A 72,089-nucleotide genomic window follows, 5' to 3' on the forward strand; every position below is an offset into this window, starting at 1 on the left:
TGAACTTGATGGAACTAACTATGGTATATGGAAGATCAAAATGGAGACACATCTGAATTGCATTGGAAGAAATATATGAGAATTTATAAAGAATGGTTATGTTGGTCCTACTCTGAATCAACCTAATCCACCGACATTGGGTAAGGACTTGGAGAATGATTGCAAAGCAAGAGAAGCATTTCTGAGCATATTATCATATCAACAAATTATGGGATTATTAGACCGATCTACTGCTAAAGCTATTTGGGATAAATTGGAAACATTGAATGAAGGATATACCACTATCAAAATTGCAAAACTAGAATGTTACCAGGTCAGGTATGAAAATTTGAAAATAGAAGAAGATGAAAGAATTTCTGCTTTTATGGAAAGAGTTAATGAAATTATTTTAGGAATACAATGTTGTGGTGGATCCTTAAGTGAAGATGAAATTGTTTCTAAATTTTTAAGAGCTTTGCCACCGACTTACAAAATGAAAGTAACTGCTATTAATGAGTTGAGAACAATGCCTAAGACATCAGTATCTAGAGATACCTTGGTTGGAAAACTTTCAGCATTTGAGCTTGAGGAATTTGGTCCTGTTGCTACAATTAAGACATAGCATCATCATCTGCATCATCATCATCATCATCTGACAAATCTGATTGGGAAGCACTTTATGCAAAAGAACTTGAAGATATCAGGAGGGAAAATGAAGAACTGGAAGAACTTGAAGCACTATTTGCAAGGAAGATGCCTAAAGGTCTAGTTGGAAGTAAATATGAAGGTAAAGCACCGTTTAAATGTTTTAATTGCAATAAAGTTGGTCATATAGCATCTAGATGTCCTGATAGACATGCAAGATTAAGAGAGGAAGCTAAAAGAACATATAAGCCTAGCCCTGAATATCAAAGATACAGATTTAAGAAGAACAAAGATAAATCATGTTACTATGTTGATGAAGGTGTTACAAATTATTTTGATGAAGAATCAGAAAACAATGGATGGGCATTTTTTGCAATAAAAGATCAACTGACACCTACTCTCCCACCGGTAGAGCAAGCCTTGACAGCTAAAATTGAGGAAAAAGATGAATGGATCATTGATAGTGGAAGTTCACATTATATGACTGGTGATAAAAGTAAATTCCTATCTTTTTAGGAATATAATGGAGGCCTAGTAAGATTTGGCGATGATAAAGCTTGTTTAATCAAAGGAAAAGGCACTATATCTTTGGATGGTAAGCACAATACTGACAATGTTTATTATGTTGAAGGTTTGAAGCATAATCTTTTGAGTGATGGTAAATTAGTTGAAAAGGGATTTCAATTACAATTCAAGAATGAAAAATGAAAAATAAAAAATAGAACTAGATTGGATATTGCAACCGATAATCAGACTAAAGGTAATATCTTTCATTTGAATAACAGTGATAAGACATGTTTGATTGCACATATTGATGAAAGTTGGTTATGGTATAAGAGACTCTATCATGTAAATTTTGTTTGCGTTGTAAAGATCAGTTCAACTAAGGCAGTAAGGGATTTACCTAAGATTGTGAAACCTCATAATCCGGTATGTAAGGAATGTCAAATGGGAAAGCAACTTAGAACAACTTTTAAGAGTATTTATGAGAAATCCAATAATGTTCTTGATTTAATTCATACTGACTTGTGTGGTCTGGAAAGAACAAGAAGTCTATAGGGAGATAGATATTTTATGCTAATTATTGATGATTATTCTAGAATGTGTTGGGTTACTTTTCTCAGGGAGAAATCAGAGGCTTTTGGAAAATTCAAGTTATACAAAGCAATGGTAGAGAATGAAACCGGTAAGAAAATCAAATGTTTGAGATCTGATCAAGGAGGAGAATTTACATCTAAGAAATTTAATACATTCTGTGAAGTGAATGGAATCAAAAGACAACTATTAGCACCCCGGACACCTCAGCAAAATGGAATTGTGGAAAAGAAGAACAAAACTATTCTGGAAGCAGCTAGAAGCATGATATTGGAAGCAAATCTACCTCATGTACTGGACAAAAGTAGTGAATACAACGGTATACACTTTCAACAGAGTTCACATCAAAGGTGAAACTGGTAAGACCCCTTATGAACTATAGTTTGGTAACACTCCTACTCTTAAATACTTCAAAATATTTGGAAGCAAATGCTAAACTATGAGAGATGAGTATGTTGGTAAATTTGATCCTCGAAGTGATGAAGGAATATTTCTTGGTTATTCATCTAAGAGCAAGGCATATAGATGTTTTAATAAAAGACTGCAGAAGATCATTGAAAGTGCTAATGTGAAGATAGATGAACACTTTAGAGGAAATTCAAGGTCTATAGAATCGGAACCGGCAGGATGATCATAAATGAACCAATACAGATTGCACCGGTATAGAATGTGGATCTAATCACACTAGAATCGGCAGAGAATTCCACAGTGATTGAAGAACAACAACATGTGAATAAACCCAGGTATGTAAGATTGAATCACTCAGAAAATCAGATAACTGGGAATAAGTATCAAGGTGTTATGACAAGAGGAAGATTGGAAAATGAAGAGGTATGCTTAATTTCTCAAATTGAACCAACATATGTTATTGAAGCATATCAAGATGAACATTGGATAAAAGCAATGGAAGATGAATTAGAACAAATTGAAAAGAACAATACATGGACATTAGTTCCCCGACCTAAAGACAAAAATGTAATTGGAACTAAATGGGTATTTAGAAATAAACTTAATGAAGATGGTAAGGTAATCAAGAACAAAGCAAAATTAGTTTGTAAAGGATATTCACAAAAGGAGGGAATTGATTATAATGAAACCTTTGCACCGGTAGCTAGAATTGAGGCAGTTAGATTATTTCTTGCATTTGCATCTCATAAGAACTATAAAGTATATCAGATGGATGTAAAATGTGCATTTTTGAATGGTGATCTTGAAGAGGAAGTTTACATTGAACATCCTGATGGATTTTCATTGACAAATGATAAAGATATGGTTTGCAGATTAAGGAAAGCTTTGTATGGATTGAAGCAATCTCCTAGAGCTTGGTATGCTAGATTGGACAAATATCTTTTGAAGCGTGGTTACACTAAAGGTAATGCTCACAACAACTAAAGGTAATGCTCACAACTAAAGGTAATGCTCACAACAACTTATATTACAAAGTGACTAATGATGACATTTTGGTTATTGAAGTTTTTGTTGATGATATCATTTTTGGAGGAGAAGATGGATTGTGTAAGGACTTTGCTAAAAAGATGCAGTAAGAATTTGAAATGTCTATGATTGGGGAGATAAAATTCTTTTTAGGATTGCAGATTTCACAAACTAATAAAGGTATATTCAAACTGTCAAACAAAATACTTGAAGGAACTACTAAAGAAATTTGGTATGGAATACTCTAAACCGGTAAGTACTCCTATGACTCCAACTGATAAATTGACATTGAAGGATGACTCAGCTCCTGTTAATCCGACAAGATACAAATCTATGTTTGGAGGTTTATTGTATTTGACACAAACTAGACCTGATATAATGAATGCAGTATGTATTGTTTCAAGGTTTCAGAGTAATCCTAAAGAAAATCATGAATCAACAGTAAAAAGGATTTTCCGGTATCTACAAGGCACAACAAATATTGGTTTATGGTATCGTGAAGATGAAAATTTTGATTTATGTGCATACACCGATACAAATTGGGTAGGAGATGTAGATGACAAAAAGAGTACCACTGGTGGTGCATTCTTTCTTGGTAGTAGATTGATTTCATGGATAAGCAAGAAGCAGAGTTGTACATCATTATCAACAACAAAATTAGAATATGTTGCAGCAGCAAGTAATTGTACTCAGGTATTATGGATTAAGCAAATGTTGAAGGACATAAAGGTAAAATGCAAAGAATTGATAATCATTTATTGTGATAATTCAACAACAATTTATATATCAAAGAATCTGGTATTTCACTCTAAGACTAAGCATGTTTCTATCAAGGATAATTTTCTGAAAGAGAATGTCGAAGCAAAAGAAGTAACATTGGTTTATGTGAATACTAAAGAGCAGATTGCATATATCTTTACAAAGCCTTTGCCTTAGGAAACCTTTGAATATCTCAAAGAGCAGCTTGGGGTAATACCCTCATCGACAAATACTTAGATGATTGAAGATTGGCATCAAACCGACAGGAACTAACAGATAAATCTTTTTCTGGCTTTGATGGAGGAGAGCTACTTCTCAGGGGGAGTAGTTGGTTGTATGATCTGGTATTTATTGTTAACTGCTTTGGCATTTCATGTCAAAGGGGGAGAGATATCTATGGAAAAACATTATTCATTGGGGGAGAGATATATGCTCTTTGTATTTTGGTTTTGATTTCTGGTATTGATCTATTCTGGAGATTGTTGGTTTTTGGTTTTTGGCATTCTATTTTGGCACTTAGATTTTTTTCCATCTAGTGTTGCCATCAATGCCAAAGGGGGAGATTGTTGGTATTATGTATGTGTTGCATTGGTTTTGTCATTGATGTCAACACTTATCCTTGTAGAGATCTACATTGTTCATTTGGCACTATGGTAATATTCTTAGTGAACCGACCTACACATTTAGTCTTAGGTTTTGTATAAATGTAAGATCTCATTTGTGAGATGAAACGTGGAATTGTGGTATGGTATTGTAACTTGCTATGTGTGAATATTGAAGATCATATGAGCATATCATAGAGCGAATCAAGAAGACATCATTTCAAGGTTCAAGGAAGGTTTGAAGGTGTTTATCAGAGCTTAAACTGGTACTGAATCCAACATTGTAGATGCACTTTGAAGCAGTACATTATTCTAGGATTTAACCATCCCACTGTAGTCATTGCGACTCCCATTTGAGTAGTGTGCTCTAGGCGATTGGTCTTTCTACATGTGTAGACCCCATTTGTATACACATACTATCTGCAGTAGTATCATCTGATTGTGGCTAAGGTTTCCCACCGTGTTTTTTCCCCTTACAGGGTTTCCATGTCAAAAATATATGTTATGTGTTGTGGATGTTTTTTTTCTTTCTGTTTCATGCATTAAGTTTCACTGGTATTGATATTAACTGCTTATTTGTTAACCGACATTAAGTTTGGTTTACCGGTATTAAGTATTGAGTTAGATTAAGTTATAATTAGGTTGAAATTCATTGACAAATGATTCACCCCCCACCCTCCCCCCCACCCCCCCCCCCTCTCAGTTGTCCTTCCGGTTCCTAACACAGTAGTCCATCGTTACAAATATCACCTTCACATAGGCTAACCTAGACAATACTTTGCAAGAAAATTTTGTGCCTATTGATTTGGGCATGGACTAGTTTCAAGCCATGGTTGGACATCTTTCTACCTCTCATAGTCTTACATTCACCGAAGTAGACGATTCATCCCCACAACAATCACATAATGCACCATTGCATATCAAGGATTTCATCCATAAACATTGAATAAAGTGATTCTTGATAGATGGAGGAGCAGGTCTTAACATTTGTACCTTGAAAGTGGTTCTAGCATTGGGATTTTGTAAAGGAGCTATAGACTCTACAAAAAAGATAACAATCAAAGAATATGATGACAAAGAGTGCTCATCTAAGGAAACAATCACCTTTCCACTCAGAGTGGGGCATGTAGTAAGAGATGTGATTTTCCAAGTTTTGGAACTTGATCTCATGTATAACATACTTTTTGAATGACCTCGGATACATGCTATGAGAGAAATTGCTTCAACATATCATCGATGCATCAAATTTACACACAATGAGGTGGAGGTTACGGTTCAGGGCCTAACCCAAATCCATATCTATATTGCAACACCATTCATCATATGTTTGAAGAAATGATACCTATCAATTGTTAAGCTACTTCATCCTCGTCATATGTTGACCCTAAGTCACTAAAGGCTTCCACTTATAAACAAGCTAAGATTAAGGCTAATGCCAAAGATAAAGGAATGGGAAAATACAAATTGCATCAATCCATGTATCTTAGACAACTTATGGACTCTCTAAAGTCACATGGTATACGACAATCATCACAACAAATGTCAAGAGTAATCATTAAATTGGATCTTACCACTTTTGCTAAATGGGGTGAAATGGGGGAAGAGGACCTTTATAAAATGTTATGTACAAAGGTCAAGAAGAAGAATTAAATGAAGACCACATCAAGATACCAGTCAAGAAGTATGGAAAAGGCTTTAAATTTATACAAAAGATGGGATACGATGGTAAAGGTCCTGATGGATTACAAAAACAAGGAATTGTGGAACCAATTCAACCAGACAAAAACATAGACATCATAAGTATTTGCCCCAAAACTTCATTGTAACAATGCGTAGACAAAAAAAAAAAAGATATCCTGAACCATCATGGTCACTCTAAATCACTTGTGGACATACTCAAGTAGCATAGGAACATGATATAACACATAAATTGATATGAGCCAATCAACCAAAAAGAATCTTCTTACCAAAAGATGTGTCTTCATGACTGTTTTTGAAATGTTTCCTAGTTAAGATTGTCGTTTGATGTTTGGTCTAGGATTTTTTATTGCTTCTCTTGTTTGGGTATTTGATTTGTACGCTTGGTGTTTTTTCATGTCCGGCCTAGTTTTTGCCCACTGTTTGTGTGAACAATAATTAGTTTATTGAAGTGTTTTTGATTGGTATTTTTGTGATGTTTTTGGATTTTACAAATTTTCCAATTTTTTAAGTTTTTCTTTAGGACGTTTTCAAGTGTTTGATAGTTGGCATAAATTAACTCTGCGAGCCATTCGATATTCAAGATCCACTCCCATCGTAATGCAAATGAAGATCAAGCCATGAAGGTTTTTTTTGTCCTCACACTCTAAAGAGGATGGAAGAAAAGAATAAAAGAATAAAATAATTCCTTGAAGTGACCCTTTGTAAGAAAGCATATGTGGGTTTTCTTGTTGTGAGAATTCATTAATGGAAAAGGAAGTGACCCTTCCCTAATCTCTTGGATTAGGAATGTGCATATGATTAGAGGTGGGTTGGAATTATTAGAAGAAAGGTTAGGGGGCAAGTGGGAAACGTTGGAGAAGGCAAGTGGATGGAGACAAATTAATTAAATAAAAATAATGTTTAATTAATTGCATGTGCAAAAGTGGATAAAAGGTTAATTAAATAAATACCTGATAATTTATTTAATTTGTGAGGCAGAAGAGGGATAACATGAATTGATTAAATAAATGATGTTTATTCATTCAATTAATAGTTAGATTATGGTTTATGAATTAATTAAATAAATTAAATAATTTATTTAAATAATAGAGGAACATTAGTAGAATGAATTAACTAAATATTAATTTAATTAATAGTTGAATGATGGTAAAATAATCAAATAAACACTGAATATTTTTTTAATTAAGTGGACATAATTGGGTGTCTAGATTAAATGATGATATGGGAAATGGACAATGCTAGTTAATCAATAGAATTCTCTCCTATTAGAGCCCAACCATAAGCAATGAGACAAGAATTCATACATTTCCAAGTATCAATAAACAAAGATTAACAAAGAAGCAAATGTAGAAAACAAGCAACCAAATGAACATCCCCATTTGCTCCAATGTCTTTTCTCTCCCTTGTTCTTCTCTTCCTCAAGGTCTTGTTGTTATTTGAAGTGTTCTCTCAACATTGGCACGAGGAAAAGATGGCAAATGAGAGAAGTGGTTGATTATGCAATGTTTTGTTGAATGCTCATACTAACACCAAAGATAGTGGTACTACTATGACAATTGAATACAAATGCTCTAAGATATGCAAAGTCTTTACAATATGCTTGCTAGCCAAAAAACTTCCTTTTTTTTAGAATGAAAATGGGAGCTCCTTTTTATAGGAAGAATGGGCTAATGGATGGTCAAGATTGAATGTCTTAAGAAGGCTAGGATTGACTCCCATAGGCTTGGGTCGATCAAAGGCTTCTCAACCTCTGAGGTGTTGACAAGTGTCAACATGAGAAATCTTGAGAGGAAGATGGAGTGTAAGAAAGATCAAGCCATAAAGGCTTTCTTTGTCCTCACACTCCAAAGAGGATGGAATAAAAGAATAAAATAATTCCTTGAAGTGACCCTTTGTAAGAAAGCCCATGTGGGTTTTCTTAACAAAAGGAGAAGGCTTTTAAAGCTTTGTAAAACAAGTGGGAAGTCATTAATGGAAAAGGAAGTGACCCTTCCCTAATCCCTTGGATTAGGAATGTGCATCTAATTAGAGGTAGATTAGGAATGATTAGAAGAAAGGTTAGGGGGCAAGTGGGAAAAGTTGGAGAAGACAAGTGGATGGAGATCTAAATTAATTACATGTGCAAGAAGTTGATAAAAGGTTAATTAAATAAATACTAGATATTTATTTAATTTGTGAGGAAGAAGAGGGATAATGTGAATTAATTAAATAATTGATGTTTATTTACTTAATTAATAGTTAGATTGTGGTTTATAAATTAAGTAGATAAATTGAATAATTTATTTGATTAATAGAGAGACATTAGTTGTAGTGAATTAATTAAATATTAACTTAATTAATAGTTGAATGATGGTAAAATAATCAAATAAATACTAAATATTTATTTAATTAAGTGGACAAAATTGGGTGTCTGCATTTGCCCATCTTTGAGATGGTGTAGTTTATTGCATCATTTCGAAGACAAAAAGATCTAGCATGGTACCTACCCCCTTGAGAGATGGAACAAAAAGTTTTAAAAAATCGGGTAGTCTCTGGAAAATAAAAGGTCTTGGTATGCAAAAACATCAAGGGTTGCAAGGTTAGGGCTAGCACAACCAATGCTAGGGGTTTCAGAGGCTACAAGGTAGGTGGGTTGGGTTCATTTTCACCTTGAGCAGGTTTTAAATTTAACACTATGATGTCAAAAGTTGTGGCGTATTTCCTTAAAATGCCTCTGGTATAATCAAAGCATGATAGTTGATGTTTGGTTTACTTGGATAGGATGACGTTTGAGTGTTTGAATCAGTTTAACCTATTGAGACTTACACAATTGATATAAATGCCTACTTGAGTCTAGGTTTTTGAGTGGACTTACTAGTTAAGATTTAGGCAATTGATATAAGTCTGTTTTGATTGTGTGTAAGATGTTTTGAGCAATAGGCTTGTTTGTTGAAGTTGATGATAGTGTTTGTCTTGTTGTTTTGCTTGGTTTAGGAGGACCTAAACATGCTACAGTTGCACAAGAGGCATCCATAGACTTAGGTGCCATAGGAAAAATTGTCAGAGATAGACATTGATATTATTGTTACCATAAGATTATATGTGGAGGTGGTGGAGTACCAACCTTCGAGTGATAGTGATGGTGATGGTGATGGTTGGTCAGGAGATTCAGTACTGGCGGCACCTATATGAACATGTCGTTCCAAAGAGTTCGAGACATGTATATCATTTGTATTTAATTGCCATGGCTCTTATGTATAAATAATATACAAAGATATTATTTTATGAATGCAACAGAATGCAACAATGAAATATGTACATATGAGATGAAATGGATGAATCTTTTTCTTTCATAGTGCTTATTTCCTCATTGAGCTAATTTGGGATTGATCTTGACCAAGGTATCAGAAACTAAGGTCGAGTGTTTCACTTGTTTCCATAAGACAAACACATTATAGACAAGGAATATTAGTCTTTGTTTTGGGTTACATGCTTATGGTTGAGGTATACAATGTAGTCAATAAGCCCCCTTTGATTTGTAATCCATTTTTTCTTTTCATAGGATTGCCTAGCTTATTGAACTTCCCATGTAGACACCATAAGTCTTTTCCCTATAACTTCATTGGAACAATCCATAGACAAAAACAAAGAAAATATATCCTGAACCATCATGGCCACTCTAAATCACTTGTGGACATTGATAATCCTAGAGGATCCAGTTAATACTGAGATGGGGGTGAATCAGTATTAACAAAAATTGAAACTTTCAATACCAAAACAAACTTATCTCATATCTGAAAACATTCAACACTTAAACCAAATCTTCATAACAGATTACCTTATCAGATCTAGATAATCATTTCCTCTTATACAAACTTATTAATCAGATCATCCAACAATTCAATAACAGATCAACAAAAACAGTTACCAACTTATTAACTGATCAGAATGCTTCATCAATCATATAATCATCAATACTGGTAACCACTTTAAGATCTCTGATAAACAAACATAAACTATTTTTACCGGTTATTAGAAATAAAACATGAACATCACAAGAAAAGCATACAACACATGAACACCATGTTTTTCACGTGGAAACCCAAATAGGGAAAAACCACAGTGGGAATTGATACCCACAAATATTTTGCACTCTTTCAGAATGCGCCCCATTAGGAGCCAAGCCCGGTTAGAAGATTACAATGATGCCCTATTAGGAGTCACCCGATTAAGGGATTTACCTCAGTCCTGTTAGAAGCTTTGATTTGTTAAGATCAACCTCGCAAGAGGATTTAGAACTCAGATATTGAGTGACCCTATTAGGAGATTTTACAATGTGAGGCCTATTAGGGCCTACCCGGTTAAGGGATTTTAGCTATTGTAATTGTCAGAGAACAACAATGAATGATCTGTGTATAGCACTCTACTGCTTGCTTGATCGAATCCAATTAAGTTATAAGTCTGCATCTCTCTGGCAAATCTTCTCACACACACTGGTTTGGTTTCTCACACTTCTCAAAATTGTTGACACTACAAAACATCAACCTTGCTGACATAAATAAATTTTACAACTAGGTCGACATCAAAACCCTAAGACTTACTACATAGATCATCATAGATCTTTACAACTCATTACAGATCATCATAGGGATCATTACAATCAATTACAAATCAATATCGACCGTTGAATGATCATAAATCATCACAGCAAGTCGATCTGGTACAAAGTCAAACCCTTAGCACATTTCACTAAGCACTTTGCACATTCCCAAGAAATTTGTTCTCCAAACATGCCAAAACATATTTCAAACTCATCACACGGTTTGTGTCACGTTATCTTCAACACGTGAACTTGATGTAGATCACCGCCAAACCAAAAATCATTACTAGTTAAGATATTTTTTTACCAATCCTTAAACCCTTCTTAAATCCTGGCAAAATTTCATCAGAAATTCAAAACATGCCTTCCAATAACCATCATAAGATGTGGTTCTGGTTACATACTCAAATCTATCATAAAAGATTATGTATCAAACCACAAGTCACCAAACATCACCAATCACCTAATTCCATCAAAAATTATTTGCTTTATCGATTAAGGTCCTAATTCGCAGTCTTGTCGGTAAACTCTGTTAAACTGTTACTCTGGTAGACCAAATCACTTAGCCAACAAGTCAATCACCGAAAACCAACTGTAAACATCATTAAACATCAGTTGAACCTGGTTACCATCAATGACAATATAAATAACCGATCATGTCATCTTCCTCTATCGGTACAATCATCCACCATCATCTCATCTTCATTAGTTATGCCAAACATGCCAACAGACATCCTAGCTATATATTATAACTTATACTCAGTATAATTAGCACACCCAAAAATAGTCTTTTGGTGGCACTATGCAAAGAATCTTTTTCGGAAATAAAATCCAAGAAGTAGAAATTCCACCAACCTAGAATATAGAAGTGATGGCAAAGAAATTTGGAGAAGACAATTACAAATTCAAAATCCAGCAAAACCCAAGCCAACTCCGAGCAGCCAAAAAAATCTTCAAAGTATGCAGAATAATATCCAAAAATGCCAACCCCCGGACTAACTCAGGAAAGAATATTTATATATATAAAAAATTAAACACAAAACTATAGCCAAAGCCCAGCCAATCAAAATATTTGGGGAAATAGTATTTCTTACCTACCATCCCATAAATATTATAATTTACTTCCCCCAAATATTTTAACCAATAGTAAAACGATGTAGGTAGAATAAATAATTTTTAAAATAACCAAGGAGGGTAAAAAGATTAAATAATAATCAATAAATCAAAAGGCCCAATTGAATAAAATAAACCATGGGCATAATAATTTATGCACCCAAATAATTATTAAAGCCACCAAACCATATAATATAAATAAATCAAGCGGTATTAATTAAGTAACAATAAATCTAATTAAATCAAAGGCTTAATTAAATAAACATTAAACCCCAAATCACAAATAATACTAAATCACTTGATAAATAAAAATAAATAACAAATCTCCAAATAATAATCACACGTTAAATTAATCTGATTACTTAATAAACTATACAATAAATTAATTGTTAATCTAATAAATAATCATATTCCACAAGGCAACCTGACAAGGGTCCAACCACATACCACATCACGCTACAAGACAACTCAAGTCATGACACAACTGACAAGGGTGACAACTTAAACCTAGAGTGTGAAGAAGGAAACTTGTGTCATCTCTGATCAACTGGCCATTAGGATAAGACACACTCAGACCTGTGAGATCGGGTGGAGTTGATGTCTAGTACCTGCAATCCCACAACCACCAATAACCACAACACAAAATATGTGATAACATATACGTCACAAATGATTAGGCAAGTGAAAGAGAATCACGACATCATAACATGCTCATGATGAGTGGTATGATATCATCTCTTATTACAAATACAATAGTAAGACAATCATACAGTGCCAACATCAACTCATCTCATATAATTATAATCATGTAGTAGGGGTTAGTACCATCTAGATATCATCGTAACATTAGAAGCAATATAATCCATATATGAGTATCAATGCACATAGATCATCAAATATAAACCCATCCATCAAGATAGTCCAGAATGTACCATCATCCATATAAATCGTCAAGTACCATGTGTCATATAAAATGTCTAGCATCATCCATAAGCATATGAGATATAGATAAAATAAGTAACCATCAAAATACCACCAATAATTCTAAACAAGTCTATCAATGCATCAAACAAAAGATGAATTGAGGAGGGACACTACACTATTTATAAGTTGCCTGAACCTTATAACTTTTTGGTCAAATCTATTTTCCAATTTTGTTGAATTCATGAATTGGAGAACTCACTGACTGAAGACTCTCCACCTCATGTTTCATAGTTTTAGAGTTTTATAAAGCTTTTGAATGCTCCTTTAAATGCTTTTGTCGAAATTCTTGTTAGTTCATGAAATTGAAAATACTCTAACACATCATTTGGAAAATTGCTTTCAGCATAAAACCTTGCAATTGAACTTTGGAAACTTACAAAGACAAAAGGCTATACAAGATTTGGTGGAAGAAAAAGAAGTTCAAGAACCTTACATTTTCCCAAAAAATCATTTCGTTGATGAAAAATAAAGCTCAAGAACTTGAGCATATTATGAAACAAGTTCATAAAGTTGGGATTTTATCAAAAACATTTAGGCTTAGCCAAACTCATACAATTTTTTCCAATTTGAAAGTATAGAGACCCATGAAGATCTTCTACACGACGATCTCATTAAATTGGCTGAATTGAAACAAAATTTTCTCCTAAAGTAGACAAACAAAAACCAAAAAAAAAATGAACAAAACTGAATGCAACTGAATGCCTCTGCATCAATAACCTATCACTTATGTGAATTTTTGAATTAAAATAGTGACATGAGCACATAGAGGAAATAGTGATTTTATTGCTCTTCTCATAAAATGATTTACATTAAGTTTCATAGATGATCAAGTAACAATATTTCTAAACATTATTTTTTCTCCTCAAACATAAAACATGGGTCAATTCTCATCTCAATCCCACAATGTGAAATGCAACATTCTATGCAATAATGACAAATTTTTTATATAGTTTCCCCTTACAAATCTCACTTCCAACCTTGCAAATAACGATCACCTTCAATATCCATCTTGTAGCACCAAATCCTTACAAGAACACTTCAATTTTGAGTCTTCTTTATTTTATTCTCTTTTGTGTACTCCCTAGTTCTCTCATCTAGGCTATCGATGACCTATAAGCAAAGAAGAAACACTCCATCTAATTCCTATACCTTGGCACACTTCTAGAAGTGCTAGCTTTTCGCAAGACCAAAAGGGGTTTTATACCATCTTTTAAATGTGTTTTCCAAGGCATATCTATGATCTAATTGATGATATCATATTTAAATTGTAACTTCCTTTGATCTAGTGTTCAAGGGAGAACTTAATGAACAACTTAATTAGATGAATATAATTAGGTTTTCTATAAAAATGATTTGTGAACATTCTATAGGTTAGAAACATGTAGAATGTAAATTAAATAATGAAAATAGACAATACATTTGACAACATGTGCAAAACTAAAAATAGCAAGGTTGTATTATACAAGCTCTATACATTACTTATGAGAACATATGTGTGATGTGTTTATTTTCCTCTAGTATGTGACTAAGAATTTTTATGTGCATTAATATAGAAATAGAGAAAGAAAAACATCTACTAAAACCAAACCATTTGATAACTACTTAATAATTATCCCCAACCACTCCACAATTATGTAACTTGAGTTATGACTTATGGTGTGACTCATCGGCGTTGAATAGGATAATGATCCTACTAACAAAACTATAATGGGTGTCAAACACATCCAATAGTTGTGGTAATATTAGGAGACGTAGCCCCCCCCTAAACAATCCATGCCTCAATGGAGAGTAATGACCCCTATTGTATATATTTCCAATAAAAGATGTGAAAATAAATTGGTTGTTAGTGTTATGTACCTAGTCTTGTTCGACACTTTGGTCCTAATCACATGTTACTTAAGTTTACTAAGGGAACACTATATAGATAATTCCTACTTTATGGAGTATTCTCACTTTAGGTGAAATTTCCACTTTTAGTGGCGAGTCCCTCTTTTAGTGGAGAACTATCATTTATCACTTTCCCACCTTAAGTGGATAATAAGTTATCAATTTATGTCTCATATCATAATATTAATAAACTTGTCATAATCTTATGATATCTCATCTCTCACCTTGGCCTAAATAATCAAGGGATTCCCTTTATAATATTTGGACACATTCGAATCCCTTGATAATATTTGCACACATTCATGATATTTGCATTATTGATAGGAATACAGTTTATTCTTGTCATATTGATCTTCTCTCTTCTTGTGCTTTTCATTAGGCCTCTAGATCTTGGGTAGCTATCTTCATCTAGCAAAATATAACATTGTGAACCTAAACCTTTGTTATTTTTTTCCATGGAAGAAACTTGACCTATTTCGATGATCTAGAAGAGAGAGACATGTTCTTGATGTGTTCATTTTACCCTCATGTTTGTGATTTGGTACAATTATGTAGGAAGCACTTTGTATTGATCTTCATTTATTAAATAGGCTCTACAACATTTGAAATATTCAACATAGGTAGAAATTAATGGAATAAGGGTTCCCCATTCAAGACTTGATTCAACCAAAGGTAAAAAGGAAAATTAAACTTGTAGGCATTATCTTTTACTTTCTTGATGATTTTATAGACCCTATATTAAATTGATGAAGATTGTGGTTGTATCTTATTAGTCTTTCCTCATCCAATATAGCTAGACTTAATCACCAATCTAAAATATGTGGTGTCTAATGCTTTTCAAGGTGGTACTTGTACTTTGCACTAGCATGCTATAGAATTGACTACACTTATTGATTATTTTCAATGAACCAAACAAATTTGTCAACTTTCTTTTGATTTGAAAGAGTTGTCATTTATGGTGGAAGGGGATAAGCTACACATGTCTATGGATGTTAGGGGTTAGAAACCATGTAGACCTAGAAAAAGGACTATGTGTAGTAGAGTTGTGCAAGATCTATTGTAGCTATATTAAATGAAAGGTGGGATTTCGTCCCAAGTGAGGTGATTCTTAAAATTTTATACCGATCATTCTATTAACCACTCATGTCTATTCATTAGTTTGGGAATAGAATGCAGTGGACTTTTTGAGCTATTTTCTAGCATAGACCAATATGCTTTGTATAAATTTCTCAAGAACCTTATGTCTCTATCCAACAAAATATTTATTATATTCTAAACTGTATCTAGAGATAATAATAGTGTAGTTGAGCTATTTCTAGAGCTAATATTTTGTTCTTTCAAAAAATTAAAATTTTCATATTTGAGAATATGTAGGTTGCTATAAAACCACAATCATTACATGTTTGGTAGTAGGGTTCCCTAAGAATAACTCCATGGAAAATATTCTTGCAATATCTTTTGAATTTGTATAGGTGTGTACACCCTTGCTACACTTTTCTTGTAGATCTGTTTGGCAATTGCATATACATTACAAGACCTAATATATTTGGTGTCATTTGATCTAAGGTTAGGCCAAAAGACGTACTTTTACAACACCACAAGGGTATTTTAAGTTTCAAGGTGTCTTGAATCCTTCTTAAAAGGATCCTTATTATCTTATTTTTCTCTACCTTATGTGGGATGCACACATGGTGAAGGTGGTATGGGAGTCCATGTACAATTAGAAAATTAGAATTTAATGCTTGCAAAGTAATTTTTTATAATTTTTATAAAACACACATCTAATGAATATAATCCTAACCGTGATATGACTTCATGTCCAAATATATCAAGAATAGAAATAAGAAATTAAAATAGCAAATGAATCATACAATCTATAATCAGAGTGGTATTTTCCCTCTTATCTTAAAGTTCAAAAGAAAATGTTGAAGATAAGAAGACCATTTTTATGCTACCCTTGTTGTAGTTCATGTTGAGTCTATAATAAATAAATAATCATGTGATCTATGTGGATCCCAATCTCCTTGGCCAAGCTATAATGCTTCTAATTTTACATGGTATCATATACCAAAGCTTGCAACTATATGCTAGGCAATTCCTTCATAGTGTGATCAATATCTCTTATGGGAAGCAACTAGGTGACCATGTCAGCAAGGACAATACCAAGTGCACATTCTAATAAATTGGTCTAAATATACAACGGTTATTGAGGATTACCTCAAACTAGCCCTTTTTCATGTGTTAAGCCATTTCTACAAACATGGGTTAACCCCGCATGCATAGATTTTCCACTTTAATTTTAAAAATTCAAATTTTGGTTAACTTCCAGTATTTATTTCCCATTTGGGAATGACTTAATACAAGTTTATTTGATTTGTTACTGTTCCCTTATATTTAAAAGCATTAAAGTATATTCATTTCATATCTGATGCTATCATGTAAGTTTCCACAATTTGTTGGTATGCCCTCAAATTTAAAAGAATTCAATTGTAACCATTTCAAATATTGTGTTACCATGTCCTATCCATAAGTATTTATTCAAATATTATTTTCATCAAGGGAAAGGACAACTCAATTAGTAGTTAAAAATGAATCCAAATTTGTGCATTTATCCTAAGAGTATTTGTATTGCTAAGAATTGTTGTCCTTGATTTTATCCGAGGTATTTGACGCTTGATCTATATACACATGTTCCATTGCAATGTAAGAAAATTCCTCTAAATGTACTTTAAACATTGCTACACTCAAATAAAAGAAAAATTGAAAGTAACTCGAGCATGCAACAAAAATCAAGGATTCACATTAATTTAAGTTGTTTTTGCACAAAAAGGTGTAATGATCCAAACATATATTCTTGCAAATAATATCAAATCTGAAGAATCTCAATATAATTCAAATAAATATTGGAAATACATGGACCAAATTCAATCAAAACAATCAGCACAAAAAAAAAGAATATTTGAACTGTGTAATGCAACATTTGTATCAAATTGCCCTTAAAAACCAAAAGGGGTGTTTCCTCCAGTGTTTGCATGTAAGGGGTTTTGTCCTCAAATTGATGAATGAACATAAGTGCGCAAACAATTTTGATGAAATTTTGGTACATGAAACATGAGATGCTAAAATGAAGAAGTTTCTTACATTTTTTAAATGTTGAAGGCACAAATTTGATTCCAAATTGCAACACCTGTCCTCTGGAGGATAATAATTACTAATTTTTTTAATATTCTGCTTCCAAAAATGCCCAACAAAAGATATGTCATAGCCTCCAATCGCTTACTAGATAAAAATTGTTGGTGACGACTCCACAAAACCTTGTTATAGTAAATTCTAAACATAGCGGGAATTACACAAGACCCATAAAAAATCTCATTGTTCAATGGAAATTGAAATAGATAGCTAATCCAAGATAAAGTAGCAATATTATTAAATAAGATGTACAAAAATATTCCAAGTACTCCAACTTGGTGAAGTCCTAATGCCAAAGCTAGTGTGTAAAAATCAAACTTATTTGGTATTTGGAAAAGATCTTCAAAAGTTGAAAGTAGACCCTATAGATGTTCTAAAGACGGTTGAAAATGCAATTTATGGAAAATGTAGAAAATACCAAAGAAAAAAAATTAAATTGATCACTTTCCGTCAACCCATGCGAAATATAGTATGAGTTTTTATGTCCCTGAATTATATTATCAAAAAAAGGAGCCTTATAAAGATAAAAAATGCATTCACAAGGATTTCACGACTGCGAACTTGAACTCCATTGTAAATTGACTATTACAATCCACAAGAGAACTCTAGACAAAGATCACATTTTTCCAAATTCAAATATCCAAAATCTACCACTAAATTGGAGTCATTCTTTCTTCAATCATAAAGCTAAATACCCTTATCCATTACATTTTTTTTTATAGATTATTTACCATAAATTTACTAATACATTAACTGACAAAATTCTTCTATTTTTAATCTAAATTAATCAAAAGTTCAATTGCTGAGATGTTGCATTCTGCTGAGAGCTCTAGCGTCTGCAGTCTCTCCATATGCTCAAAATTTATGCCTGGCATGGATGGTTGGTCAGCAGTTTCTATGATTTCAAATTGTACCTTGTCCCCGTAGTTCTGTATACACAGTGTCTCAAGGTTTACCATGCCTGACGCCTTTACAGTCCCTCAACGCCTTTACTGATGTTGGCAACGTTTCGATCTCTACTAACTGCTGGTTACTGATAAGGTCCAGAGTTTCCAGACGGGGGCAGCATTGTTGAGAGATTGATATCCTCGACACAGGAGTGCAGCATAAATATATCGATTTGAGGTTGCACAATGAAGAAGAACAGGACCCCGACAGAGACTTTATGCTCAGTTCTTCTGACTGACTAAGACTTCTCTCTGGCTCAGTTCTTAGGCAAAGATCCCAACTTCCTACACCCCATAATTTTAAGACGTGCTAGGGAAGACAAATGGCTAAGAGACTCAGGTAAAGTTTCCAATTCATCACAATTATTAATGTCAAGCTGAGTTAAAGAGCACAAATTACCCATAGATTTAGGTAAAGTTTTTAATTGATAACAAAAAATGGTAAGACTAGTCAAAGAAGACAAATCATCCATAGATTCAGGTAAAGTTTTTAATTGATAACAAGAAATGGTAAGACTAGTCAAAGAAGACAAATCACCCATAGACTGAGGTAAAGTTTTTAATTGATTACAAGAAATGGTAAGACTAGTCAAAGAAGACAAATCACACATAGACTCAGGTAAAGTTTTTAATTGATTACAAGAAACGGTAAGACTAGTCAAAGAAGACAAATCACCCATAGACTGAGGTAAAGTTTTTAATTCAGAACAAGCAATGGTAAGACTAGTCAAAGAAGACAAATCACCAATAGACTCAGGTAAAGTTTTTAATTGATTACAAGGAATGGTAAGACTAGTCAAAGAAGACAAATCACCCATAGACTCAGGTAAAGTTTTTAATTGATCACAAGAAATGTTAAGACTAAGGAAAGAAATGAAATCACTCCCTAAATCACTCCCTATTTCCAGCACTTCCAATTTGCTCAGTTCGCCAATGTTACTTGGCAATTCCCTCAAGCTGGTGCCTTTCGCATACAGATATCTCAACGACAACTGCTTTGTGATATCCCGAGGTAGGTTCTGAACTTTCTTACATTTTGAAAAATTTAGAGTCTCCAACTTTGTCATATTTTCCAAAATGTAATTGTTCTCTGACGTTAAGGTGAGCTCCTCGCAACCACTCAAATCGATATACTGCAGATTTATGAGCTGCTTAAAAGAATCAGGCAACATCCTCAATTTCCTGCAATCGCTCAAATCTAGATGTCGCAGGTTTGTCAAAAGACCAAACTCGCGAGGCAATAATGTTAGCTTATCAAATACACTTAGCTGGAGGTGCTCCAACGACTCAAGTAGACAAAACCCTTCTGGAAGACTGTCCATTGATGCGGCCACGGATATCTTTTTCAAATGTTTAAGACATCCTATTGACCCCGGAAATTTGAGGAAACTGTAGGCATATTGAAGATTCAGCTCTCTTAATTCCAAAGGAGGCTGCAGCCACGTTGCATTTCAAATCAGGGCAAACCGTGCAAAAATCATGAAACAACTAACTAAACATATGATTCTTTAAATATTCATAAGGCAAATGAAAATACTTACATCTGTGTCGTTCCAGAATTCTTGTAACTGTCTAGCATATGGAAGCTCTAAAACTCTTAAATTCTTCAGCATTAGCCACGACGGAAGAATTGGCCCCGGTATATTGCTCCATCGCAGCCAGAGGAGGGCTGGAAATAGTGTTGCACATTCTTCTGTAAAATAATGAGACTTCACAACAAGGATAGAAGGTGTAAGGCTCTTAAACTTTGTAGAACAGCTTCTCAGAAGCTCCATACACCCTTCAAAAGGTGTACCATGATGGAATGAGCACTCTTCATAGAAATCATCTGTTGCCGCATTAATCCCCCGAATCAATATAACTCTTTCCTGAATTGGAATATACAAAAGAAAAATCCTTTAAAACAATTAAGATGGCATACCAACGAACGAAAAAGGCTTCCATGCCAAGTATTACAGAGCATATAAAAGAATATATTAAGCTCACCATGACGGCCTGTTTCTGAATGTCTTTGATTTGCTCCGTTGACCATTCCTTTGCAATTTCTCTTCCAAGATCTCTAAGATGATCGTGCATTTTGATTTTATTGCACTCGTCCACCTCAACCAAACATTTATTCTCAAGCACTTCCCCACTGTGAACTCCACTCCATCCCGACCCATCCCACACTTCAATGGCCAGATTTTTTTCTTCTCCTAGGAAAAAACAAGCTATATCTAAAAATATTTCTTGCTCCTCCTTATCTAGTGCATCGAAGCTTATTTTAAGCTTTTCTTTAATGTCATTGGGCAATATTCTTGACACTTTATTCAATTGAGAATTCCAATACTCCTTAGACTTTTTATAAAGCAGTCCTCCAAATACTTTAAGAGATAATGGCAATCCATTGCAATAATAAATAAATTTTTCAACAGAATCTTCAAATTCAATTGGAGGAGAACGCTATAAGAAACTATGCCAACACAAAAGCTCCTTAGCATGTCTAGGATTTAATCCTTTCATTTGGTAAATGGATGAAATTCCCCATGATTTAAGAACACCCAATTCACGACTTGTAACAATAATTAAACTACCTTCTCCCAAACTGTCAATTCCTGGCAATAGAGCATCTAATTGTTGTAAACTGTCCACATCATCCAAAATTAAAAAAACCTGAAGAAATCTCAAATGCCTTTTAAGGATTATCTTCCCTTCTTCTACATTATCAAATTGAGATGTAACACCACTAATGTCTTGCATAAGTTTCTTCTGCCTTGTACACAATTCTTTTTTATTTTCTGCATCTCGGACTTCAAAAAGAAAACTGGATTTATCTATTAAGGAACTTTTCCTATTGTATATTTCTTTTGCAAGTGTCGTTTTCCCAGAGCCCCCCATACCAACAATCCCCACAATTTGTATTTTTTGAGAAGAATCAAATTTACTTTCACAAGCATGTACTGCCTCATCAAGGCCCACTGGATATTTGGCTACCTCCAATTGCACCTCCCTTTTCATGTGTTTCATCACACAATTTACGATGCTCTTCAACAACTTTCCTCCATCACTGGACAACACAAAACCATGAAATAATTCATTGTTCAAATTAGTTTAATCAAAATCATTTGAATTAGTTTAGTCAGAAAAACAAAATGAAACTAATATGAATATAAATTATTTAGTAAATTTTAGCTATTGGATTTTATCAATTGTTCAAATATAGGAAGATGGATAAAGACTTAATAAAGAATTATTTGGCAATGCCTTAGATGACAATAACTTTACATGTTATAGTAAAATAAAATTGAAATAGAAAATATAAAGGAATATTAGTTTGACATAGAGTAAAAGAGTCCTTACAAATCCAAAACTGTTCTAAAAGAACACTTCATTCCAAAGAATAAATGTCTTTTTTATGGTATTAAATAATTTTTAAATGTTATTACATTATTATATTTTATGGTTGTCACATCTTATGTAGTAAAATTGTTACCTTCATGTATAACATTTATTGATAAGGTTTTATTTGAAGAGAAATAAATTTTGAGATATTACTAGAAGGAATGCATATATTTTGACATTCAAAGTTGTTCAATTTTAGGCAACATATATTGTAACTATGAACATCATTCAAATATATATTATGCATGGATGGGCACCAGAAATGATACTTCAATTGTAGTTAAAAATAATAAAATTTTAAAGGATCTAGATCATTAAAGTAATTTTATGTCAATTGATCTTTATAGTATACCATAAAATTGAAGGGTGTTGTATATGATTATTTTATATGTATTTGATGGTCATGCAATTTGTATACAATGAAAATAAGGGTAGATTGATAAAGAATTGTGACATTAGAATAGTCCATATTTATTTGACAATAATTACATGTACAAATATGAAACAAAGATGCAAATTTAGTAAAATTGACCTCTCATTGGAGGCATGCTAATGCTAAAAATGCTCTATTAAACTATTGAATAGAGTTATTTAGGCTGATTTTAGAATATTTTCCTTTTGTTTTAAAGGTTATTCATTTAGATTGTAGGAGAATTTGAAATTGATGAAGGATTTCTAATATGCATTCAGTATTGTGTCATATAATTATTCAATTATGCACTCCATTACTCTTGTTGACTAGCATGGGCTGCAAGAATATTTGAAAACTTGTTTGACAATAATTAATTATCTTTAATGGTCTATGGGAACAAAGAATAACTCCAAATTATAATCCTATTAAATGAGGATGTGCCTTCACCTTTGAAGGAAAGTGTGTAGAAATAAGATTATAACTAAACAATGAAATTATGTTGGAAATATAAAGCATTCAAATTTATTAATCATGATAAGTTTCGTATAGATAAAATTAGAAATAATTACAAAAGAGATGCAAACCATAAAACAAGATATACATGGAAAAATCTTTGTGAAAAATAAACTCCACACCTAAAGAAATCATTTAAAATAGTTACACAAATATAGCTTCTCTCTAGGTAGACCTACAATAGTGTGCCTCACTTGGACATTGGAAATTTATATGATCGTTTGATAATTTGTTCGATCATAGCCCTTGGAGTAAACTTTCCAATACATAAAATTTTTAATATATTTAATTTGATTATTAAAATTCAAAAAAATATCTATGCACTAAGCATTGATGGCCTTGTTTCAACAATAAAAAAAGTACAAAAAAATTTATGCATTATAGATGCCTATATCTAAATTATAATTATTTAAACTCAAAAACTAATAAAAGATCAAATATGCAAAACAAATTAAAAAAAAAATTTAGTGCACTAAATATTGGTGCTACCAATCTACATTTAAGAATTCATAATTTTATCTTTTCTTGTTAGAAAAGCTTATGCATTATGGAATAAATGTAATTTTTAAAAAATAATGTTAACTATAAAAAATAAGTTATTAAAACTTATATAAAAGTTTCAAAAATTATTTTTTAATTTGTTTTAAATACATTTATAATCTATGCATGAAATCTCAAAAATCACTAGTTCACATCATCTTCAATTTCTTAATGGTTTAATCGCTATAAATGACAAAAGGTGAAATTTTGGTTTAAAATGTTGGTTTCAATGTCCTACTTTGACAAAAAAATGTACTACACTACTGTGAAATAACCCCTCTAAATTTTTACAACACCTTGTTACTACTTCAACCTGCAAATCAACTTGAAATAAGAAATGAAAATAATTATTATCCTCTTGTTTAACCATTCTATCTCTAACCTTTTATTGCCAAAAAAAAATTATTTTTTTTTATCAAAATGAAAGGTCATCTATTAGATCATGTTGCTAAATTAACTAAGCACGCACTTCAATATTACCACTTATTTATTTGTTGTATATTTTTTAATTACTAATAATCATCTTCAATTTCATATTCAAAATGAATATTTAATGTACGGATGCAATACATTACACTCACACCATTTGTCCACTTTTTTAAGAAACAAAGGACATTTTAGCCACGTGAATTAGAATTTAAAGGGATGTCAAATTCTAATTCCAGCTATAATGAGAAATGATCCATTTAGGTTGTCAAATTTTTAACATCCAAGCTTTTGACATTAGGAAACAATCAAGTCCGCATTATTTCTTGTGACTTCCAAACGCCTCTTTATAGCACTTATGTGTAGTCTTAAATTCTACCTCTTGCCAAACTATTTCCTTTCTACAAATAAAACACTCTTCATGCACTATTAAAGTTTTTATAATTTATTAGAATCACTTGACATACATGTTTCTAGCACAAAGTATAATAGGATGAATACACACAAAATGTCTAGGCTACATGTTAGGTTGAAATATATACCTTAGGTATATTTTCAAGCAGCCTCAACTTTTCTTTTATCTTAGGAATTTTAGTTGTAGATATATACTTCTTTAGAATTTAGATTTCTATTCTATACAACTCGATATTCTATTGTCCAAGACATAACTTTTCTTAAAGTCAAATCTTGTAAAATCAAAAGATATGATTGCAATTCAACAAGCTACCACATTAGTAGAGGTGTCAAGTGTACCTATTTCTTATCACAACCTGTCCTTGTTTAGCATCCAAATAATCCACTTTTATAACTAGCAATGTATATCATCGCTTTTTTTCTATCAAAAGTATCTTCCTTTCATAGTTTAGCTTGCTTTAAAATCTAAATTAGTTGTGGAAAAGAAGATGTAAAAGACAAAATAAAGATTCAAACAACAAACTTAAATTCTAATCTGCACTTGATGTACACCTCTAATGAAACAAAGGAATTGAAACAAAGGAATTGAAACAAAAGATGAAAGAAAACAAGTATTGTCTCACCCACAACTCTTTGTTGCACACATAAGAATGTCCATTGTTGTGCTCCACTAGACTTGTGCTTCAAAGATTTTGAACCAACAACATGACTTTGCGTTTATAGGCTGGGGAGAGTGACTATTTATAGATTGTGAGGATGATTGATCAAGGGTTGAGATTGCTCTAAATGGCACCTTGTGATTAGTGCACTTGAAGAGGGAAAGGATTGAAGAGATTTGACTTGGAAACACTATCTTCAAAAGATTTAAAGGATGAGCATTAAAATGGTTGTTACAAGGTGTGCGCCCTTGGTCTCCTTGTGCTGTGTAGTGCAGCACACAGGTTTGTGACATGGCTTAACCACCTCCTATGGATTCTATAAGTCTAGTGGTTGTATCGGGCATTAACAGGTCGATCTTTTGGTGCAACAACGACCACACTTATAACAAGTGGTATCAGAGCTATGGGGGATTGTTACAAGGTGTGCACCCTTGGTCTCCTTGTGTTGTGCAGCGCAGCGCTCAGGTTTGTGACATGGCTTAACCGCCTCCTGTGGATTCTATAAGTCTAGTGGTTGTATCGGGCATTAACAGGTCGATCTTTTGGTGCAATGGCAACCACACTTGTAACAATGGTATCTATTGGAAGTTAAAAAAAAACAAATTGAAGATATGTGAAGGTGAGGATTTTCTTGGAGAAATGAATGGATATGTGGATTTGATAAGAATATTTTGGAAATGTGGGATCGATGTGACAAATGCATGCAAGTTTGATCATCATTTAAGCATGCTTAAGAATGTGCCCCTAGATTTATTGTTGGAAATAAGCCACACCCAAACCAAAGATGGACTAGCCACAAAGGGGCTAGTAGCTCAGTGGTAACGCACTCTAGCCTGGAAGGTCCAAGGTTCAAGTCCTAGCTAGTCCAAAATCACAACATGGTATTAGAGCTAGGCCAAGTGAGGAGCCCCAAGCATCTACAAAGTGGCTTAAGGTGGGTTGTTGAACATAAACCACCCAAACCAAAGATGGATTTGCCACAAAGGGGCCAGTATCTCAATAGTAGAGCACTCCAACAACAAATAGAAGGTGCTAGGTTCAAGTCCTAGCTTGTCCAAAAGCTCAACATTTATTAGTTAATGGCTTGTACTGGAAAATGGGGGAATTAAATAAATAAGCTTTATTTATTTTATATTTTAAGGATAGGGATATGAAAGGTGAACTTAATTGAATAAATATTGATTTATTTAATCAAGGGTGAACTAAGAGGAAAGAGAGAAAAATGATTAAAATTATTTTAAATGTGACTTGAATTTATTAAATTAATGCTATGAAGGTAATTGGAAAACTTAGTTAATGATTGGTAACACTAGAAGGGAATAAAACCAAGTATGATTATAAGTGGATGATTTATCTGTCTATAATTTCCTTGTGTGAAGAAAAGCTATAATGTTAATTGAGTTAATTTCAATTTACTTGTTATTTCTACAATTTCATTTTAAGGCAAAAAAATTTAATTAATACAACTTAAGGTATAGAAGGGAAAATAATGAACCTCACAATAACTTTTCTTGGGTGTATGCAACTAGGTATATCCTTAAAGATGTTTCATATTACAACATGAAGAGATATATATCTAAGATATGTATTATCTATACCAACTTCTTAGTTGGCTTATAAGGGAGGCTACATATGTCCCAAGTTCCTTTTCTTTTGTTTATATTTGCTGATTTTTCTTTTAACAATTATGTTCATATAGTGGGGGAATTTTTGGAGATAAAAATCAAGTTGGCATAAAAAAAATTTATAATTTTTTTATGTTGAACAAATATTGTTAAATAAAATAAAGTAAAAAATATAAACTTTTGTGTCAAAAATAAAGGAAGTCTCAGGTTATAGATGGGAGAAAATATGGCAATATAAAGGAAAAAATGTGTCAATTTAGATGGTATGAAATTACTTCATCAAGAAGTTTAACCCCTAGAAATATTTGAGTCTAATGTAATCAAAGCTATGATATTAGATATTATCATGAATTTGTTTAGTGTCAATAATGTATGAATATATTTACAACTAGCAATTGCACCTTGGTGTTCAATGCGTATGCCGAAGAGGTGTGGAATGTCAATTAAGAAAAAAAATGGTCTTTTTTGGATAAATTTGTGTAGTACATGTAGTCTTTGGAAGACTATTTAGCAAATGATGTTTGTGCAACAAAGCTCTCAATAGCTATCTACACAACTATTGGTTCCAAAAAGTGGAAGTTTCATAAACACCAAGTTGCACCAAGTAGTAGTTTTATCACACATACATAAAATAGTTGGATCCACACTTTAACACATTTAATTCAAGTTAGTGGATTTAAAGTGAACTTTTGGATTCAAGTCTTTTAACTTAAGTGAAAGTGAACAAGAGAAATGTATTTTGATAAACACAATCGAAAAAGAGTGTTCAAAAATTGTTGTAAATTTATAAGTGATCTTAGGGAAGTTAAAAAAGTTATTGTTTTGGGCCCAAGAGACCTAAGATTATATTTTTCATTGGAGATGGTAGAAAAGGGTTGCTATTTGCCTCACTTTTGCTCGAGTTTGTTTACGTAAATTCTAGTTCCCTAGGGTTAAAATTGATGTCATTAATTACTCTATTTTATTCTCTCATATCCTTTCTTGTTATATTTAATTTGATTTTGTAAGAGCAATTATTAGCTCCTTCATTGGAGCTAATAAATTGGTATCATTTTTATATGCATATCCACAATATTTCTAAATAGTAACTAATAAGCAAGATAAAGAGTATGAAAAGTGCATGTAATGAGGATAACTAATGATGTGAGCACCAACAAATGGAAAATTAAATGGATTTCATTTGCTACATGGCATAGTAATTATATAACTTTGAAAGAGCTAAATGATATGCTAAATAGTGTTTCAGGAATGTGGACATGGATGAGAATGGTAGGCGATACATTTCAAGGATAACAATCTAAAGGCCAATTTTTGGGGGATGGCAAGGTATGGTAGTATGTGTATATATATACAAATAGAGAGAAAGAGAGATTTTTTTAAAAGAATAATTAATACTGAGTTTAATATGACATCAAAATTGAGATAGAGACAGTAGTATGGCAATAATAAATATATCATAACAAAAATATAATAGAAATAAAATTAACTAGACAGTAGTGAAAACAATGACGATAGTAATATAGTAATAAATATATTATGATTCAGAATTATATCTAATGATATGAACTTTAAAACATGTGTATGATGATCAACAATTATATAAGTTCGTCAAAGTCAAATTCATGAAATAATTTAAAAACAATATTATTTTAGTGTCATGAAGTAATTTTTTTAAACATTGTAAAAAGGTTTCTTATCATTAGTGACATTTAGCCATTCCCATGATTATTAAGGAATATATCAACAGTCACAATTTTCCTTGAGGAGAACCAAACATCCTACAACATTTCTTATTGTAATAGTGTGTTTTTAATTTTTATTGAAATTTTGAAGATTTTTTGGGGACACTCAAGGACATCTCTTGCCATCCCAACATACCCAAAATTTCATTAGTGACAATGATATGGATCTAAGGGCCAAGGGTGCATCTCCATAACTCATAGGTTAAATATGTTGTTAAAGTGTCAGTGCATTTTGATTTTCTAAATATTCATATCTAGAGTCAAAATTAGCTATCTTGTCTTGTTATACTCTTCACATATGTGTCTATTGAAATGCACTTGAATTTTAATATCATTATGTAGAAACATGTCACAAGATCTGTGTTCATATTCATATTCAACAAAAATAGATTCAAGTTAAGCTAAACAAAATAAATTTTAAAAAAATTGTAATTAATTTTGGCTAGTATAAATCTAATTGAAATATTTTAAAACTATACATTAAACTTGCATTATTGAAAATATGTAAATAAATAGATTTGTAAAATATAAAATAAATAGTAAATACAAAAAATAAAAATTATGAAAAAAAGTGTAATAACATAGGGATTGAAAATAGATTATGAAAAAAGAGAAAATAATGCAAATATAAACATAATCAAGATATAATGAGTTAGAGATAGAGGGAGAGAGGAAGGAAGAAATATGGAGAGACAAAGATAGAAAGAGACATGGATATAGAGATCTAGAGAGAGAGAGAGAGAGAGAGAGAGAGAGAGAGAGAGAGAGAGAGAGAGAGAGAGAGAGAGAGAGAGAGAGAGAGAGAGAGAGAGAGAGAGAGAGAGAGAGAGAGAGAGAGAGAGAGAGAGAGAGAGAGAGAGAGTACATAAAAGGGGAAGAGAAAAAATAAATATATTCATATTAATAAAAATAAAATTAATTTTAGCAAATATTGAGTTGTTGATACACCCAAAACAAATGTAATACTTAATAGGAAGTTGAGTGAAGAAGACAAAAGAAATTTTTATAATTTTTGCTAGTAAATCTAGGAAGGGGAATAGAGAAATGAATATATTAAGTAGGGAGAGAAGGAGAGATGAGGATAAAAAGAGTGAGAGATAGAGTGATGGATACATTGGGAAACATAAAAGGGGAAGACAGAAATGAATATATGAATATTAATTAAAAATGAAATCAATATTAACAAATACTGAATAGTTGGAATGCCCAAAACAAATGTAATAATTAATAGGAAGTTAAGCAAAAAAGACAAAGGAAATTTTCATGATTTTTGATAGTGAAACAACTACGTAACTTTTTTAAATATCAATATAAACTTTATAACCTTGAGTTGCTCTTACTTATTTAAAAAAATTGATATTAACAAATTAAAAATATGATTAATTTAAATTTTACTTTAAATAAAATAACATTAATATTTTAATATTTTAAATAATGTTAATATATAATACTTTTATAATATATCATTTTGTATAATTATAATAATATATAATATTATATCAAAAAGAATAATACCTAATTATAATAATAATTAATAATGAACCCAATTAACTTAAAATAATATATAATATTTTATCATTTATTAAGTATATCATATAATTATTATATAAATAATTGAAAAATAACAAATTGATAACATAAATAATATTGATATGTAATATTTATTATAATTTACGAAGAACATTACCCTGATGACTAGTTTTAAACATTGCAATTGTATTTATTAATAATAAAAACCTTAACATGGGCAATTGAAATAATATATAATATGATATCATTAAGATTATAATTGATTGTACTAAATGAAAAGGTTAGTATTTAAGTACAAAAAGACAAATTCAAGAGACTACACAAACTTGCCGTACTTCCAATACTATGTCAGATTAGCATACCGTATGCGGTGGGCGCATTTGGTAAGGTGGCCCCGTGAAATGATAAATTATTATTTGTATTGTTTAAATGTTATTTTTTATTGTTGTGATTTAATGATAATGTTTCAAAATAGAGTGGGATTTATAATCATAAAATATAATTTTTATATTTTTTATTGTTTCTTAACTTTCCATATATATATATATATATATATATATATTTGTATAAAGAAATTTTGCTTAAGGAGGGTCTAGAAATTTAATATGCATGTTCACAAACATAGAATACTAAACAAATAAGTTGAGGGCATTGATATTATGAATTATTGTGATCATAAAATGCAAAAATAAAAATAAAAATAATGGTACTTAAATTGATAGAGGAAGAAGAAATGATTCAAGTGAATGTAAGTAAATTTGAAGTGTCGTGGTATCTCTAATAGAGAATTGAAGACTAATATTCACCTTAAGATCACAATATTCATTTTTCAATATACAAAATTGAGTCTACAATTTTAAATTTTTCTAAATAATTTATTTTCTTAAAATAGAACAAACCATGTGAAAGACCTAAGAAAGGTATTGTAAACATGGAATAAGTAGATGATATCACTAAAGACCTAAGAAAGGTATTGTAAACATGGAATGAGTAGATGATATCACTAGATCTAAAGAGTATATTTTATGTGTTACCAAAGAAAAACCCTTGTACTATATCATATCAAAAAGGTATTTTTCCTTTTTTAAAAGGAGGCTTATCTTGACCAAAGAGGTCACACCCTCCATTAATAGGGTCCAAAAAGTCCATAAAGCAAGTATTCCCCGCAGGCCCATAATGGATACCATGGACTTTCTGATCTATAAACTTGCCTCCTATCTCACCAAGCTCCTTTCCCTGATCTATAACATTCTAAGAGGAGGAAAAGCCACAAGGGTATCTACAGTTTAGTCATGCAAAAGGGCACTTGTGTCTTCAGTCTCAAAGGAGGTGTGCATCTTCTCATCATACCTCTATGATCTTGAGGTTATATTGAACATGAGTTTATATGGTTCCTAAAAGCAGATCTATTTTGAATGAAATAGCTAAATAGAAGTATAAAACCTTTGAAATTTTAAATAGGATATGAGAAATATTTTCATCAAGATTGCCCTCAAACCCCTATAGGGTTTATATCAAGCCATGACTGAATGATTGAATATAGCCCTAGACAATATAAGGTAACTCTCAAAAGAATAGTGGTGAGAGATACAAGGAGCATCGAGGGTAAGGTAACTCTCAAAAGAATAGTGGTGAGAGATACGAGGGTATAGCAGCTTTATAGGACAGCATATAATGAGCTCAAAGATTCAGCAAACAACAATGATATGACTGAGACAAAGTCCAGAAAGACAGTCATTCTTTCAAAACAGTGAAATGATAAAGACAAGGAGATGGTTGCAGAAGGATAAAGTGACAAATAGTAATAAGAGTGTTGTTCATGAAAATAAGAGTCACGAACCTATTATGAGAATATTCATCATAACCTCCTTCAGAGCAATCATAGTGAACCTAATACAATTTTAAGCCAAGAAGATATGTACGACAAAATACAGTTTGAAATGGAAGATATGTATGACAAAATATCAGAGTCACAGGGGTTTTACATTGTACAAAGTTTTGTCAAATCAAGGAAATCTAGGACAACAATCAGAACATATCGGGTATATGCTAATGTAAATATGAATATCGATTTGCTTAACAAAAATGATTCCATGGTACAATTAGAATAGAGTGAGTGCCTAAGTATGATATGATATGAGAAGGGGTACTTACTCAGATTTCCCCTTCAGAACTTGGCCATGACGGAGTGAAATGTTGGATAGCGCCTCTTTCCACTCCTCCAGTTTTTCTGGGGCATATCTCTTTCTCTTCTTGTTTTCATGCTCCTCAAATGCAGCACCAAATGGTCCTTTCAGGTAGCGGAGATCACTGGGCTCAACATCGTAGAACACTGGAATGATTGTGGTGCCGGTTTTGAGCATATATGACAGTTCGGCCAAACACCAGGGAGATTCCGCATATCTAGGTGAAAATATGGCAATATGAATGAGAGAGGTGCGCATGGCCTCTTCTATTTCAGCTGTTATGAAATTGCCCAGTTCAAGCTCTTTTTCATCCAGGAAAACTTTAAGTCCAATGCCATTGAGGGCATTGTAAATAGAAGTGGCCAGAGTATGCTTGGTGTCAACACCCCGATGATTAATGAATACTTCGTAGCGGACCTTGTTTGATGCAGATGTAGATGAAGATGCAATTCCCTCAAAAGCATTGAGAGGGGTAGAAATAATAGTGCAGCAAAAAAATAGGTAATAGGTATTATCATGAATTTGTCTAGTATTAGGTAGGAATCTGGAATTGGTTATGCAGCAAATGGATCTTGACAAGATTTTTATTTGAATTAAATAATTAAATTAAAAAATACCATTCAATAGGTATTATCATGAAATTGTCTAGTGTTAGGTAGGAATCTGGGAACTGGCTATGCCGGCAGCAAATGGATCTTGACAAGACTTTTATTTGAATTTAATAGTTAAATTAAAAATCACCATTCAATAGGTATTATCATGAATTTGTCTAGTGTTAGGTAGGAATCTGGGAATTGGCTATGCCGACAGCAAAATGGTCCTTGACAAGACTTTTATTTGAATTTAACACTTAATTAAAAATCACCATTCAATAGGTATTATCATGAATTTGTCTAGTTTTAGGTGGGAATCTAGGAATTGGCTATGCTGGCAGCAAAATGGATCTTGACAAGACTTTTATTTGAATTTAATAATTAAATTAAAAATCACCATTCAATACGTATTATCATGAATTTGTCTAGTTTTAGGTAGGAATTTGGGAATTGGCTATGCCGGCAGCAAAATGGATCTTGACAAGACTTTTATTTGAATTTAATAATTAAATTAAAAATCACCATTCAATTGAATGGTGATTTTTTAATTTAATTATTAATTTCAATTAAGAGTCTTGTCAAGACTCATTTTGCTGTCTAGGTAGACGGCTCCAAGAATCTACCTATCTAGTGAAAAAAGTTTTCACAAATGTGAGTTGGAGGTGACTTTAGTGACCGAATGAATGGATGAGTTTTAAAGACATCTACGAGTCCATCAGTCTATGAGACCAAGAGCACCATCGTTAATAATTTTCAAGTTATTTTCGTTGTCACTTTCTCTTTAGTGGAAAAGAGTAGGTCGTAGGCATTATCATGAATTTTTTGGACTGGCTTAAACAACACACACTAAACTTTGACTTAGTGTGTGTTATTATTATACAATATTTCTGGATTAAATTGTGTGAGAACTTTTATATCAATGTTTAGTGTGTGTTGTTTTATGTGGGTCCACCTCTAACCCGAATTTGTCAGTTCCTTTGTCAGAGAATAAAAACATACCCTAGCTAGTGGCTCGTGTGGGCCCTCCCAACTCATCATGTTGGCCCCTCGTGTTCATCGTTTCCTTGGTGTTAGTCCCACCTAAAGTTGAATTATTTAAAACTGTTTCTCCCACCCAACCAATCACCATATGCATATTATAAGTCGAGCATTTTTCATATTACTACCTACTCCCAACCTGTGCAAAATACGAAGCTTTGAAACAAGTATGGACATCCATCGAAGCATGATAGAATAACGCTTATTGTCATATATCGCAGTTACGAATGGTCTGATAAACATGTATGCAAAAATGTGGATTGCAAGATATACACAAAATGCATTCCTTGAAAAGGATTTACAAACTTTCAACCAAATGCAATTTGGAGGTGTAATATAGAGTTTGCAACCCTTGCTAGCATTCTCACAGCCTATGTGAAAATGGGAGCTTTGGAACAGTGTATGGGCATTCATCAATGATAGAGGAATTTCATAGATGTTGCATTTATCAATGACAGAGGAATTTTGTAGATGTTGCAGTTGCAACTGCCTTAGCAAACATGTATTCAAAATGTGTAAGCTTACACAAGGCGCGTGAACTTATTGAGAAAAAACCTCCAAGAAATTTGTTCTCATGGAACAAAGTGAATGTAGGATATGTAAAATGTGGTCTCATAGATGAGACAACTAAACTGTTTGACAGAATGCCTCAAAGAGCACAATTTTTATAATGGAGCACTTTGATTGCAAGATTTTAACAAAATGGGTTTGTTGAAAAGGCTTTAGAACCTTGTCCTTCGTAGGTTTCAAACACTTTGGATGACCATGGTTGGACATGGGATATATACATGGTAAATCATTTGTCAATCCATTTGCTTAGACCAACATGTACTTGTCACACTTTCCATACAATATATGATAGCTAGGGGCGATCTGTTACTGTGGATTTAACATGGGTTTGGAATGAATTTCATGTGGGTGTCTTCATGTTGTGACTGAATTTATGTGGCTTTTAAGAGCTCTTTTTTAGGAATGATAAAAAAAAATTTGGTAGATTTAATCATAAATAAAAAAAAATTATTCTTCATATTTGACACTACATCATGTTATTTTTTTATGTTTTTTTTTATCATTTATATGATACAAAAATTATGTTATAAAATGTTGGCTAAAAATTCACCGTATTCACAATTAAAACTTGAATATATGTACACTATTCACACTATAAAAATTGGCACTGAGGTTTTTGAATAATAATTCTGCTTTATTTATAAGGAAATTATGTTTTAAAATCTAATGCAAGTGCAAATTTGATCAAGTACAACCTAGAGTTTGATCAACTCTAACACAAATCATTCTTAAAGTCTTATGAAAATAAAATTTCTCGAATAGAGTTTTGAATTGTAAGAATTTTTTTAAGGAAAATAAAACACAACATATTATCATCTCATGTGTAAAATGTTATCATCTCAATCACAACATGTCATTGAATTCACTCCTTAAGAATTAAGTTCAACATTTAGTTTCAATTATTGATGTCTTTGCACTACTTCATAATTTTGTTCCTATAAAAGTTTTTTTTGTCTCAATAAATTGATTTAAACACACTTCTCTTTACAATCTTATTCTTTCTATAGTTTAATCCTCTTTTGATATTCGCATTCACGATGTTATCATCTCATTCACATGTTTTCTCATTTTTTCTTCGAGTTCTTCAAATACCATTTTGTTTGCTGTAATACGTCTCTTTGTATCATTATCATTATGACATTCATTTGTTCCTCTTTTTATATGCTCCTCACTTGTTCTCATTGTCATCTTCAATGAATTCTTTAGCATAGTAAATTTTTATATTCTCTTCAATATTCTTTGTTTTCAAATTTTCATATTAATTAAGCCATATCTACAAAGTTGTAAGAAATCAAATAAATTAATTATAAATATAATTTTAAAAAATAAAACTAGAGCCAAAATACAATGTCAAGAAAATTTTGATACAACATAAATGCCCAAGATTCCTTAGTACAAATGGAAAAGATTTTTTTATGAAAATATATACATGAAGGAATAAGATAAATGAATGTATATTCTTTATTATTTTTAATAATGTTAGTTATTATGCATATAAAAAAAAATTGACAACTATAAAGATTTTTTGTAAGCATGTTCTTACAATTATAATCCAATGCTTATTTCCATTGTAGATAGGTTACACATCTTAACATTTATACATATTTTTAAATATTATTATATCATCGTGAAATTTTCATCTCATTTTTTTCAAATTTCTTGCCTCTTAAGTATGTCAAATAATCAAATTCACTTTCTCAAGTCCCTAATGTTATAATCAAGGCATAATTTGTTCAAGTTTCAAAGAGAGTCTATATGCCTTCGAATATATTGAGTTCCATTCAATAAAACAAAGTTACCAACTAAAAAGGTGAATATCCTCCTGTAGTTCAAGCTTTTGGGTTTTCTCAACACTTGACATGAAGTAATTTAATTTTTTAGCTTGAAAGACTAGTTTGAACAAAGCTTTCAGGTTTTAGGATTCAAATGAACATTGGCTTGAAGATGGTGAAAAAGGTATCAAACTCTAAAACCTTAAAATATTACCAATTATACACTGAGAAAAATGTTGTTAAGCTCTTCATCGTGAAATTTTCATCTCATTTTTTTCAAATTTCTTGCCTCTTAAGTATGTCAAATAATCAAATTCACTTTCTCAAGTCCCTAATGTTATAATCAAGGCATAATTTGTTCAAGTTTCAAAGAGAGTCTATATGCCTTCGAATATATTGAGTTCCATTCAATAAAACAAAGTTACCAACTAAAAAGGTGAATATCCTCCTGTAGTTCAAGCTTTTGGGTTTTCTCAACACTTGACATGAAGTAATTTAATTTTTTAGCTTGAAAGACTAGTTTGAACAAAGCTTTCAGGTTTTAGGATTCAAATGAACATTGGCTTGAAGATGGTGAAAAAGGTATCAAACTCTAAAACCTTAAAATATTACCAATTATACACTGAGAAAAATGTTGTTAAGCTCTTAATCTCAGTAGGGGGTTCACAATGGAGTGCATTTAGTTCACATTGGTTGAAAAATATTGTATAAATTGGTAAAAAGTTCTCCATTTCACATTATAAAAATGAAAAATTCTAAGCTCATTGAATTATTCCTTGTAAACTTGAGCCATCTAAAACACCTGATGTCATTATCATTTTTTTTTGTAAATATTTATTAATCTACCAATCAAGATATAGGAACTTGTACTTTTTTTCTTGGATTTTGATTTTGAATAATGCTTTGATCTCTTTACAAATCATTCTCCTAGAAATTTTTTGTGTTTGTATTGATGCTTTTAAGGTACTCTATATTTAAAAGTCCATGTCCAAGTATTACTTCGTGTTTAGATATCTTCACTCTTTCTAGGTTTTCTCATATATTTTCCATTTTGATTACACTTTGGGTCTTTATGTTCCATTAAAGTTGTGTCAAAACTATTCACAATTTTTTTTGGTTGGCATCTAAGTCAAATTTTGTTCTTTGTAAATTGAAAGTCCCATATATTCCTATTTGTGTATGTTCTTGTTAAGTTTTCCCTACTTCCTTGCATGTCCCATTCAAATTTGTTGGTATTTTTTGTTTAGGTAAATAGTTGTTTTGAAAGGGCCTAGACCCCTTACAAGAGTAAATATTTAGCATTAAGACCAACAATGCGAAAAAAGACATCTAAGGAACAATAGACAAAAGACAATACATTATAAAACCTTACAAATAACCAACCCAAAGTTAAGGTAATTTAGAAAATTGTTCCAACAATTTTTGTTTAACCATATTACAAGGGTCTTTCTTTAAAAAAATTCTCTTCTTGAAAGAAAGCAAATGAACATAAGAAAATAGATAGAATCCTCTTCCAACCCTGGGGTTATAAAAGAGAAATCCAACATCATACTTTCTACAAAATAATTCCTTTTTTTGTTCTCCTTCTGCACCTCCTCAAAGAATTTGACAAACTCCTCAATAATAGTAGGACTTTGATCCTTTTACTCAAACACAAAATGGTGTTTCTTATTTTTCGAATAAGTCATTGAAGTGTTTCCCACTTTATAACAACAATGAAAAATAAGAGAGTTTGTGAGTTCAACATGTTGTACCCAAACACAATATTTGAAATATAAGGTAATCTTAGTATGGAGCACCTTTTTATTTTCTACACACATGAAATCTAGCAAACAAGAAGCACATTTTGAATTCGGTGATCATATTAGTAGCACAATTTTACCCAAAAAGTGTTGACAATAAGTATAAAAATTTATTCCATAACTCTGAACTTAGCCTTGACAATATAACCCAAATAGGAAACTTGAACCATATCATTTAGTGAATTGCAACATAAATACACATTTTTAAGACAAAGGCTCTTCTTTCCTTAAAAATAATGGTTTTCTAGAAGAGTTCTTGAGTGACCTTCAAGATTGGAAAATGAAAAGAAAAAATTCTTGATCAAATAATGAAGCCACACCAATCATAGCAAGAGTTTTTACAAAATAAAAAATTGCAAAACAAAGGAATTTTTACCTCATCCCAATTGTCACAAAAAAAAAATCTATTAGGATCACCATCATTTCCAAGATCATCTTCATCGAAGTCACCTTCACTTTCGTTCACCTCTCCTAATGTGAAAAAAAAAATTGTTACTTAAACCAATTTCAGCTTTACTTGTGACTTTCAATTTTTTATATTTCTTGTGCTCATCAACACCACACATGTAAATTAATTTCTAAAACTTAAAACTTCAAATCGCTTTTACAATTTGAACTTTTTATTTTTTTCATGACACAATTACCATCAAAGTTGTCAATCTCCAGTGCTCTCTATATCCATCCAAATTTGTTCATGTGTGGTGAATTTCTATGTTGTTATTTATCTATAAACTAATAATATTTTACTTTCATTCTCTTTTTTAACTTATCTAATTTTGAAAATGTTATCATAGTTGTATGTAGTTTGTAGTTTGTAAAATGGTGGAGTTGCTAGCTCACACCATGTGGATGTTCATATAAAGTGCACTTATTTAGGAACTCAAAGGTTGGGGATTGGTCCCAAATTGTTATTAGAAGGAAGTATATTTGATGAGATTATTATTTTATAACAAATTTTCTTTTGTTGAGCTGGGTAGGTTTATTTAATGTTAAATTATAAGGTATGCAATTTTTGATATTACATCATGTAATATCTTAATTGTAGGTCTTGTCTAAATTAGTTTTATCTATGTAGAAACAAATATTTAACAAGTTCATTAAGATAGACTTGCCTCAATTATAAGTCTAACACATTGCATTATTTATCATGAAACAATATTTAAAATTCATTTAATAACTCTTATATGGCATACTTGTTCATTAAAAATGCTCCAATTTTTGGCCAATCAATCAATAATCTAGGCTTTGTGTTAAGATGTTATACCCACATGGATTAGTTAGTCTCTCATGATGCATTGGTGGTTTCAAATCCATCAATGTCATATGAGTAATAACGTTTCCTTTAATCATCTTCAACGTTGGAATCATATAAATAAATATTGTTTTGCCTCAAAATAAAAGTCCTTATAGGCAAAGTTTCATTGATTGATTGAGATTTTAGGGGTAAATATGTGAATATTTGTATGGAGCTAAGTAAATGATTATTCCCAAAATAAGATTTGTAGTTTCTACTAAAGAATAGGTTCCATTATATTTGGTAACTACTTTTGTCTTTGTTGATGAGGAGGAATCTTTATCAAAAGAAATGAAACTTTCAAGAAGGAAAACCTTAGATTCTTACTTTCTTAAGAATTCTCAAGGCATTAAATAATATGTCCTTTCCTCCCCTCCTAACTCACCTATGAGATAAAGCGTAGTTCAATATAAAGTTACCTTCAAGAGGTTCCTCTTTCTAAGATCCCATTACTTACCCACCTCATTAAAATAGTCCTCATCTTGAAGAGATTCCTATTTTACAGATTCTTCTCCTTTCAAATCTCCATCTTTTATAAGTACACTTGTCCATGAAAAGATTCCTCCTTATTTACTCAACAAAAATAAAATGTATCTTCTCCTAAGAAAGAAATCATCTCATGAGAAAGAACAAAAGACTCAAGTTGAAGCCCCCATACAAACAAATATTGATTCCTCAACTACTCATGTCTAGTTGGAAGAAAATGTCAAGAGGAAAATAGTCATTAAACCTTTGGTTGATGAGTTCAATGGCAATGTCATTTACTACCCCAATGCAACAATCTAAGAAAGTCGATACTATTTCCATTATCATGAATCATATTCACAAGGTACAAGATAGACGAAAAAGACACCCCTAACACTTAAAAAGATAAAATAGTTGTGAAAATGTAATGATTAAAGTCATCCAATATTTAGTTGAGAAACAATGAAGCAAGTTTGAGAAAGAGATTAATAAAATAAACTACAATGTCCATCATTCCGTGAAGAATAAAGATGTGTAATATTTGATAGACCTAGTTCAATCTTCTAATCTTTCATATCTTCACATATTATAATGTCTAGTGAAGAAATACCAAAAGTAGATGAGATTGGGTGTGTAACCAAGGACATCAAAGGTTGGATAAGGAATTTCCTTGCTTGAGGTTCAAAATTAATTGATGAATCTATTTTGTTGCATCACAAAATCTATGATGATTTCAATCACAACAAAGAGTTAAAATAAAAAGAGGATTTAAGGTTGTGGAAAAACAATTAAAACTTTTCTTTATTAAAATATTAAAATCAAGAGTAAACTGTATTTAAAAACTAAAATTATAATTTCATGTCTGTACCACATCATCATCGTCGGGCCCTCCACTTGGACTTGGACCCACCACCTCACCTGCCTCTTTTTTACCACGTGGCACCTTGGGATTTGCTCAAAGTCCTCCCAGACCACCACATGACCAGCCATCGCACCTTCGTCGAACCCACCACTACCTTGTCACTAATCTGCGATGGATAACTGCCATGCATCTTCACATAGTGGATCAACGACCACTGTTTACCTGCGATGGACTGACTTGCTTGTTAGCTCGCCTGAGCTCCTCTTCTTTTGTCACGTGTCACCATGTGGCACCCTTTGATTCGCTTATGAGATCCGTCTTGGCACCACCTGGCCTGCCACTGGACCACCATGTGTCACCTCGTGGCACCTTGGGATTTGCTTAGAGTCCACCAGGTTGACACCTCACCTACCACTGGACCGCCACCTCATCAGTCGTTGATCCGCAATGGGTAACTATCGAGCATCTTTGCATAGTGGATCAGCGACCACCGTTGATCCCCCTCGAACCTGCTCGATCTTTAACACATGAACCACTCACCTGTCGGGCCCACCATCTAGTCGCCAAGTCGTGATGGTTAACCATCGTGCATCTCTCCATTGCGGAATAGCGATGGCCAACAGATCATCTACAACTTTCTCGTTGTTTAATTTCCCTTTTTGCTGCAAAATTAGGCTGCTCTGAGATGTACACGCACGCGGGGGACCCACAAATGCCAAACTGCTCCTTGTCAAAAGCCCGTAAGCTTTTGACACTTAATATGTGCGGGGCTTTGTACTTAAATACAAAAATGCTCCTCCCTGCGGCCAATGTGGGACAAAAGTTTCCTCATGCCTGGGCCGCTTTCCATCAGGTCACCGAGACCTCTACAAACATGCTAACTTGATAGCCGATATCATCGGTGCGCTCCCTCTACTTGTACTCTCCATCGGATCATTAGGAAGACAATAATACCTAACTTCCGATGACTGATACTGACTTTCTACGCTTCGCACATCCATCAAGTCACCAGTGGGTCATCGGCCTTAGGGAGAACCTTGTCAGCCGATACTCGATGCAACCGTTTGCGCCCATGCTTGCTCACTAGGTCATCGAGGTAGCATAAAACCACTCGCCCTGGTACCTGATAACATACTCCGGTCTATTCCACAGTCCAGTGGCCTCATCGGGGTAAGTCCTGTCGATCAGGGTAGGTTTTGTCGATAAGGCAAAAATTCAAAAACTGCTAGAAACACACCAAGATGAAGTGCATATACAAAATTTTTGAAATGGGCCTCCCAAATTCATCACAATTTTATGAGTCCCAACACCCCATAAGCAGGGTCTCGATGAGCCGATGGAAGTTTTCATCGACATGAATGCGGGAGGTAGAGCCTTTCGGTGAAAGTGTAGAGAGCGATGCAACCACAATGCTCCTTAACAATGATGATAGTTTCATCGAAACTTAGGAGACATCAATGAAACATGACATTTCGAGGGAAGTTAAAGTTAAGCCACCGAAGTTCATGAGTCCATCAAAAATGGGGCGGCCATAAAATTGATGAGCACTGATATCTGATATGTAGTGCTGCTGGGCGAATGATCACCTTCTACCACGAGGATCTACATAGATCTTAAAAACGTCACTTCATCATAAATTCAAATAAATGCCTTCTATAACCACTGTGCAATTGGTAAAGATAACTGATAAATATCATCATGAATGCTCGACAAATTGACAAAAGAGGTTTCACACCCAAGGATAAGTGGATTAACTCACCATGATGCCCCCCTACAGATCCATAATTTTGTTTGTTATGGTGATATTCGGTCTCCACCACCCTGATGGTACTATGCTATACAACTCCTTTCTTGGCTCGATCTGGGATTTAGTATAGTTATTTCAGAGATCCATTTCAATGTGGTGCTTGATCAGACTAACATATGTTGACATGGTAATTCAAGATGTTTGCAGGCTTTTCGAGTGCATGGTGTTATGTTTTGCAGGGCAAGGATATCAAGAGGGAAAGATAATATCTTTCAAGCCTCAACCCAGGGTCTATATCTGAGAGAAAATATAAAGCTTCCAGAACTTCCATAAATTCCACATAATTGTATAATTTTCACATTTTTATTTCAATGGCAATAATGCCAAGCAATGTAAGGTAGAAATATCATCATAAGACTCTGTACTTTTCTAGGAAGTTATTCTTCCTTGGGCTAGACTGGAGGTTTTCTTGCCTCGGTTCTTTCCTACCAGTGCCCACACTGAACTGAGATGTAATATACTTTAAATCAATAAAATATTTGGTCTTTGGCCTATTACCGAAAAAAAAAAAAAAGAGGATTTGAGGTTGTTGGCATCGGAATTTCACTTACCATTAATTAGAGAGATAAAGATTGTAACTTTAAAATCATGATAGCATAAAATATTCTTAATAATTCAAAATGTAGACTGTTTATTGAGTGGATGGATGCATTTAAATTGGAAAATTAAATTAATCAAGACTAAAGAGCAGTTCATTAGTATAAACAAACATACTCTCGCAAACATTGAAGAGGTTATTGAGAAAATATAATTGATTTACTTTCAAGCTCCTAACATTGATATTCGAAGGCATATAGACTCTCTCTTAAACTTGAACCAATTATGCCTTGATTATAACATTAGAGACTCAAGAAAGTGAATGTTATTATTTGACATACTTAAGAGGTAAGAAATTTGAAAAAATTGAGATGAAAATTTCATGACGATATAATAACAATTAGAAATATGTATAATTATATTAAAAAATGTAACCTATCTGCAAATGAAATAAGGGGTGGATTGCAATGGTAAGAACATGTGGACAAACACTCTTTATAGTTAACTAAACTCTCTTCATTATCATGGATTGTGAAAATCTAATAGAATTGACTCTTTATTTGCTTTATTACAACTTTGTAGATATGGCTTGATTAATATCAAAATTTGAAAACAAAATTTCTTGGGGGCATTTTGTCAATCAGTTCACATGCCTGGTCTATGCTTACACATTTTGAATACAGGTTTGTTAAGGTAGTTGTAGCTGCAACATCTACGAAATTCTCGTGTCATTGATGGATGTCCATACCCTGTTCCAAAGATCCCATTTTCACATAGGTTGTGAGAATGCTAGCAGGGGTTGTAGACTCTGTTTTACACCTACAAATCACATTTGGTTGGAAGCTTGTAATTCCTTTTCAACGAATTCATTGTGTATATCCAGCAATCCACGGTTTTGCATACATGTTTATCAAAGCATTTCTAATTGCTATATATGACAATAAGCATTCTTCCATCATGCTTCGATGGATGTCCATACATGTTTCAAAGCTTGGATTTAGCACATGTGAGAATATGAGATATGCACGATTGGAGATATGCACATGGATATTGGTTGGGCGAGAGAAATTTTTTTAAATAATTCAACTTTAGGCGGGACTAATGGAAGATGGGAGTAACTGTGAGGAAACGGTGAACACAAGGGGCCAACATGAGGAGTTGGGAGGGCCCACACGAGCCACCAACCAGGGTACATTTCTACTCTCTAACAAAGGAACTGACAAACACAAGTTAGATGTGGACCTATGTAGAAAACACACATTAAGTCAAAGGTTAGTGTGTTGTTGTTTAAGGTTGGCTGATTTTTTTTAGTGTCATTAATGTATAAATATATTTGCAATAATCAAAAGTTTTATAATTTAATATTTTATTTATATTAAAATGTGGTAAATTATTATTTGTATTGGTTAAATTTTATTTTTTATTGTTATGATTTAATGATAATGTTTAAAAATAGATTGGTATTTATAATCTTAAAATGTGATTATAAGTATTGATTAGTTCAATTCAATTTTATTTTATTTTTTATTGTTTTTTGACTTTTCATATATATTTGTATAGAGAAAGTTTTCTTTTGGTTAAGGATGGTCTAGACTTATTTAATAATATGCATGTTCACAAACACGGATTTATCTAGACTACTAAACAAATAAGTGAGGGCATTGATTATGAAGTATTGTGATAATAAAATGCAAAAATAAAAATAAAAATAATAGTGTTAGCTTGATATACGAAGAAGAAATGATCCAAGTGATTGTTATGAAATTTGAAGTGTCATGGGATCTATAATAGAGAATTTAAGATTAATATTCACCTTAGGATCACACTATTCATTTTTCAGTATGCAAAGTTGAGTCTACATTTTTGAATTTTTCTAAATAATTTCATCTCTAAAAATAGAGCAAACCATGTAAAAGACCTAAGAAGGGTATTTTAAACATGCAAAGAGTAGACGATATCACTAGATCTAAAGAGTGTATCTTATGTGTTACCAAAGACAAACTCTTGTATATATCATATCAAAACGAGTATTTATATTAAAAAAAGGAGGCTTATTCTAACGAAAGAGGTCACACCCTGCATTAATGGGGTCCAAAAATCCATAAAGAAAGTATTCCCCTCAAGTCCATAATGGATACCATAGACTCCCTGATCTATAAACTTGCCTCCTATCTCGCCAAGCTCCTTTCCCCCCTTGTAGGACAATCTAATTGTTGTCACAAGGGATTGCGCCTAATGCCAAACTTATGAGAGTTTAGCAATCATGTGCAACATGGGACTTTTTTTAGGTTGTGGGTATCCTATGGTGAAAGTAGACCTCCAAATAAAGGGTTGGGATTCCCTCTAGATATCACCTAAACTGCTTGCCTTGTCAGGAAAGGGGTAAAAAGTATGCATATGAAATGAAAACTACAACTACTTGAGGTGATGCACCAAAATGCTTGGAATGATTACAAAAGGACCAATTCAAGACTGCCTTGTTCACAACCTATTCAAACTTACAGGACCATAAACATTTCATATGTAGGCTACCTATCTCAAATTTGCATAGATGATGAAATTCATACAATAACAAAGTTTAAAACAAGATTTTGCACAACATATAAACTAGTCAACTTTAAGAAACTTGCTTGAAACATAGTAAATATGCATAGAAATTAAAGGACTCATGCTAAACCACGATGAATTTCATGATTGCATACAATACTATGAAATTGATACAAGAGAACATGAAGGAACAACTATTTTTATTAATCTTGAAGAATCTAATTACAAAGAATGGAAACAACTCTAAAAATATTTACAAAATGTCTCCATAGATATTTTGCACCTGATTACATTTAAGAAAATGCTTAGAGAAGGACCCTTCTGAAGCTGAGAAATGGAGTATATGAAGTAAAATCAAAAGTTCTTCCCTGCTTCCTTGTTGATTTGGATGTTAACTACTGAAGGCATGCTAATGTGGCTCCAAGAATTGCTCTTGAATTGTTGATTTATCTCAAAGAAAGTGGATAAGGACATTGGGGTCATACACGAGAGAAAATCTCATTAAAAGAGGGTCAAAACTGAGAGAAAAAAGTTGTTCTTGGATTCAAAACTCATCTTTACTAATGTATAATTCATTAAGGCCTCCAAATCAAGTGTAGAATTTCTCATCAGGCCTTAAAATCCTCACATAAATGTGGATCTTATTCATAGACAACCCCCTCTCACTAGAAAATTGCTTCAAAAGGGGACTATAGCTGAAGTAACTCAGTTAGTCATTCTCTCAAAATTGCCCTTAACTCATATATTTTCCATGACATGGGATTTTTAATATTGCTTCAAACTTTTAAAAACTGACTCCTTTCAAGGTCTAAACTGAAGCTTTCAAGGCCTAAAATGAAGCATGAGTAAAAACCCACCTTTCTAGGTTTCAAAATTGATCTTTGGACTAAGAGATACATTGTGATTGTGTTATACTTAGGTAAGATGCTACCACTGTTATTCTGTGTAAGGATTATGTTATTCTTATACTTATTAATCTCAATGCATCCTAACACTATTTTTATAGCAATTCACTATGTATTGCCCTTTTCTTATCATCTTCATCACATGAATTTGAGAATCTTAGCATTGTTTATCAACAGATCTGACTTCTTTGTATCCTTTTTCAATTTTGTATCACTGTCCTTTTACCACTGAAATTTGCATTTCTTTTGATTGTACTTTACATTGTCCCATGACTGTGAACTCTTGGCATCAACCTATGAGCTACTTTGACATGATCATTGTGATTGGGTTTATGGATTCCAAGGTTTCTTGCACCTCTATCTTGATATGTTTTTAGAGCCAAGACTATCTTTATTTTGATGCATTGATGATCTTCTTTGGCTCGGACCATAACTTTTTCATTGTTGCTCTGACCTATTATATAGAAGCCCCTGAGGAATCTTGCTCATTGTGGTTGCATTAAGGTCTTTTTATGTTGCTCCCTAGATTTCTCATGCTAATCTATTTCATGTATTTGAGTCTTCCCTCTATGACTATTATGCCTTTAATGGACTATTATAAACTTTGTGAATATGGTCTTCATCAGGACACTTCGCAAACTCTATCATTGCTTAAATGACTACAAATATTTTGTCTAAGGTTTGTTGTCACTATTTTTCTGAATCTATGCTTGATTAAATGACTACCAACACACTGTAATATTTACAATCTCCATATTGTCCTTGTATTATCTTGACAAGATCCTCTATCTTTGATATGATTTGATACATTAATAACTATTTTGTCCTGAAATGGTCTTCAAATCTGTCCTTATGTTGTAGTTTCTTCTCAATCCTTGATATGGAGAAAGGCCCTTTCTATGTCTTTTGCTTCCATTGAATCTACTTTGAATTACTTGGGTCCTGTTATGATCATTGTCACCATGTTCTCTTACAATTCACAGGATACCAAAAGACTATATAGCTTGCATTGTATTTACATTAGCATATGCCCAATATGTTCTAATTGTTGTCTTAGATTTCCTTGATTTGACAAAACTTTGTACAATGTAAAACCCTTATGATTGTGATCGTATCACCATTGGGATTGTATGGATTGTGTTGACTAATGCAAAATATTTCTTGTGGGTTCTTGTGCTTCATGAATGTCTTATGGATCCTCATACTCTTATGTCTTCTCACTGTTTTAATTCTATTCTTTAACTACAAAAATAGTTCCCTTTTACATTGCCAGTGAAAGAAAACTCAGATTTCATGGTCAATCCTAATTTGATAGCCATAAGCAAATAAGTATGTTATGGCTTTACAACCCTTATTTATCTTTGTGCTTTCTTTATCATAGGGTCTATCATTCTTTTGGTAACTTTGAAGGATTGCCTCTAACTAGGATTTACTTCTCAAAAACACCTCTCTTACTATTACAAAACACTGGACTTTTACTATCAATGGCTATTAGCTTCATGATTATCTCTTGTCAAAAACCTGTGTGCTTTGTCTTATTAATATTGTCCCTTTTCTCAATGTCCATGCCTTCAAGACTGCATTAATATTCTTTTTGCATACCCTGTACTCTTGCATAATGGACTGCTATGTTCCATTTCAAACTATAATTTATCATACATATCTTCTTGCCTTTAAATTGTATTAGGTATGTATTTGTGCTAAGACTTCTCTAAGGGAGATTGTTATGGCTATTTTTATGTGACTCTTATTTGCATGAATAACACTTTTATTTATATTTGTCACTTTATCCTTATGCAACCATGTCCATGTCTTTATCATTTTCACTATATTGAAAGAAGAGTTTTTTTTAGGACTTTGTCTCAGTCATATCATTATCGTTTGTTGAATCTTTGAGCTCATTGTATGATTTCCTATAAATTTTTTATACCCTCTTTGTCAGTCCATTATCCTCTCTATTGAGCTATCATTTTTCTTTATTTCATCTTGAAACTCTAACCCTTTAATGGGTAAGTGCACAAAGATGGTGGTCAAAACGGGGGGTATAAGTGGACACTTTTTTTTTCAAATCAGGTGAACCTGAACTTGGAGGCAAAATTTGAAAGTCATCCACTCAAGATATGAAGATAATCAAACAAAAAATATTGTATTACTCTGAATCTAGTTTCCAAACTACTAAACTTTTTCAAAATTGGATAAGATGAAGGGGACCAAATCCTTCGCGCACGAAAAATAGACCCTGATTTTTTTTGAAAAACATAACATAGTGTCTGACGTGCACATCAAAAAAGTCCTAGTTAGATTTCGTATTTTAACAAATCCTTTGGCGAAAAGATAGTTAAGAGTGAGCACTAGAAGATGTGTATTTTTTTGTAATTTGTTTTTGAGTTTTTTTTTTTTTATGATTTTTCCAATCGAGCACATCCTGAAAAATTAGGTACATGTTCGTGCATGAAGCATAAGTTGCACTAAACAAATAGAAAATACAATTTTATTTTTTTTAAATTGTAGATAATCAAGTGTACTACAATAATATATAAAAAAATTTAAATTTGGATAAGTATATCAAAAGTTATTAAAAACATGGTGCACTTATGTCTGTGAGAACTATGGAGACACTAGTAAAAGAAATTCAATAATAATATGTTATTGTTGTTCAAATTTTAAAAATATTATATGGTTAGAAAGCTCAGAAGATGGGTAAAATATGGTGGCAATTTTAGAAATACCCACTTGATGAAGTGTAAACCTGATGATGACAAAGTCGATAAACCAAGTTGATAAAATAAAACACGTCAAAAATGAGGGAAATGGAGGGAAATCAAACTTCTAAACCATAGCTTTGTCATCCAGGCCTATTTCCAAGCCTAAACAGTCAAAAGCGCGTACAGGATACTTATGTTTTAAGTAGCGCGTACGCGCTATGTTTACTATAAACAGTGCGTACAGGCTATGTTTACTATAAACAACGCGTACATGCTATGTTTACTATAAACAACGCGTATGCACTATGTTTACTATAAGTTTGTTTAAATAATGTTTATCATGTATGCTCTCCTAAGAAAATTGACTAATGGATTTGTGTGTGTGTGTTGAATAGGAGGAAGAAGGGTCTGAAATTGAACCATGGGTGCATTGCCATGACAAACAAGGAAACCTACAGCAATATTCTTCTCGAATGTGTTTTTAATGAGCAAAGCAGATTTGGAAAATAGTGTCAACAAAGCAAAATGATGAGTCAGAGTACCTACAATATTTTTTTCAGAAGGAAACAACCGATAGGAAGAGAAAGAGAGAGAGTAACACAGATGATGTCCTGGAGAATGATAGTGGTGGGTATGCGAGAGTTCCCATGTTGTTACACAACGCCTGTCACCTAACAGAGCACTTTGTAGACCTTAATCGGTCAATTATCTATGACTGCAGATAGTTAACTTGTGAGTTCCATCTCACTATGGTTTTTACTTATTTGGGTTTTCCATGTACAAACACTTGTGTTATGGTGGATTCTTAACCTTTTGTGAATGTTGTTAATTATATCATTTTGGATTACATGCATTGTGTTTAAAAGCTTTGTTAAGTTCATCTACCGGTTAGTGTTGAAGTAGTTTTGTTTTTGGTATCAGTTCTTTTAAAGTCCATCATGACTATCCTTACAGGCCAAGTTAGCATCAATACTGACATGTTACTGTTTAGCCCAATTGCATTCTGCCACATGTCACATCTATACAGTACGTACTTGCTACACAGGGGAGGGCGATAGTTTGGTGACAAACAGACAAACGTCAAATTTAACCTCATGGATTTATGATGTTAGTACTATGTTAGCGTCTTTTTTAAATTTTTGGATCCCCTCTCCAATGTGCCTTTTGATTTTGCAAGCCAACTTTGGAGGCCCATAACTTGCTCATTTTAGCTCCTTTTTTGGTGCAATTTTTTTTTATTTGGGCTAATTTTTCATGCTCTTCATAGTGGTGGTAGAATTTTCTGATTTTGGTGTATAAATTTTTCACAGATATACCTATTCAATCCTCAATTTTGCAACTTCAGAGGCTTTGTTTGGGGTCATACAATCTCCTTTTGAGGTGCCATTTTTTTTAAGTGCATAATTTTTTGTCTGCTTTCACACAATGCTATTTGATTTTCACCATTTTGAGTAGAAGTTGTACTTTCAATATTTGGTCATTTTTGGCCTATTTGGTACTTGTATTTTTCTTGGATCTCTGTTTAGATCTCTTGCAATATTTTTTGGAGTCTCTTCTAGCCTATTTAAGGCAGTTGTAAAGTTGAAATCATAAGTCAACTTTGCCATTTTTTGCAAGTGGCCCATTGTACACGCACTAAGCATAAAGTGCCAAATCATCATTTTTTTAATTTTTTTTTTTTGGGGGGGGGTTCTTTGATTGAGTGAATTTGGGGAGGTTTCTTGTGTGATTGTGCCTCTTTCTATCTTGTTTTTTTCATTTTGGTGCTATGGGTTCTCCTAAATTTCCACTTTTAACTCCACATAAAAATGCATCATGGAAAATTAAATCATGGAGTAAGTTAATGGAAAAAGGACTCGTTCATTATGCAAATGGAACAATAACAACACCACCTGATCCTAATGCTCAAGTTGAATGGATCATGAAAGCTTCTATGGCACTTGGAACATTGCGAAAGTATGCATAAGATGACCTCATTTTTCACATTGAGAGGTGTACTACAGTTAAAGAGGCTTGGGATATTTATGAGAAATTGTATAGTCAAGTTGATGAGATTAAGGGCTACAAGCTTGATCGTGAACTCACAACATTGGATCCCAAGGATTTTGATACAATTTAAGATTATGTCATGAAAGAAAATGAGATAAGAGCAAAGCTTAAGGATTGTGGCATTGAAAAAAAGGATGCTCAATTGGTTTACAACTTGTTGGACAAGCTTCCATCAAAGTGTGCAACCTTTGTTTCTAGCTTTCACATCCATCGGTTGGCTCAAGGTGCCTCATACACCACCATCATTTGATGCATTTACGAAGATGTTGATACTTGAGAAATCTAAGTTGACTAAGATGGGGATTCCAAATCTTCAAATTCACAAGCTTTGGTGGCTAATAAAGGGAATAAAAGCAATCTAGGAAAAGGCAAGAACCAAAAGGAGTCTAAGTCAAAACCACAAAAAGATGGAGCACAATCATCCTCTCCACAACAAGGTGATTCTACGTCCTCACCTAAGAGGAAATCATATAAGGATAATCTTTTTTTTACATATTGCAAGAAGTTAGGACATGATGAACAACGTTGTTACAAGAAGGATATTGATGAATTAAAACATCTTCTTGAGAATAATATAATCAATTTGCCTTCTAGAATGTCTACTTTGGCTTCTTCTTCCAAAGAAAAGGATAAAGGAAAGGATCACTCTTTTGGGACAGATAAAGGAAAGGGACAAGATCTTTGTGCTACTACAAGTCATGATTGAGGGAAATGGCTTCTAGATTCAGGAGCTTCTCATCATATGGCAGCTTTGTAGTCTATTTTCTCTTCATTTGTGCCTTGCCACATGCCACAAATTTTGATGGGTAATCATAAATACATGGATGTGATTGGGAAAGGATCTAATTCTATTTTGGATAAATCCTTCAATGATGTGTTGTGGGTACCTCTCTTGAGAAACAATCTTCTTTCCATCTATCAAATCACTCATGGGGCAATAAGGAGAATTGTGGAGTTCACACCTAATTTAGTTATCATTAGAGACCTGGAGAGTAGATCTATCATTGTAACTGACTTGGTTGATCATGCATCTAGATTGAACTCCTTTTTACATTTTGGTCCTTTTCATGCAGTTGATTCTTCATATGTTGATCACACTTCTTGTGATGATTTAGATATTGAGGAAAATTTGGGTACTTGAACTTGGGTATTCTCACATGTGAACCCATTCTTGAGCCTTGCATTTCATCTCCTATTGATATCACATCACCTATTTGATGAATACTAAGAGGGGGGGTGAATTAGTATGCCAAAAATCTTTGCACTTAAACACTTTGCTAGACTAACAGTAAACTGGTAAAACAGTTTAGCAGACAAACCGGTTAGCACACATGCAAACCAAATAGAAAATAATGCATTCACCCACAGAAGTAATAACACCATAACACGAGAGATTTTGACGTGGAAACCCAAATGGGAAAAACCACGGTGAGATGAAACTCACAAGTCACTATCTGCAGAATAGGAAGCAGACCGGTTAAGGTCTTACAATGTTCTTTACCAGAACAGATCCTATTAGGAATCTATATCCCTGTTAGGAGATAAGTCCGATCAAGGACTACCTTGCTAGAGGATTTTAGATTCACAGAGGTGAACCACCTTGTTAGAGGATTTTACAAAGGCTACTCTGAGCCTACCCGGTTAAGGGCTTCAGACTTGTCAAAGATGTGAGTAATCAACAAGTATATGATCTAGCAGATAGCACAGATTGCTTGGTTAGATCCAGTATAGCTCATAGCTAATGCATTCCAACATTACTTCAGTCTTCTATAACTCTCACTCTGTTACACTTCATAGACTTGATCTTCTCAGTTAAGATCGCTCTCACAAAAACTCATCAACCACCTTAAACCCTTGCAACAACATAAAACCCTAACAACAACCTAAAACCCTAGACGTGATGTCCTTTTAAAGGAATCTGATTTCATGTCGGTCCAATAGGTTTACAATCCAATTCCCTAGGTTCAATGAACCTGGACATACTCGGTAACACAACACAAAAAGCACTGCTAGAGTACCGGCACCGTCAAACAATCGGTGGATGGTAACTCATCACAAAATGCCAATTGGTAACTCATCACAGAGTATTACCGGTTCATACAAGATACCGGTTGCCGGTTAGACAAAAATGAAGACTGGTGAAAAATGTGTTATGCCACTTTAATCCCTCGTACCGCTTGGGATCCACGAACCGCTTGGAGTCGACATGCCGCTTCAGACTGGTAAACACATTCTGCAAAATACCAATAGTCTAAAGACTATAATACAACATACCGGTTGGTACAAATACCGGTTGAGACAAAGCTCATACATATAAAGGGGATCTCAATGCAAGTGTGTGTCCATCAATGACAATCACAACATAAACATAAAAAATGCCAACAATCTCCCCCTTTGGCATTGATGGCAACACTTAGGAAAATAAAATTTTGACATCTAAGTGTTTTACAACAAAATCATGCCATTAGCAAAATTGCTCCCCTAAGCATATACACTATCCCTTTGACAATACAATGTATAACAATTTTGCATATAGAGCATAAACATTGAGATATTCAGAGCATATATCAAAGTTTTGATTACTAGATACTTCTCCCCTATACTTCTCCCAAATAGAATACTTCTCCCCCTTTGCCAACAATGACAAAGTACAACTGAGCAACCCTATTTTCATTTGATATTAAAATAATAAAATTTTATGACAATAAGGAATAATACTTGTCAAAAATAGATTCAAAGTCCTACAAGAATTGTTTCATCGATAAAGACCAGGACTCAAGTAGGGAGGTGGCTACTTCTTTCTCTATCTGCATCTAGGAGACCTGTTCTTCCATGGTGTCTATTGTGCTCATCTCCTATGTCACCGTTAAGGCATCCAGATTAAGATAGCACTTTTGAAGTATTTTCAAATGTGGGAGTAGAACCAGTTGTAGCTCCTACAAATCTCTAGACCAGGTGCTGATCTCTTGCTCCATTTTTGCTGACTGGATGTGAAACTGGTGAATGGTTTGCCCATAAGTTGTAAAGGAGTCATAAGGCGGCTTGAATGTGCTCATGTAGGACTGTAAGTCTGTTTGAAGCTTATGCTTCTGAGCTAGCAAATCATCATAGAACAGATGGGGTTGGCAGATCTTGCTGAGTAGCAGATTCCCTTCATCTACAGTGTCCCTTATATCCTTTTGTTCTTTTTGCAGATCAGACCGGAGCTCATTCAACTTTTTCACCATAGCTATATTTAGAGCTTTTTGATGCTCCTTCTTGACATTTGCCTTTGCTACCTCTTCTAGGCTCCGCACCTGATCATCCACTACTATGCATAGGAGCTTTAGTTTGGCCAGTGATGATTCAGCGCTCGGAAGGTTAGTACCGGGTATCAAACTAGTAAGAGTGTCCACATCTGCTTGAATTACATCTTGCTCCTTCTTCCTCCGTATGTTTTCAAGTCATTCTTGGGCAACTTTGATGCTCTGCATCAACTCCATTTCACTTGCAGATTGGATGTCGATAGGACTGGTGAGGTCAGCCGGTTTGGCTTGACTACCGGTTGCCTTCGGAGTCTCCATCTGGGTGCTCTTTGCCGCTTCTCTTTCCTTGTCCTTTTCATCTTTCTTCTTCTCTGCTTCTCTCCTCTTCACCTCTTCTTTTTCCTCCTCAGCCTTTTTCTTCTCCGCTTCTCTTCTCTTCTCCTCTTCCTTTTCTTCTTCTTCCTTCTTCTTTTTCTCTACTTCCCTTTTCTTCTCCTGTTCCTTGTCTTCCTCTTCCTTCTTCTTTTTCTCAGCTTCCTTCCTCTTCTCCTCTTCCTTATCCTCTTCTTCTTTCTTTTTCCTTTCATCTTCTTGCTTCTTTTTCTCTTCATCTTCTTTTCTTTTCTCCTCTTCCTCTTTTCTCTTTTCCTCATCTTTCCGCTTCTCCTCATCTTCATCCTTTTTCCTCTACTTTGCCAGTTCCTTTGCCGCTTCCTGTCTGTCTTCAGCTTGCTTTCTCTTGTCTTCCTCTGCCTATTTTCTCTTGTCTTCCTCCTACTTCTCCTGTTGTTAAACTTTTGCCAGTGCATCTGGAGTAACATTTCCACCATCTAAGGCGTCAACATCGATGGGTTGTATTTGCTCCATTACCTGTTCACCTTCACTATCATACACCTCATATGGCTTATTGATTTCTGGTTCTTGTTTAGCTTGTCGGTTTTCTTCTGCCACTTGATGCATTTTCAGAGCATTTTGTGCATGAAAGTGGGTATCTTTTACCACTTCAGAGGCTTTTCCTTCCAATAATTGAAGTCTTCTTCTTCTCATGAAGAAGAGACCTTTATATTTATCCACAACCTCATAGAGTTCTGAGTTGGATACATCAGGGAAATATTGTGCAAATATTTCCTCCCTTATTTCCTATTCTTTTTCAATGGCAATGCGCCATTTTCTATCCAAAGAATTGTATAATAAATCAAATACATCAGACCTAATATCTGATGGTGACCGGTCCCAAACACATAACTAATTAATAACTTCCTTTTCTACTTCATCTTTTTCTACATCAGAAAGATCATCAAAATATTCTTTTAAATCACTAAGCAATTTTCTCTTAACATTTTTGATAATCCTTTGACAATGTGTCAAGGGTTTGTAGGAAGAAATGTCAATATTTACCGGTGCCGATGTTGTCGGTTCACTCTTTGTCTTTTTCTTTGCTTGTCTTGTCTTCTTAGGTTTTTCCTCGGACACAGTTTCTTCTGAGTCCGGTGAGGCATTCCTTGTCTTCCTCTTCCTCTTGAAGACTTTTGCAAGTGTCGCTTCTGGTTTCTTCTTCGCAGGTGACCGCTTGGTCACTTTGGGACTTATTATCATTACTGGTGTTGATGCTGAAGGTACTGCCTTTCCTTTCTTTTCAAGGGATTCTACAACCGGTGCAACCCTTTCCAGATACGCGTCGGTTCTCTTTACCTTGGGATATAGGGGTGAGGCAATTAGGGTAGATGCATACTCATCCAGCATATCATACATCACCTCATAGCCCATAGGCTCCACTTCTTCCTGTCTAGGCTCAATGGCCTCCATTATGCATTGATCAACTTTGATGATAAAGCAGATATCATCTTCATACTTCTTGACTATGTCACTGGATATCCTCATCCTTAGGCTCATCTTGCTTCTGAACTCATCAAAGTACTTGTTCAGAACATCAGGGTAGTCGGTTCTGACTGCTTGCAGACTTTCTTTGATCTGCTTGGTAATCGGTTGGTCCACAGACCACTGAATGTCTCCCACTCCTGGGAAGTAACCTTGGAAATAAAAGAATAATCTGACCAATAGCTGACCAAACTTGAGCTTCAATGCATTATCCTGTTTGATTGATTTCAGATTCAATAGGAGTTGCCTTTGCATACCGGTGCAGAGGTCAAATGATGCGTCTTCCTTGATCATTCGGTAAGCGACATTTACCATTGCAACAGATACAGAGTTAATTCTGCTGGCTGAGAATGTCAGGTATCCAATCACCATGCACGCATACTTCACGAGGTCATCCTTGATGGAATTAATAGTCATTCCTCGTGAGTCGCTCACTGAACTGGTGAGCTTGGACATTTCTATCTTACTGACCTTCCTTAGGGCTGGCACATCCCCTGTATTGCAAAAACCGGCGACGACATGAATTGCCTGCGGCATAATATCATTCGTTCTCTCCAGGTACATCTTGTCACCATGGACTCTTCTTAGAATGATTCTTATATGATCCTCTGTGAAATCCTCTAGGAAGTAAACATCATTGTGGAGCTTCTTCTTCTCTAGTATACTATACTCTGGTTTGATCTTCTTATCTTTTCCACAAAACAAACCTAGATGGGAGTGGATAGCTAGAGACCCTAGGTCTTCAATCTTGCAATCTATGTAATCAGAAATCCCTTCTTCTACTATAACACTAGCCAGAACTTGTGATAGGGCATTATACTTAGACTTGCGTTGAATAAAACTTGCAGACTCGACAGATGCACTAGAACTGGTATGAGATGCAGAAGCCATGATAGAAACTTAAAAACTCAAGAAATACCTTTTAAAACATGTGAATTTAGGGCTTCCAAATTCTCCTTCACCTCACACTCCGTCGGTTGCAGAATCACCGCTTTGCGTTCTTCACTTGACCGTTTATAATTTGAATTTGAATCTCCTTCACAGTTTCTCAATTTCTCAAAATCTCAGCACAAATCACCTTTTCATCACTCTGCACTTTGAAAACTTTCTTCGCTCAAAAAAATGATAGAGAGAAATGATTTAAAAAATCCTTTTAAGCATATTCCTCACCTACCATCATTAATGCTCCACTATTAGGGTTTAAACCCTAATTTGCCTTTTTACTATTTCTGGTCTTCCACCAAATGACAGGCAACACACACCAGTTAAGGTCTTTTATCGGTGTAAACTAGGGGTTCGAAAGCATTTTGCTATTTGCTCCCCCTAAGCCTTTTCTGAAGCTTAGTTTGTTGGTTCAACAACTTCTACACTAGGTGCAAAAACTGGTTCTTCTTGTAACACTTCATCGGATCTCTTCTTCCATACTGTCTTTGTATCCAATTGAACAGCTTCAACATCAATCTTTCCTTCTGGAGTGACCGATATATCATTAGATATGTTCTTTCTTGATCTAAAGAATCTGGCAATGTGACCCAGTTTGTTGCAGTGATAGCAGACCAACCCAGGTGCTCTCTAAGGTCCATTATTCATGTTATCATTCTTCCTTCTACATGTTGCAGCAGTGTGACCATGACCATGACAAATCCAACAGTTTTCTCTCCATCCGGTTGCTGGTTGATAGCCATTGTTTCTTGACTGATGATTATAAGCATTAAACCGGTTGGGGTTCCGGTTCACAAAAGATTCCGGACCAACTCCTTGAGTCCTCTGAGGGTATCTTTCGGTGTTGTTCATAACAGACCTGCATTCAGATGCTCTATGCCCAAACTTGTTGCATGCATAACAATGACCATTGAACTTATTGGATCTAGGCTTATCATTTAGAAAATAAGGAAAATTGTTGTAAGCCTCGCTTCTACATACATTGGCAATGTGTCCTTCCTTAAGACAGTTAAAGCAAACAGGTTTGAACTTTTTCTTACCTTTTTCCTTTGGTGTTGATTGCTTCTTTGATGCTCCATCTTTTGTACCAGAAGATTCACCTTCCTCATAACCAGAGAAACCAAGTCCAGACTTATTCTTTACCGGTTGCGCAGATTCAAGCTTTTGTTCTAGCCTGACATAACTCATATTGAACTTAGCAAGTATTTCCTTTGACTCAGAGAGTTCCTTGGAAATAGCAGCATTGGTTTCCAGCAGGTTAACATTCTCAGAGATAGCAATGTTCAATTCTCCTTGCATGTCTTCCTTTTCCACTTTGCTCTCATGGAGTTGAGCGGTTAGGGCACTGATTTCTTGTTTCAATTTGGAGATCTCTTGATCCTTATCTCTTACCAGATCCTCATTTTTTCTCCTATTCTCCAGCTCCTGACACATTCTGATGGTTCGTCCTTCCAACTCTTTTCTTAGATTGGCATTAGACTCATTTAGCTTTTCCACTTCTTGAATTAGAGCTTCCATGTTTGCTTCATCAGAGGAACTATTTTCAGTTAGCTCCATCAGCTTTTCAGCATGCTCTCTTCTTTTTGCCTGAGAGGCCTTATATTTGATCATAAGTTCATCATAGGCTTGCTCAAACTGAGTGAGTCGGTGAGTAAGTTCCCTCATAGTGTATTCCCCCATATCTCCTTTCAAGTGGTTAGACTTATAGAAAGGTTGGCTCTGATACCAATTGATGAATACTAAGAGGGGGGGGGAGGGTGAATTAGTATGCCAAAAATCTTTGCACTTAAACACTTTGCTAGACTAATAGTAAACCGGTTAGCACACATGCAAACCAAATAGCATATAATGCATTCACCCACAAAAGTAATAACACCATAACACAAGAGATTTTGATGTGGAAACCCAAATGGGAAAAACCACAGTGAGATGAAACTCACAATTCACTATCTGCAGAATAGGAACCAGATCGGTTAAGGTCTTACAATGTTCTTTACCAAAACAGATCCTGTTAGGAATCTCAATCCCTGTTAGGAGATAAGTCCGATCAAGGACTACCTTGCTAGAGGATTTTAGATTCACAGAGGTGAACCACCTTGTTAGAGGATTTTACAAAGGCTACTCTGAGCCTACCTGATTAAGGGCTTCAGACTTGTTAAAGATGTGAGTAATCAACAAGTATATGATCTAGCAAATAGCACAGATTGCTTGGTTAGATCCAGTATAGCTCATAGCTAATGCATTCCAGCATTACTTCAGTCTTCTATAACTCTCACTCTGTTACACTTCACAAACTTGATCTTCTCAGTTAAGATCGCTCTCACAAAAACTCATCAACCACCTTAAACCCTTGCAACAACATAAAACCCTAACAACAACCTAAAACCCTAGACATGATGTCCTTTTAAAGGAATATGATTTCATGTCGGTCCAATAGGTTTACAATCCAATTCCCTAGGTTCAATGAACCTGGACATACTCGGTAACACGACACAAAAAGCACCGCCAGAGTGTCGGCATTGTCAAACAATCAGTGGATGGTAACTCATCACAAAATGTCGATTGGTAACTCATCACAGAGTATTACCGGTTCATACAAGATACCGGTTGCCGATTAGACAAAAATGAAGACTGGTGAAAAATGTATTATGCTACTTTAATCCCTCATATCACTCGGGATCCACGAACCGCTTGGGGTCGACATGTCGCTTCAGACTGGTAAACACATTCTGCAAAATACCAATAGTCTAAAGACTATAATACAACATACCAGTTGGTACAAATACCAGTTGAGACAAAGCTCATACATATAAAGGGGATCTCTATGCAAGTGTGTGTCCATCAATGACAATCACAACATAAACATAAAAAATGCCAACACTATTGCACTTGATGATGGAGATATTTCTATAGTTTGGCCTTCTTGTGATTCAATGCAGCAGGATATACCTTGTCTTCCAGCTTCAGTTCATTGGGATGACTACTTGATAGGCATTGTAGGTTTGTTTGTGTAGTCCTACATTGCAGATTTGGGAGACATCATTGGTGATATTCATCTTCTATTTGATGAAGATGATACTTCTTTAATTGTTGTGAGGGAACACTTTGACCCTCTTGTTCATTCTCTATATGATCATTCTTTCGAGGTTGATGCGATTGTGGATTGTTATATACAACACTTGGAGGAGGTCTCTTTATCCTTAGAGAAGACATGTGAGTCTTTAGATCTTGTTCTACATTCATCTTCACTAGATCTTGGAGTGCCTTTTTCAGCAATGTGGATCAGTACACTTGATTTGGATGGGGTAACTTTCAGCATCGACATGGGAACACTTGAGCAGTTTTTAAAGACTCCACCCATCTTGAGTTTTTTTCCTACATCTTCCCTTCATGATTGGGGAGACTTCATGGATACACCTTTGGTTTTGTTTCTTCCTAAGGGGAGGAATGTTGTTTGACGATCATGGATTGGTTTCCTCATTTAGTTTCGAGCTTCTATCATTGGTTCAAATTCTACATTGAGGGGGGGTTATTTGGTCTCTCTTCTTCTCTCTTATGGCGGGGACTTTTTCCTCACATGGGGTTTTTTCCTTCTCATACTTCTTTGAGAGTTATTTTGTATAGTTTTTATCTCTCTTTTGGGGGAATGTTTTTTTCCATTGGGCTCTTTCTCTGTTTGTGAGAGATTGCATTGGTTTGCTTGCATTTGCATTTGTACATGGGTACCTAACATGACCTCGTAGCCAGGACCCATCTTGCATTGTTAGCTTAAGTGCATTCCCCTAAGTTGCATTTAAGGGGGGGTGTTGGTGTAAATTATTTCTCATAATTACTCCTTACTTAAGCTGAATTAGGATAAAGCATTTCATAGTAGTTTGGGTATGAGACACTTGGGGAAGTGTGCACATAGGATGATGTATGTAGGAGAAATTCCACATTTTGTGGTCTTATCTTGTTGTAACATTCTACATTTGGTGGGTGATCCACCTCTTGTGGAATATTATATTATTTCTCCTACCTACCCCCACATATCCTTACCTACCCTTGTTTCTCATTAAGCCACATGTCATGATTGTGTGCTCACATATCCATATGGCCTTGCCTTTATAAGCAGGCTCATTTACATTTTATGTAATTTTAATGATCCAGTTGATCTTATTTTTCTCTTGATTGGAATACAGTTTATTCTTATCAAATATATTTATCTCTATTTTGTTTTATACAATCTGCTCTCGATGTTGGCTATTTTCAACAAATTCTTATAGATATGACTGAGAAAGTTCAAAAAGACATGCATTATTTCAAAGCAACGAAATGGATAAAGATAGGGAGATGGTTGCAAAAGGATAAAGTGGAAAATTGTAATAAGTGTTGTTCACACAAATAAGAGTCACATACCTATTATGACAATATTCATCATAACCTCCCTCAAAGCAGTCATAGTGAACACATACCTGATACCATTTTAAGCCAAGAAGATATGTATGATAAAATACACTTTGAAATAGAATATAGTAGTCTATTATGCTAGAGTATAGGATATGCAAAAAGAGCATTAATGCAGTCTTGAAGGCGTGGACATTGAGAAAGGGGAAAATATGAATCAAACAAATCACATATAGGTTTGGCACAAGCGAAAGTCATGAAGATAATAGCCATTCACAGTAAAAGTCTAGTGCTTTGTAACAATGAGAGAGGGGTTTTTGAGAAGTAAATCCTAGTTCGAGGCAATCCTTCAAAGATCCCAAAAGAATGATATACCCTATGATAAATAAAATACAAAGAGAAATAAGGGTTTTGAAGCCACAACATATTGATTCTCTTATGGTTCTCAAATTAGGATTGATTGTGAAATTTGAGTTTTCTTTCATTGGCAATGTCGAAGGGAACCATTTTTGCAGTCCAAGTATAGAATTGCAGCAATGAGAAAACATAAGAGTATGAGGATCCACAAGCCATTCATGAAGCACAGGGACCCACATGCAATCTTTTGTATCATTCAACACAATCTATGTCGTCTGAATGGTGATAAGATCATACTCATAGGGTTTTTACATTGTAAAACATTTTGTCAAATCAAGGAAATCTAAGACAACAATCAAGACATATTGAGCATATGCTAATGTAAATACAATGCAGGCTATAGTCTTTTGGTAGCCTTTGAATTTTAAGAGAACACGGTGACAGTGATCATAATAGGACCTGGGTCATTCAAAGAGGAGACAATGGAAGCAAAAGATAGAGAAAGGACCTTTCTCCATATCAAGGATTGAGAAGCAACTACAATATAAGGACTGATTTGAAGACCATTTCAAGATAAAATAGTTATAAAGGCATCAAATCAGATCAAAGACAGAGGATTTCATCAAGATATACAAGGACAACATGGAGATTATAAAGATTACACTATATGGGCAGTCATTTAATCAAGCACAAATTCAAAAAATAATGAAAACAAACCTCAGACAAAAGACTTGCAGTCATTTAATCCATGATTGGGTTTGAGAAGTGTCTCAGTGAAGACCATATTCACATTGTTTATAGCAGTCCATTAAAGATATTATAGTCATAGAGGAAAGACTCAAAGCCATGAAATGGATCAGCATGGGCACTTTAGGGAGAAGCATAAAAAGACCTTAATGCAACCACAATGAGCAATATTCCTAAAGGAGCATCTATATAAAAGGTTAGAGCAGCAATGAAAAATTTATGATCCCAGCCAAAGAAGATCATTAATGCATCAAAATAGAGATAGTCCCAGGTCTAAAAACATATTAAGGAAAAGTACAAGAGACCTTGGAATCCAAAAACCCAATCATAATGATCATGTCAAAGAAGTCTATAGGTTAATGCCAAGACTTCATAGTCATGGGAGAATGTAAAGTACAATCAAAAGCAATGCAAAATTCAGTGGTAAAAAGACAATGATACAACATTGAAAAAGGATACAAAGAACTTAGATCTATTGATAAACAATGATAAGATCCTGAAATTCTTGTGATGAAGATGATAAGGAAGGGGCAATACACAGTGAACTATTATAAAGATAGTGTTAGGATGCATTGAGAGTCTAAGACCAATAAGTACAAGAATAACATGATTCATACATAGAATAACAATGGTAGCATCCTACCTAAGTATAAGGCAGTCACAATGTACCTCTTAGTCCAAAGATTAGTTTTGAAGCCTAGAAAGGTTGGGTTTTACCCATTCTTGATTTTAGGCCTTAAAAGGAGTGAGTTTTGAAAATTTTATAGCAATGCTATAAAGCCCACATGAAAAATATATGAGTTAAGGGCAATTTTGAGAGCATTACTAACTGAGTTACTTCAGCTATAATCCCCTTTTCAGGCAAGTTTCTAGTGAGAGAGGGTCATCCATGAATAAGATCCACGTTTTTGGGAGGATTCTAAGGCCTGGTGAGCAAGTCTACACCCAATTTGGAAGCCTAAATGGATTATATATTAGTAAAGATGAATTTTGAAGCCAAGAACAACTTGTTTCACTCAGTTTGGAACCTCTTTTCATGGGATTTTCTCTCATGTACAACTGCAAGGAATTGATCCACTTTCTTTGAGCTTAATCAACAATTCAAGAGCAGTTCTTGGAGCCATATCAACATGCCTTCATGGAAGAACTTTTGATTTTACTTCATATACCCCATTTTTCAACTTCAAAAGGGTCCTTCTCTGAGAATTTTCTTAAATGTAGTCAGATACAAAACACATATGGAGGCATTTTATAAAGATTTTAAGAGTTGTTTCCAATCTTTGTAATCAGATTCTTCAAGATCGATAAAAGTTGTTGCTCTTCCTTCATGTTCTCTTGTATCAATTTCATAGTATTGTATGTAACCATGAGATTCATTGTGGTTTAGCATGAATCCTTTAATTGCTATGCATCTTTACTATGTTTCAAGAAAGTTTCTTAAAGTTGACCAGGTTATATGTTGTGCAAAATCTTGTTTTAGACTTTGTTATTGTATGAATTTCATCATCTATGCAAATCTGAGATAGGCAGCCTACATATGAAATGTTTATGGTCCTTTAAGTTTGAATAGATTGTGAATAAGGTAGTCTTGAATTGGTCCCTTTGTAATCATTCCAAGCATTCTGGTGCATCACCTCAAGTAGTTGTAGTTTTCATTTCATACACATACTTGTTATCCCTTTTCCTAACAAGGCAAGTACCTTAGGTGATATCTAAAGGGAACCAACCCTTTATCTGGAGGTCGACATTCACCATAGGATACCCACAACCTAAAAGTAGTCCTATTTGTTGAACTCTCATAGGTTTGGCATTAGGTGCAATTTCTTGTGACAATAGGAAGAGAATAAGCTAATCTTCAAGCTTATGGACACCAGGGATTCCTTGGAGGCTACTCTAGTAGCTCTTCAAGAACCTAAAACTCAGAGGTAGGAGCATTGTTTGAAGTTGAGTCTAGTGCACTCTAAAAAAAATATGCCTCTTGGGGCAACCCTTTCAGATGGGCAACAAACTCAATAGGAGAATGAGAAGATGGGACAAGGGAGTGAAGAAGTTGATGCACCTAATGGTGAAATCCCAACAAAGACATGCTCATGTGAAGTTGGTGATAGTTACCTTGAGATAAATACCCCATTTGAATTAGCTATTGAGCATGTTGTTGATCTCAAATCAACACTAGAACACAAGGTGGTATACCCTATTAGTAACATGGATGAGGAAAGACTCCAAGAATTGGCACTTGAAAAAGTGGAGGAAATGAAATCACATGATACAACTTGCAACCTTGAGGCTAAGACTTCAATATGAAATGCAAATAAGTTTCAGTAGATTTCACCTCTTGGTGTAGTTTTTGAGAGTATGTACCCAATAGGGGAGGCAGTTGCTCAAGCCTTAGGATAGTTTGATAAGATTGAAAAATTCATTGAGTATCTCATACAAAATAGGCCTAAGGATGGACTTTTTGTTGGCATTATGCATGAATTGATTATGTGTTGTCATTGATGTCAACATTGCTCCGATCGGACATGGCTTTGGCAGAGGTTATCGAAGATTCTGCTCTGGTATGTTCAAATTTTTGGATTTAGTTTTGGTAGGATATTCATGATGATTATATGCATGTCATATTCAGTTGGTTTGTGATTTGATTCTCCGAAAGCTATTGATTATGTTCTAGTTTTCCAGTTGCTATCCTTGGTCTTGGTTGATGATATTTGATGAAATGATTAAGTGATTTTGATCCGGATTCTAGAAATGTTTCTTAGCATACTGAAGGTGTTCTTGATCATGTCCCAATTATTTGGTGGCTTCTCATTGACTAGCATGAAGATTTGGTGATTCTATTTGGGTCTGGTTGGATATTTTGTGTTATTGACACTAAGGGTTTTTCCCGGTTGGTGTAACGTGTTGCGATTCATCTTGGTGGGATTTCTAGTGGATGTAATTGTTTAGAAATTTGAATTAGGTCCATGCTATGTAATGTAAATCATAATATTGGTCCAGTGGTCGATTTTTCTATCTTGTGATGCAGTTTTTGTAATTATGAGTTGAGGGTTGAGGGTTTAGCCAACCTTGTTATCAAGGTCGATGATTTGTATATATAGGTGATATGTTTATGTAATTTGAGTGTTGGTATTCTGTTTGCATTATCAGAGAGAGGTAATGTGCGAACAAGGATATATCATTTAGCGAAGTGTTGTGGAGAGTTTGGTGTTGCAGGGTAGACAACTGTGCTTAACTAGAACTGTAACCAAGCATTAGAGATGTTACTTTCATAGTTCATGTCCTCTCCATTGTAGTTTGTTGTTTATGTAAGTCAATGAGACTTCCCTTTTGTATTGAGGAGAGTCCTCTAGGCTGTTGGTCTGATTGTAAGTGTAGTCCCCATTGTAATATTTTCACATACTACTGCAAAAAATTATCTAACTGTGGGTAGGGTTTCCCACCGTGTTTTTTTCCCCTTCATCGGTTTTTCCATGTCAAAATATTGGTGTTGTGTGTTGCGCACTCTCATGGTTTATCTTTCATTGTGTTGTTCTTATTTTGCTCCGGTAGAAGGTTCATAATCTACAATAATTTCTTAACTTGTGGAAAATTGATTCACCCCCCCCCCCCCTCTCAGTTTTCCTCTGGTTCATTCCAACAATTTGTATCAGAGAAAGGTCCTCTCTACAGAATCTTAACCACTTGAGGAGATCTGATGGCATTAAGTTCTTCATCTAATTTCTATCAAAAGGAGAGTCCTAGATTTGATGGTACAAATTACACATTATGGAAGGAGCAAATGAAGATTTATGTGAGATGTCTTGGAGTTGAGATATGGGAGATAATAGAAAAGGATTATACACCTCATGATCCTAATTATGGAACTCCGACACCTGCTGATGAATAGAAGAATGTTGATAATGATGTCAGATCAAAAGAAGCATTGTTAAGTGCCCTATTAGATGAAAAGTTGTTGAATGTCATAGAGATGGAAAATGCAAAGCAAATCTGATTGAAGCTTGAAACTCTATATGAAGGCGACCAAGCAGTTAAGATTGCAAAACTTGAAAGTTATTGAGTGAGATATGAAAATTTAAAGATGAAAGAAGATGAAAGGATAAGATCTTTTATGGATAGAGTGAATGAGATTGTCATGGGAATCAAATGTTGCGGTGGAACAATTAATGAGGATGAGGTTGTTTCAAAAATTCTAAGAGTTTTACCTTTGGCTTACAAAATGAAAGCTACTGCAATAAATGAACTTCGGACAATGTCAAATACCCCTGTTACCAGAGATACATTACTTGGGAAATTGGCTGCTTTTGAACTTGAAGAACTTGGAGATCAGAATGCTACTAAAACAGAAACTGCATTTAGAGCACTTACCTTCGGTAAGCAGAAGATAGATCGGAAAGAGTTATATGCTAAAGAGATGCAAGAAATTGAAAAAAAAAATAGAGAAGTTGAAGAATTGGAAGTCGTAATTGATAGAAGAATTCCTAAAGGACCAATTGGAAGTAAGTATGAAGGAAACGTTCTATTTAAATGTTTTTCATGCAATAAGATTGATCACTTTGCTTTTAGATGTCTTGAAAGAGTTGCAAGGAATCATGAAAGATTTTTGAGGAATTATAAACCTAAACCTGAATATCAGATCAAACCTAAATATAGAAGGAATAAGGACAAATCATGTTACTATGCTGGTGATGATGATTTTGGTATTACTGATGATTCTGACAATGATGAACCTATAAGTGGATTTGGTAATGGAAGCTTAGGTAGTGGAAAAGATTGGGTCTTTATTGCTATCAAGGATGAATCTCCAGAACTTGTCAATGATACAACTCATACTAAGGAGAAAGCCCTAGTTGCTAAAATTGAAGAGAAAGATGAATGGGTTATAGACAGTGGTTGTTCACATCACATGACCTGTGATAAGAGGAAGTTCCTGACTTTGCAAGAATTTGATGGTGGACTAGTCATATTTGGAGACAACAAAGCATGCAATATCAAAGGAAAAGGAACAATATCCCTAGATGGTAAGACTAATACTGATAATGTTTATTATGTTGAAGGTTTGAAGCATAATCTCTTGAGTGTAGGTCAAATGGTGGATAGAGGATTTAATTTGCAATTCAAGGATGGAAAATGCAAGATTATCAATAGATCTGGATTGGAAATTGCATCCGGAACTCAGACAAAAGGAAATATCTTTCATTTAAACTCCAGTGAGAAGACTTGCTTGATTGCTCAAATTGACAAAAGTTGGCTATGGCATAAACGGATGTGTCATGTGAATTTTGATTGCATAGTAAAGATCAGTTCAACCAAGGCTATCAGAGATTTTCCCAAGATCATCAAGCCTCATAATCCGGTATGTAGAGAATGTCAAATGGGTAAGAAAGTTAGAACTTCTTTCAAAAGCATACATGACAAATCTAATGAAATTCTTGATCTTATTCATGTTGATTTATGTGGTCTGATAAGGAATAGAAGATTTCAAGGAGATAGATACTTTATGTTGCTTATTGATGATTATTATAAAATGACGTGGGTTGCATTTTTAAAATAAAAATCAGAAGCTCTTGACAAATTCATAATATTCAAAGCTATGGTTGAGACAGAAACATGATTGAAGATAAAATGCTTAAGATCAGATCAAGGTGGTGAATTTACATACGGTGAATTCAATTATTTCTATGAGAAAAATGGAATCAGAAGACAATTATTTGCACCTAAGACTCCACAGCAGAATGGAGTAGTGGAAATAAAGAACAAAACTATCTTAGATGTTGCAAGGACAATGATAATGGAATCTAAACTGCTTGATATCTATTGGAGAGAAGATGTCAATACTGCAGTCTATACATTCAACAAAATACACATAAAGGTGATATCTGTAAGACTCCTTATGAATTATGGTTCAATCATACTCCTACTGTCAAGTATTTTAGAATTTTTGGAAGTAAATGCTATATTAGAAGAGATGATGCAATAGGGAAATTTGATCCTAGATGTGATGAAGGAATATTTTTGGGTTATTGTACTAAGAGAAAAGCATATAGATGTTTTAACAAAAGATTGCATAGGATAGTGGAAAGCATAAATGTCAGAGTGGATGAGAAAAGCAATAATAAGACTAGATCATATGAGTATGGACCGGAAGATGAGATTGTCAAATCAGAACCTGTAATGCAAGAATCAGATTAGAGCATTGATCTAGTTGCTCTAGTAACACCAGAAAATTCCACAACAACTGTTGAAGAGCATAAAGAGTCAGAAAGTCAAGATAATCCAAAGACTCCCAGGTATGTAAAGCTAAATCATTTTGAATACCAGATCATTGGAGATAAGAGAAAAGTTGTAATGACAAGAAGAAGGTTAGCTATTGAAGAAGTATGTTTAATTTCTAAAATTGAACCGAAATCGGTTAATGAAGCATGTAAAGATGAGAATTGGATGAAAACAATGGAAGAAGAATTAAATCAGATAGAAAAGAATAACACATGGGAATTGGTTCCTAGGCCTAAAGATAAAAATGCTATTGGAACTAAATGGGTATTCAGAAACAAATTAGATGAAGAAGGAGAAGTTGTAAGAAACAAAGCTAGATTGGTTTGCAAAGGATACTCATAACAAGAATGAATTGATTATGATGAAACTTATGCTCCGGTTGCAAAGATTGAAGCAGTAAGACTATTTCTTGCCTTTGTTGCACACAAGAACTACAAGGTATATCAAATGGATGTCAAATGTGCATTTATAAATGGAGATCTTGAAGAAGAAGTCTACATTGAGCATCCTAATGGATTTTCACTATCAAAGGAAAAGGACATGGTTTGTAGATTGAGGAAAGCCTTATATGGATTGAAACAAGCCCCTAGGGCCTGGTATGCTATATTGGATAAACATCTTTTGAAGCTCAGATTTAGCAAAGGTCTGCATATCACTCAGACTGATAAAGGTATTTTCATTTGTCAAACTAGATATGTGAAAGAACTACTAAAAAAAATTGGACTTGAAAACTCAAAACCAGTTGGAACACCTATGATAACCGGTTGTAAACTGTCAAAGACTAATGAATCTCCTAGAGTGAACTCATCTAGATACAAATCAATGATTGGTGGACTACTGTACTTAACTCAGACCAGACCGGATATAATGAATGTTGTTTCCATTGCTTCTAGATTCTAGTATGATCCAAGAGAAAATCATGACATTGTTGTTAAAAGGATTTTTCAGATATATTTGAAAGGAATAACAAATTATGGGTTAGGGTATCTGAAGGATGATGATTTCAGATTATGTGCCTATCTAGACTCAAATTGGGTAGGAGATGTTGATGACTAGAAGAGCACTACAGGTGGTGTATTATGTTTTGGGAAGAAGTTAGTCTCATGGCTTAGAAAAAAATAATCATGCACTTCATTATCTACTGTTGAAGTTTAATATGTAGCTATTGCAATGAATTGTACGTAGATCTTATGGATGAAGCAAATGTTGAAGGATATAAGGGTAAATTATGATGAGCCTATTGTTATTCAATGTGATAATACGACTACTATTGATATGTCAAAGAATCTGGTATTTCATTCCAAGTCAAAACACATACCTATAAGATACAATTTCTTGAAAGAAAAGAATGATGCAAAGGAAGTTAGATTGGTATATGTGCCCCCTTAGGAATAGATTGCAGATATTCTAACAAAACCATTGCCTAAAGATACTTTTGAATATATCAGAAATCAATTGGGGGTCACCACCCCTTAAGAAGAGATGTAGAGATGCATCAATCTGGTGAATTTATCAAAAATATCTTTTGATTTGGGTTGATGAGATGGTGCTACTACTCAGGTGGAGTAGTTAGCTGATTGGTTCAACCCTTTGTCATTGATGTCAAAGGGGGAGAGATGTCCATGTGAAAAATAGAAAATCCTATTCTAGTTTGCGGGAGAGATTTTTGTTGTTTCTTGGTGTTTGTTGGCATTCCTTGGCACCTGGATGTTTTTCACATTCAGTGTTTCCATCAATTACAAAGGGGGAGAGTGTTGGAATTATATAGGAATTGATTATGTGTTGTCATTGATGTCAACACTACTCCAGGTGGTTGCTGACCTGCTCCAGTTGGACATGGTTTTGGCAAAGGTTATCAGAGATTTTGCTCCGGTATGCTCAGATTGTTGGATTTAGTTTTGGTAGGATATTCATGATGATTATATGCATGTCATATCCATTTGGTTCATGATTTGGTGCTCCAGAAGCTATTGATTATGTTCAAATTTTTTGGTTGTTGTTCTTCATCACAGTTGATGATATTTGATGAAATGGTTAAGTGATTTTGATCCGGCTTCTAGAAATGGTTCTTAGCATGCTGAAGGTGTTCTTGATCATGTCTTAATTGTTTGGTGGCTTCACATTGGCTAGCATGAAGATTTGGTGATCCTATTTGGGTTCGATTGGATATTCTGTGTCATTGACACTGAGGGTTTTTCCCGGTTGGTGTAACGTGTTGCGATTCATCTTGGTGGGATTTTTGATAGATGCAATTGTTTGGAAATTTGAATTAGGTCCATGCTATGTAATGCAAATCATAATATTGGTCTGGTGGTCAATCTTTGTATCGTGTGATGTGATTTTTGTAATTATGAGTTGAGGGTTGAGGGTTTAACCGGCCTTGTTATCAAGGTTGATTATTTGTATATATAGGTGATATGTTTATGTAATTTGAGTGTTGGTATTCTGTCTGCATTATTAGAGAGAGGTAAATGTGCAAACAAGGATATATCATTCAACGAAGTGTTGTGGAGAGTTTGGTGTTGCAAGGCAGACAACTCTTCTTAACCGAAATTGTAACCAAGCATTAGAGATGCTACTTTCACAATTCATTTCCTTCGGATTATAGTTTGTTGTTTATGTAAGTCAGTGAGACTTCCCTTTTGTGTTGAGGAGTGTCCTCTAGGTTGTTGGCCTGATTGCAAGTGCAGTCCCCATTGTAATATTTTCACATATTGTTGCAAAAGTATTATCTGACTGTGGGTAGGGTTTCCCACCATGGTTTTTCCCTTCATCGGGTTTTCCACGTAAAAATATTGGTGTTGTGTGTTGTGTACTCTCATGGTTTATCTTTCACTGTGTTGTTCTTATTTTGTTCCAGTAGAAGGTTCATAATCTGCAATAATTGTTTAACTTGTGGAAAACTAATTCACCCCCCCCCACCCTCTCAGTTTTCCTCCAGTTCATTCCAACAATTTCAATGTCAAGCTTACA

At 34.0% G+C, this 72,089-nt stretch overlaps 1 protein-coding gene across 1 annotated transcript; it reads right to left on the minus strand.

The window, feature by feature from the left end:
• Positions 1-19,790: 19,790 nt before the first annotated feature.
• On the minus strand, positions 19,791-41,739 carry LOC131857357 (TMV resistance protein N-like). Its single transcript, XM_059209793.1, has 6 exons — positions 41,693-41,739; positions 41,279-41,464; positions 32,311-32,886; positions 20,901-21,960; positions 20,456-20,782; positions 19,791-20,347 (listed from the first exon to the last, which is right to left on the minus strand). Exons 1-4 carry the CDS (start codon positions 41,737-41,739, stop codon positions 21,357-21,359), a joined length of 1,413 nt encoding a protein of 470 aa, XP_059065776.1. The 3' UTR covers positions 19,791-20,347; positions 20,456-20,782; positions 20,901-21,356.
• Positions 41,740-72,089: the final 30,350 nt, after the last annotated feature.

Source organism: Cryptomeria japonica, chromosome 8, assembly GCF_030272615.1.
Source record: "Cryptomeria japonica chromosome 8, Sugi_1.0, whole genome shotgun sequence".
NCBI lineage: Eukaryota > Viridiplantae > Streptophyta > Pinopsida > Cupressales > Cupressaceae > Cryptomeria > Cryptomeria japonica.

What these genes read in the sequence shown, in the direction of transcription:
- LOC131857357 (XM_059209793.1), bottom strand. Translation starts at nt 41,739, where the DNA reads ATGGATGTGCGAAGCGTAGAAAGTCAGTATCAGTCATCGGAAGTTAG. An exon ending in TATCAGTCATCGGAAGTTAG is followed by an intron (nt 41,465 to 41,692) that starts GTATTATTGTCT and finishes GCTTTTGACAAG; the next exon opens with GAGCAGTTTGGCATTTGTGG. An exon ending in CTAGATGGTGGGCCCGACAG is followed by an intron (nt 32,887 to 41,278) that starts GTGAGTGGTTCA and finishes AACCAATTCCAG; the next exon opens with ATTCCTACCTAATACTAGAC.